General features: G+C 52.3%; 3 protein-coding genes, 1 long non-coding RNA gene and 1 other non-coding gene across 6 annotated transcripts; 2 read left to right on the top strand and 3 right to left on the bottom strand.

Annotated features, from left to right (window-relative positions):
* The first annotated feature begins 19,456 nt into the window (after nt 1-19,456).
* LOC141582543 (uncharacterized) lies at nt 19,457-21,229 on the top strand. Of its 2 annotated transcripts, none has more exons than XR_012515402.1 (3): nt 19,457-19,591; nt 19,917-19,991; nt 21,150-21,229. It is a non-coding gene; the product is annotated as an uncharacterized LOC141582543 (long non-coding RNA). The 2 variants fall into 2 exon arrangements; XR_012515403.1 differs by having other exon boundaries at nt 19,914-19,991.
* Nucleotides 21,230-32,167: 10,938 nt separating this feature from the next.
* Nucleotides 32,168-32,279, bottom strand: LOC120364100 (U6 spliceosomal RNA). Its single transcript, XR_005579452.1, has one exon. It is a non-coding gene; the product is annotated as a U6 spliceosomal RNA (small nuclear RNA).
* Nucleotides 32,280-39,173: 6,894 nt separating this feature from the next.
* On the bottom strand, nt 39,174-40,322 carry IMP3 (IMP U3 small nucleolar ribonucleoprotein 3). The gene has a single exon (XM_003943001.4). It carries the CDS (start codon nt 40,240-40,242, stop codon nt 39,688-39,690), a length of 555 nt encoding a protein of 184 aa, XP_003943050.1. The 5' UTR covers nt 40,243-40,322; the 3' UTR covers nt 39,174-39,687.
* A 47-nt stretch (nt 40,323-40,369) lies between these two features.
* LOC120364004 (uncharacterized) lies at nt 40,370-48,598 on the bottom strand. Its single transcript, XM_074395635.1, has 4 exons — nt 48,521-48,598; nt 48,165-48,240; nt 46,860-47,915; nt 40,370-46,456 (listed from the first exon to the last, which is right to left on the bottom strand). Exons 1-3 carry the CDS (start codon nt 48,596-48,598, stop codon nt 46,882-46,884), a joined length of 1,188 nt encoding a protein of 395 aa, XP_074251736.1. The 3' UTR covers nt 40,370-46,456; nt 46,860-46,881.
* SNX33 (sorting nexin 33) lies at nt 47,908-62,802 on the top strand. Its single transcript, XM_003943006.4, has 2 exons — nt 47,908-50,214; nt 57,025-62,802. The coding sequence occupies exons 1-2, from the start codon at nt 48,753-48,755 to the stop codon at nt 57,276-57,278; spliced, it is 1,716 nt and encodes a 571-aa protein (XP_003943055.2). The 5' UTR covers nt 47,908-48,752; the 3' UTR covers nt 57,279-62,802.
* The last annotated feature ends 4,159 nt before the right edge of the window (nt 62,803-66,961 follow it).

The following is a 66,961-nucleotide window of genomic DNA, read 5'->3' as shown; positions in this document are numbered from 1 at the left end:
TTTTTTTTTTGAGATGGAGTTTCGCTCTTGTTACCCAGGCTGGAGTGCAATGGCGCGATCTCGGCTCACCGCAACCTCTGCCTCCTGGGTTCAGGCAATTCTCCTGCCTCAGCCTCCCGAGTAGCTGGGATTATAGGCACGCGCCACCATGCCCAGCTAATTTTTTGTATTTTTAGTAGAGACGGGGTTTCACCATGTTGACCAGGATAGTCTCGATCTCTCGACCTCGTGATCCACCCGCCTCGGCCTCCCAAAGTGCTGGGATTACAGGCTTGAGCCACCGCGCCCGGCCTGACACATTTTAAGTCCACAGAATGCTAAGATGTGGACTTGGGTATTTTATGCATATTACAGCACACATTCAGATTAAAAAGAAAAGGAAAGGTTGACGAAAGGTTATTACTAGACTGATAAAAAGGGTGCCGGGGCCCTGGAAGGCCAATTTTTTTGGACCTGAGATTTTATTTAGGTGGCTCTTTCAGTGGCCAGGCTGAGCAAAGCTGTGGACTAGGGTGTTTATTTGCCGCATCCACTAATAAAAGCTCATGTCTGCCTGATTTATGAGACTCACAAAACAGAGAAGCCCAGGGCCTGACTTCACTAGGGAATTTTGACACCCAGGATGTTAGGTATTTTGTGTCCAAACCACCATCCTTTACAACCGTGGAGGGCACACGTAACGGTCAGGACTGCACAGAAAAGAACAGAGACCCTGAACGTTGGAGGAAAATAGACTGAGATTGAGAAAGAAGTTCCCCAATTCATGCACGGAGGTCCAGGAGAAGGGTTCTAGTTCCTCACTCACACCTAGCTGAATAGCTTCCTGTATCACTGAAAAAACAACCAGGCCAGGCACAGCGGCACCTGCCTGTAACCCCAGCACTGTGAGAGGCCAAGGTGGAAGCAGCCATGAGTTTGAGCCAGCCTGGGCAGCATGACAAAAACCCATCTCTACAAAAAAAAAAAAAAAAACCCAGGCCTAGTGGCACAAGTCATGGTCCCAGCTACCTGGAAGGCTGAGGTGGGAGGATCACTTGAGCCCAGGAAGTCAAGGCTGCAGTGAGCTGTGATCCCGCCAGTGCACTTAGCTTGGAGACCTTGTCTCAAAACAAACAAAAATCGGAGCATCTGGCCCAGGGGTTCATTTAGAACCAGTGGATGTCTGTTTCAGAATGTCAGCCACATACACACTCTGCTTAGTATCTTTAAATCAATTCATTTAAGGAAAAAAAAAAAAAAAGCCTGACTACATTTATTTAAAAGGGCAACATTGGCCGGGCGCAGTGGCGAAAACCTGTAATCCCAGCGCTTTGGGAGGCCGAGGCGGGCGGATCACCAGGTCAGGAGACGGAGACCATCCTAACACAGTGAAATCCCATCTCTACTGAAAATACGCAAAATTAGCAGGGTGTGGTGGCATGCACCTGCAGTCCCAGCCACTTGGGGGGCTGTGGGAAGTAGAAAAGTTCCCTTTTAAAGTTTCCTTTCTTGTTAAAGAATAAGTGTGCTAATAACTTTGTTAAGCCCTATCCTATGTAGCTGTTAGACATGCCATGCTTACAGGCACATAGTACATTCTGTGTCCTTGTACTTTAACCAAGATACCTGTGCATTAGTGATGTGGTAACAAGTTAGTACCAAATCTCCTTCTCTGACGGGGAGTAATGATAGTAGTCTCCCTTTAAGCTTGATATATATTTTACATGTCATTCTTTGAGTAAAACTAACTGCAGGACTCTGAAACACTTTTTTTTTTTTTTTTTTTTTTTTTTTTTTTAATGAGATGGAGTCTCACTCTGTTGCCCAGACTGTAGTGCAGTGGCACCATCTTGGCTCACTCTGCCTCCTGGGTTCAAGCGATTCTCCCATCTTAGCTTCTTGAGTAGCTGGGATTACCATGCCCAGCTAATTTTGGTATTTTTATACTACTGGAGTTTCACCATGTTCGTCAGGCTGGTCTCAAACTCCCGACCTCAGGTGATCCGCTTGCCTCAGCCTCCCAAAGCGTTGGGATTACAAGCAGGAGCCACCATGCCCAGCCCTCTCATATATTTCTTTTCATGTCTTTGTCTATGCATTTAAAAAATACAGTTGATGTGCTATATATAGAATTTCTATCTTAACCAGATATTTATATCTAATATCATCAGTAACATCAGAAATTTAAAAGTACATGTCATATAATGGCTAAATAGAAAGTCTAAGGGAATTTTAAAATACCTCCCCCCACCACAAATACCCTTAATAAGAGCCACAAACATAAGAAAAGAGCTAGGAATAAACTTAGTAAGAAATGTGAAAGATCACTATGAGGAAGACTTCAAATACTAAGATCAAAGGATGACTGGAATATTTAAGATAGAAGAAATAAGAAAACATTGGAAAAGAAGATTAGATTGACGGGGGAGAGCTGAGCGCCGACTGGTCCTACCAGAGACTAGAACAGGGAGAGCATGGAACAGGATAGAGTCAAATATGCACGAGGAGAATTTAGTGTATTATAGAGGAGGTATTTCAAATAAGGTGGATTATTTGATACATGGTGTTGGAGCAACATGGTTGCCCAATGGAATAGAAACTTCTTACCTAGCTTCATAAATCAAAGTTAGTGAATTCACAAGCCATAAATTTAAACAGTGATAAGTTTCACTGTGTATGAATAAAGAGCTTCTGTATGGCAACAAAATATGAACACTAAGAATTCAATGTGGGAGAAGAGATTTCCCCTACTTATAAATGACCATTTCCCAAATAAGTAAAAAGTCCCCATACATAAGTAAAAAACCCACAGGCAAAGTCAGCAAAATATATGAAGAGAGTTTATAGAAGAAGAAATACACAGCGTAAAATATTTTTTGGGCTGGCCGCGGTGGCTCATGCCTGTAGTCCCAGCACTTTGGGAGGCCAAGGCAGGGAGATCACCTGAGGTAGTGAGTTTGAGACCAACCTGACCCACATGGAGAAACCCCATCATTACTAAAAATACAAAATTAGCCGGACGTGGTTGTACGCACCTGTAATCCCAGCTACTCTGGAGGCTGAGGCAGGAGAATCACTTGAACTGGGGAGGCTGAGGTTATGGGGAGCCAAGATCGCGCCAATGCACTCCAGCCTTGAGCAACAAGAGTGAAACTTCATCTCAAAAAAAAAAATTTTTTTTAATAGTAAAACTTCATTCATAATGAAAGAAATTCAGATCAGCTCAGCACGGTGGCTCACACCTGTAATCCCAGCACTTTGGGAGGCTGAGGCAGGTGGATCACCAGCCAACAGGGTGACACTCCATCTCAGAAAAGAAAAAAAAAGAAATTAAAATAAAAACAAATGAAGTTAGCGCATTTTCACCTGTTAGATTGGCAAAGATTAAGGAGTTGGATAATATACTCCATTGTCATGGGCATGAGAAATGAAGTACTCTTCCACAGTGTAAATCACGACAACCTCTTTGCAGGGGAAGCTGGTAATAGCTATTTGATTTAAAAGTATATTTATCATAATGTCACTGCTATAGATTTGTCCTAAGGTACATTCATAAGTCCACGCCATGTAAGATCACAGAGATGTGTATATATAGTCAATGCCATAGTATAGTAGGGGGAAAAAGGCAGTGTAAAGGTTCATTAACAGTAGATTGTAAATAAGATTGTGGTACCTGTCTATAAAGAAGCCAACCCACACGTGTACTAGTGTGGTACCACTGAGGAATCTGTCGGATTTGTTTTGTTTTGTTTTGTTTTGTTTCACACAGAATCTAGCTGTCACTGAGGCTGTAGTCCCATGTTGCCATCTTGGCTCACTGCAACCTCCGCCTCCTGGGTTGAAGGGATTCTCCTGCCTCAGCCTCCTGAGTAGCTGGGTTACAGGCATACACTACCATGCCTGGATAGTTTTTTGTATTTTTAGTAGACACAGGGTTTCTCCAAGTTGGCCAGGCTGGTCTCGAACACCTGACCTCAAATGATCCGCCCGCCTTGGCTTCCCAAAGTGCCAAGATTACAGGCCTGGGCCACCGCGCCCGGCCCTATTGGATTTTTTTTGAACAAAAACAACAAGGCACAGAAGAGAATGTGTGGTACTGTCACAGCGTGTGTGTAAGTGTGTACATTAGAACACCTCTGGAAGAACGTGTAAGAGATTGGAAATAGCAGTTGCCTCTGGGTAGAGGAAGCAAGTGATAGGGATGGGAATGAGGAAGGCCTATTTTTCTTTTTTTCTTTTTTTTTTTTTTTTTTTTTTTTTTTTTGAGACTGAGTCTCACTTTGTCACCCAGGCTGGAATGTGGTGGCACCGTCTCAGCAACCTCCGCCTCCTGGGTTCAAGCAGTTCTCCCACCACAACCTCCCAAGTAGCTGAGACTACAGGTGCCTGCTACCACGCCTGGCTAATTTTTGTATTTATAGTAGAGACTGGGTTGTTTTGCCATGTTGGCCAGGCTGGTCTCTTGAACTCCTGATCTCAAGTGATATGCCCGCCTTGCCACCACACCTTGCTAATTTTTGTGTTTTTAGTAGAGACAGGGTTTCCCCATGTTGACCAGGCTGTCCTTGAACTCCTGATGGCAAGTGATTGGCCCATTTTGGCCTCCCATAGTGTTGGGATTACAGGCGTGAGCCACTGCACCCAGCCTAGGGAGGCTTATTTTTCTTTTTCTTTTTCTTTTTCTTTTTTCTTTTTTCTTTTTTCTTTTTTTTTTTTTTTTTTTTTTTTTTTTTGAGACGGAGTTTCGCTCTTGTTACCCAGGCTGGAGTGCAATGGCACGATCTCGGCTCACTGCAACCTCCACCTCCTGGGTTCAGGCAGTTCTTCTGCCTCAGCCTCCGGAGTAGCTGGGATTACAGGCACACGCCACCATGCCCAGCTAATTTTTTTGTATTTTTAGTAGAGATGGGGTTTCACTATGTTGACCAGGACGGTCTCGATCTCTTGACCTTGTGATCCACCCGCCTCGTCCTTCCAGAGTGCTGGGATTACAGGCTTGAGCCACCGCGCCCGGCCTGGGAGGCTTATTTTTCAACATAATCTCTGAACTTGTACTGTTGAAAAATGTTTTTTAAACATAAACCTATATAACTTATTCAATTAAAAATAATTTAGTAGTAAATTATTACAAAATGTTCTTGGTAACCATTGTTTGAATCTTTTTAAAAGATATAATCCTCCAGATAATCTAATATTATTGAAAGTAGTTACTTAATGTCCCATTATTAAAGAAGAATACTGCTTCATTTAACTCTAGGATTTTGGAACAAAGTGTTACTATCATTCTTAGCTATTCCGAATAAATCTTTTCATAACAGGTTTATTGAAGTATAATTTATAAACTACTCAGTTCACCCATTTAAAGTGGTTTTTAGTGTATTCACAGAGCTATGCACCATCACCACAATTTTAAAAACATTTTTGTAACCCCCAGGAGAAAGTCCATACCCTTTTAAATTCACCCGCTCATTCCTCCCAAGTCCGCCAGGCCCCAGGCGACTGCTCATCTGTTTTCCTTGTCAATGGATGTACCTGTTCTGGGCCTTCCATGTAAAACAAACAAAGTGTGATCTTTTGTGACTGGCTTATTTTCACTCTTTTACAAAAAAATTTCACTATGCAAGTGATAGCACAGAACCTTGAAGCCAAAGTTCATCCATGCTGTGGCATCTATCAGGACTTTATTTCCTTTTATGGCTGCATAATATCTTACTTATGGGAAAAACATTTTTTCCTGTCAGTTGATGGACATCTGGATTGTTTTTATTTTTTTGGCTGTTGTAAATAATGCTATAATGAATACTGGTTTGCAAGTATTTGTATGGATGTATATTTTCATTTATTTTGAGTATATACCTAGGATTAGAATAGTTGGGTCTTATGGTAACTCTGTGTTTCATATTTTGAGGAACTGCCTGATTATTTCCAAAGTTGCTGTACCATTTTACATTCCCATCAACAGTGTACGAAGGCTTCAGTTTTTCTACATCCCACAAACACTTGTTATTCATATTATCTGTCTTTTTAAAATATGAATAACAGCGTCAGTGGGGATGTAGAAAAACTGGCAGTATGCACTGAGTGCAGTGGCGTGATGACAGCTCACTGCAGCCTTGACCTCTCAGGCTCAAGTGATCTTCCTACCTCAGCCCCCCTGAGTAGCTGGGATTACAGGCATGTGCCACCACACCTGGCTAATTTCTTAATTTTTTGTGGAGACAGAGTCTCACTATGTCACCCAGGCTGGTCTTGAACTTCTAGCCTGAAGCCATCCTCCCTTCTCAGCCTCCCAAAGTGCGGGGATTATAGATGTGAGCCAGTGTGCCCTGCCTTATCTCTTATTTTTTATTTTTACTTTAAGCTCTGGGGTCCACGTGCAGATCGTGCAGGTTTGTTACATGGGTATACACGTGCCGTGGTGATGGTTTTCTGCATCCATTGCTCCGTCATCTGCATTAGGTAGGCGATCTCAGCTCACTACAACCTCCACCTCCCAGGCTCAAGTGGTCCTCCCACCTCAGCCTTCCAAGTAGATGGGACTACATGTGTGCATCATCTTGGCTGATTAATTTTTGTATTTTTTGTTGAGATGGGTTTTTGCCATGTTGCCCAGTCTTCCTGGTGGTTTTGATTTGCATTTCCAGGATGCCGAATGATACTGAGCATTCTTTCATCTGCTCACTGATCTATCTTCTTATATTTAACACAAACATTGTTGCCCGCCTAAAATGTGTGTGTGTTCAGTGTACTTGCATGTCTAGATTTCACCATGAAAAGTTCATTTTAGGAGCCCAGACTGAGCAACATGGCAAAACCTCAACTCTATAAAAAAACAAAACAAAACAAAACAAAAAAATCACCAGCCGGAGCCGGGCGCGGTGGCTCAAGCCTGTAATCCCAGCACTTTGGGAGGCCGAGGCGGGTGGATCACGAGGTTAAGAGATCGAGACCATCCCGGTCAACATAGTGAAACCCCGTCTCTACTAAAAATACAAAAAATTAGCTGGGCACGGTGGCACGTGCCTGTAATCCCAGCTACTCAGGAGGCTGAGGCAGGAGAATTGCCTGAACCCAGGAGGCGGAGGTTGCGGTGAGCGGAGGTCGCGCCATTGCACTCCAGCCTGGGTAACAAGAGTGAAACTCTGTCTCAAAAAAAAAAAAAAAAAAAACCACCAGCCGGGTGTGGTGGAGTGTACCTGTGGTCCAAGGTATTCAGGAGGCAGAGGGGGAGGGTCACTTGAGCCCAAGAAGGTTCACGCTGCTGCACTCCAGCCTGGGTAACAGAGTGAGTCCTAATCTCCAAAAAACAAAACAAAACAAAAAAAAACAAAAAAACAGAAGAAGAAGAAAATCCGGCTGGGCACAGTGGCTCATGCCAGTAATCTGGCACTTCGGGAGAACGAGTTGGACAGATGACTTGAGTTTAGGAGTTCGAGATGAGACTGGGCAACAAGGAAAACCCCATCACCACAAAAATTACAATTATGCAGGGATGATGGTGTGTACCTGTGGTCCCAGTTATTCAAGAGGCTGAGGTGGGAGGATCACTCGAGCCCAGAAGTTTGAGGCCGCAACAAGCCATGATCACACCACTGAACTTTAGCCTGGATAACAGAGTGAGATATAATCTAAAAATAGAGAAAAAGAAAAAAAGAGAGAGAGAGAAAGAAAAAGAAAGAAAGAGAAAGAGAGAGAGAAAGAAAAAAGGGCTAGGCACAGTGGCTCAGACCTGTAATCCAGCATTTTGGGAGGCTGAGGTAGGCAGATCACCTGAGTTCAGGCCTTTGAGGCCAGACTGGGCAACATGGCAAAATCCCATCTCTACCGTAAATACAAAAAATTAGCCAGGCGTGGTGGTGTGCACCTGTGGTCCTAGCTATTCAATAGGCTGATGTAGGAGGATCAATTGAGCCAAGGAGGTTGAGGCTGCAGCAAGCTGTGATTGTACCACTGCACAACAGCCTGGGTTACAGAGCAGGACCTAATCTCAAAATAATAATAATTAAAAAAGAAAAAACCCGTGGGCACAGTGGCTCACACCTGTAACCCAGCACTTCGGGAGGCCGAGGTGGGCAGATTACTTGAGTTCAGGAGCTTGAGACCAGACTGGGCAACATGACAAAACCCATCGCTACCAAAAATCTGAACTATTAGCCAGGCATGGTGGTGTGCACCTGTGGTCCCAGCTATTTCAGAAGCTGATATGTGAGAATCGTTTGAGCCCAGTAGGTTGAACCTTTAGGAAGCCGTGATCATGCCACTGCACTCCAGCCTGAGAAACAGAGCGAGACTTAATCTCAAGAAAAAAAAAAAAAAGGAAAATTTAAAAAAGAAAAAGTAAAAAAGAAAGAAATGGCTGGGCACAGTGGCTCACAACTGTAACTCAGCACTTTGAGAGGCCAAGATAAGCAGATCACTTGAGTTTGGGACCAGACTGGGTAACAAGGCAAAACCCTATCTCTACAAAAAATACAAAAAAAAGGCGGGGGGCAGGCGTTGTGGTGTGCCTCTGCTGTCACAGCTATTCAAGAGACTGCAGTGTAAGGATCACTTGATTCCCGGAGCTTGAGACTGCAGCAAGCTGTAGTGCCACTGCATTCTCCCCCGGGTAACAGAGCGAAACCTCATCCCGTCTCCAAAAAAAAAAAAAAAAAAAAAACGGTCTGTGCACAGTGGTTCACGCCTGTAACCCAGTACTTAGGGAGGCCAAAGAGGGCAGATCATTTGAATTCCGGAGTTCAAGACCAAACTGAGCACGTGGCAAAACCCCATCTCTACCCAAAATACCAAAAATTCGCCAGGCGTGGTGGTGTGCACCTGTGGTCCCAGCTATTCAAGAGGCTGAGTTTGGGAGGATCGCTTGAGCCCAGGAGGTTGAGGCTGCAGCAAGCCGTGACCACGCCATTGCACTCCCGCCTGGGTTATCTTCAAAAAAAAAAAAAAAGAAGAAGAAGAAGAAGAAGAAGAAGAAAGAAGAAAGAAAAAGAAGGAGGAGGTGGAGGAGGAGGAGAGGGGCACAACGGCTCAGGCCTGTAACCCAGCAGTTGGAAAGGCTTGACTCTCCCTCCGGCCTCGGCCCAGGCTGGTGGGACCGCCCCGAGGCGGAGGCTGCCCGGACCCCGCGGCCAGGCCGCCCCTGCTCCGGGACCTCCCGCCGGTCTGCGGGCGTCGGTGTGGGGCTGGCTGGGTGCGCGGGGCTTTCCTGCGTGCACACGTGTGCCGGGGCCCGAGCGCGGGGAGAGCGCGGATCTGGAACGGCGTGTGTGCAGATGTGGGCCAGGCACGGACGTGCAGGCACGGGTCTGCATGCGTGGCGGGGCCTGTGTGTCAGCCTGCTGGATGCACGTGCGTCTCAGCGCCGCCGGGAGGGGCTCGGGGACACCCGGAAGCCCGCCAGGTCGGGTGCCGCTGCAGCCTCAAAGCCGAGTTGGCTGTGGGCCCAGGCACCAGAGTCAGGCTCAGGGCGGTGGGGGAAAGGGGATAGAGACCGATCCGTTCACCTTGCCCTCCACTGGAGACTTTGGGCCACCCCAGGTTGGGTTGTAGCGTCTGGAGAGCCCCGAGCCTCAGGTAGGGAAGCGGGGAGGTGGAAGAACACTCGCAGAGGCCCGATCCAGCCCTCCGGGAGCATCCAGATGCCGGCCACAATTGTGCAGAATCGAGCTCTTCCTGGTCTTTCCCATCGGCCATCCCGAGGTCCCTGGAAGGTGAAAGTAGGAACGGAGACACAGCTGCTCCTTTCCCACTGCCTGAGGCAGGGGTGGTGCTTCGGTGGGGGGCTCTTCTCCGGGACCCTGGCCTGGGTGCTGAGTGAGGTTGGAGCTTGGCAGGGAGGATCAACAGAGCTGCTTCTCCAGGATGACCTGAGCCTGCTCCCTGGGCACGTGCCCTGTCCGAGAGCCTGGTCGCCTCCTACGGTCAGGGAAGGAGGCACCTACATTTTGGCAACTGTCGTGAATGGAGGAGCAGCCTCCCTTGAGGGAGTGTATCCTGGGCTCTCCACCTCCTACTGGCAGGAGAAAGGTCACTCCCACACCCCTAAGAGTTCTCTGTGGGCTCCATGGAGCCCCCACCCCCCAACACACAGAGACTCCCAAGGATCCCAGGTGGCCTCCTGTCTACTGGCTGGGTCCCAGGTGGGGGCCTCAGGAAGTCTCCAGGGCAAACGGTATTGCATGGGGTTGAGGCCCAGGAGAGAGGGATTCCTGGGGTTGGGGTTGGGGACCCAGCAAGCCCCAAGGAGCATGTGGGGGAGGCGACACCAAAGTCAGCACTTAATTAACCCAGAGTGTCCCAAGGGTGGGGGTGGGGAGGGTCCACACCCCAAAACCCTGCAATTACTTCTCACAGCATGGCTGTGGAGTGAGAAGGGGGCTTGCACTCTCATAGGGAGCTCTGTCCACCAAGGCCCCTGACTTCCGGGGAACCCACACCCACACTTCCCTTCTTTCTGAATGATGGCCCTTCCACAGTCTGGATGCTTGAGCCTGGGCAGAGGGATAACGACCCCAGGACTGTCTTCACAAGCAGAGAGGCTACTTGCCACCAGGCTCTGACTCCTTGGACTGAGCTCACAGCAGGCCTGTCACCAAGGCCCCCTGGACAGAAATGGCTCAGCCCTGAGGACCCAGCACTCCCCACACCTTCATGTCCCTACTGCGCATCCACCCTGGGGACCCAGCTTTCCCCCTGACCCCAGCTGCTGGCAGCTCCACCTTGACTCATCCAGGGTGCCTGAGGCCACACCAGGAAGCAGCAGGCAGCTGGGAGGAGCACCTGCTGTTTCTGCATCTTTTTTATTTTTTATTTTTATTTTTTGAGACAGTCTCACTCTGTCACCCAGGCAATGGCGCGCTCTCTGCTCAGGGCAACCTCTGCCTCCCAAGTTCAAGCAATTCTCCTGCATCAGCCTTGCAAGTAGCTGGGATTATAGGCGCGCGCCACCACGCCTGGCTAATTTTTGTATTTTTAAGTAGAGACGGGGTTTCATCATGTTGGTCAAGCTGGTCTCGAACCACTAACCTCATGATCCACCTACTTTAGCCTCCCGAAGAGCTGGCTTAAAAGTGATCCAGCTGTTTCTGCATCTTTTTTCTGGAACTCACTTGAGTGGGAGGGGCTACAGACTCCAGGAAGCCTGCAGGCCACACCCCCCACTCCCTGGCTGAGTGAGCTTTCTTCTCAGGAGTCTGATGGGAGGCTGGGACCCACCTGTCACAAAGGCAGGTCTGAGTAGTCCAGGCCTGTTCCTACTCTCCAGCAGGGCCCCTCCTGTTCATTTCTGCAGCTGCCTTTGCCCAAAGCACAGGTGAAGTCTGTGTGGACTGTGTCCCTTGTCCCCAAGGGGAGCATGGCTCCAGTCCTGGCCTGGAACTCGGATGCCTTAGAATTAGAGGCCACATGAGGCAGGGTGGAGCAGCGTGGTCTGCCCACGGCCAGGGCAGGTACCACGTTGGCAGCCCCAGACCTGACACCACGGCTCCCGTGTCCCCTCTCCACTTCCGTCCAGCGCATCACCTACACCACGTGCTGCCCCTGATGAATCCGGACTGTCAGCTTCCCCAGCTCAGCCAGGAAGTCCCGCCAACCCTAAGGAGAACAGTGCCTCCTGAGTTGGGGGCTGTGGGAATGGGCCTGGTGTGGGGTGGGGGAGGTCGGGGTGAGGCAGGTGTCCAGCGCCTCTCTGCTTATCTTCCTTTCTCCTTTGCCCACAAAGGAGGCATCTTCTCCATGTCCCTCTGCCACCCCGAGGACATAAAATGCTTCCCCAGGTCTGTCTTCCCTTGGACACGGCCCACCTACCTTCCTGTGGGACTTGGGGCTTTGTTTTGTCCTGTGGCCCACATGAGAAATAATTATCCCTACTCTGCACAGCTGAGAGAGGTAAACTGAGGCAGAGCCGGGGAACAACTCTGTCGTAGTCTGGATGTTAATGGCAGAGTCAAGAGCAGCCCTTCTGCCAGTGGTCAGGTCCAGTGGACACCAAGCGTGGAGGCTGTATCAGTCCGTTTTGCATTGCTCCAGAGGAATACCTGAGACGAGGTCATTTATTTCTTTCAAGGGATTGGCAGGGCCACTAGGCTGAGGGTTGGAGCCCCGTCTCCTAGTCCCAGCCTGGGTCTCCATCACTGGCTAGCCAGCTCTGCTCGCCACGTTCTCTCTACACCTGCCTCCTGCAACCCAGGGGTCAATCTGGGTGCAGGCCTGGGAAAGGTCCAGGAACAGATTCTGCGCCCCCAGCTCATGCCTCCTGTGCACCAAGGCAGCCAAAATGCAGCAGCAGAGCCAGGAGCGCTGGCTTGTCCCTCTATCCCAGTGTTTTTGGAGGCTGAGGTGGAAAGATCGCTTGAGACCAGGCTGCACAACATATCCAAGACCCTGTCTCTACAAAAAATAAAACTGTAGTCCCAGCTACTCAGGAGGCTGAGGTTGGGGGACCACATGAACCCAGGAGGTCAAGGCTGCAGTGAGCTATGATTGCACCACTGTACCCCAGGCCGGGCAACAGAGCAAGACCCTGTCTCTAAAACAAGAAACGAAGTGCACCCGTGTGTGGAATCCAGCTTCTGGTGTGTGGACCTGACCTCACTCAGTCCCATCAGTGAGTGGGAGGCTGCCTGCTGTCTTCCAAAACATTCCCACGACTACACCTGTGTCCCTCCTGTGTTCCCTGGCAGGCTTTGTGAGGGAGCCTGACACCTACCCCTCTGGCTTTTCCAAGGCACAGCTCAAACCTTCCTTGCCATTGAGAAAGGTTTCCTGAAGAGTCTTACCCTCACCCACAGGCCTCCACACTTCAGAGCTTTTGGTGCGGTGAGTACCAGGATTGACTCACTGCTACCAGTTGGGAGGAATTTTCCCTAGGGTTGGGTCTCTGGAAGTCATATGAGGATATAGACGAGGACCCAGATGCCTGTTACCTCAAGGGCAAGAGTCTCGGCTGCCCAGGCTTCACACAGCCCCTCGTCCAGCCTGACCTTCTGGGACAGGCGAGACCCCTCCATCCTTTGGTCTTGGTCCCTACTGGGAACTCTGGTTTCCCTGGATTACCGACTTTGACTCAAAAGGTAATAATGCCGACATCCCCCGTGAGACAGAGTCACAGACTGAGACTACCGTAGCGTTGCCTGGCTCAGAGTCACCACAGCCAGGCAGAGCTCAGGTCCTGGCCCTGTTCAAGGCTTTCCCAAAGCCCTTCTAGCTCTGGTACCTGGGTTCTTCCTCACCCACCTGCAGCTTCCCCCACCCCTTCCACCTGGTGACAGAGAACCTGGCAGTCTGTAATCCATAGACGCCTTCATTTTCCTTCTGGTGAGGGACGAGAACCAGCTTAGGGCGGGAGGGAAGAGGGGTCTGGAGGCCCTCCCAGCCCTGCCTCTGACGTTTGAAGGATGGTGACTGGGCAGCAGCATGGTTTAGGCTAGACAAGGTGGCCCCTAGGTTTATAGCTGCCCCTCAGGCAGCTGCTGCCACGTCACCTTCTCTTCTGCACGTGCTGACCTGGCATCCCACCTAGTTAAAGGTCCTGAGGCCTCCTGCCCCTGGGCATTTCCCCCACTCCCTGCCCAGGCACATCTGTCCTTGTCCTGGACTCATCTTCAGAGATTCTTGTCCAGCACACAGCTTTGCTGGACGTCGCAGGCTGGGTCGGGCCCCCTGCCCTGCACTGACATCTCTTTGTGAGTCTCAACTAGACTGAGCTGCAGCTTCAGAGTCAGGACAGGCTCTGACTTAATTGATGTGACCCAAGACAAGGGAATTACATCTGCTTGAGTTCTTGGCCTGTTTGGACTCTTTGGGGCATGATACCCCTCTATGTCATGCTTAGGTGCCCACATATGTGGCCACGAGAGCTTTTCCTACTACCATTCGTATTTCAGGCCACTGTCCAGGCACATGTGGCTCCAGGCAGAAGCGTGAGTGCAGAGCCAGGCCTGGGCGGATGTTCCCCAGGTGCTGCAGGAGCTGACAGCCTTGACCACAAAGCCCATGTACCTCTGTTCCCCTTCACTGTGGCTGCCCCTAGTCCACCATCCTTCCAAGGCGAGGCCTGGAACTAAACTGACTTCTGTCTGGCCCTGACAGGTTCTCGGCTGAGCATGATGGTCTTGCCCATTTCATTGATTATCCTCAACAAGAGGATTATAGAGCCATTGGGAGCATCACATCTGTCTACCACATCCTCAACAGAGCCATGACTGCCTTGGGCCGGGCCTGGGACAGTCAGGGGTTACATTTGCCTGTTGGGACCCAGATTCAGTGGCTTCAATCTAGCCAATGGGCTGATGGGCAGCTGCCACTTCTCCTCCGCTTGGGGGAGGCAGGAGAGGAAGGCCAGGCAGGAGATCTGCTTGGTGCCCACCTGTGCCTGTCTCACCTGGCTGCAGGTGCTTTGGAGGCTGAACCCCTTTCCTGATCTCCTGCAGGTGTGGATTTCAGGTTTCCAATGGGTGTCAGCGTGCGCTCCAGCGCTCTCCTGGCCCTAGGGAACCCTGGGCTCCATGAGGCCTTGGTCTAGGCCGGATAGTTTCCCACACTGTCATCTCCCCATACAGTTGCCTCCCCAAACACTGGGCTGCAGGCTCTGGTAGAGTTAAAATTTTAAAAGTGAAAACTGGCCCCTCCTCTCTCCCGGAGTGGGTGGCCCCTCCCCTCTCAGAGTGGGCGGGGACAGAAGTTGCAGGTGCAACTTTCCTTGGGATGCCACAGGTCCCTCCGGAGCCGCTGCTGCCTGGCCACGCCTCCTTTCCCTTTCATCTTCCTCACTGACCAATGGGCTTGGAGCATGCAGGCCACGCCCCCATTCCACATTCTAGTGTGGCCCTGGTTACGCCTCCTCTGGCTCAGTCAACACAGCTGCCTGGTAGGAGAGCGGAGCTGCTCACCAGTGCTCCCCTGAATTGTGTTGATGTGGCCCCAACTCCCCCTCCCTCCTCAACCTCCCCTCCCTCCCCAATCGCCCCTCCCTGCCCACCCCACCATGGCGATGTCAGAAGAAATTCGCAAGATGAAATTAGCCTCGGCTAGGAAGAAGGTGACACGCACACAGATGCCCTCCAACGGCAAGACCACTGCCAGAGTCCATAACACTTCTGAGACACGCCAGGCTGGGCGGGCCCCCAACCCCGGTGCCTCTGGGCTCCCCTACCAACGTCTTGTCAGTCAGCCCTCCCCTTCAGCAAGGAGCCCAGCCCCTGCGCTCGCCAGTCACCCCAGGGTGCCTTTGGATGTGTAACCCCTGAGGCTCCCCGCTCCCTACTTGGGCCTCACCTTTTCCTGCCCCATGCCGGACCTCCCTGGGCTCTGTGGGCTTCTCTCTAAGGACCTGGGTCTCCCAGTCCCCACCCTCATCAGTCATTTATGGGTGACTTTGGGCTGGAGACTCGTGGGAATCCCTGCTGCAGACTCTACCCACCCCTCCCGCTCTCCCAGCGTGACCTCCCTGTGCTCTTTGGGCTGGCGTCTCCAAGGACCTGGGTCCCAGCCCTGCATCCCCCTGCCCCATCAGGGAGCAGTGACCGAGGCATGTCCTTGATGTGGTCCCCTCCCCCAGGAGGAGTGGAATGTAGTGATGTCACCGTTCCCCTAGGAACCCTCAGTGCTGCTACAGGACCAGCCTTCGATCTTAGGACCCAGTCCCCTACGCATTCTCATCCCATTTCTGGCTCCTCTGGTCCCAGCACACATTTCCAGCTGGAAGGGGAATGGGGACTGTGGGACCTAGGAGCAAGAGGACTCAGGCTGCCTCACTCCCTTAACAGAGACATTGACAGTGTGGAAAGCCTGCACTTCCCCCGTGAGCTCTAAACGTTGACAGTGTCTCTGGGTGGCAGTGGGAGAATGGGTTTGGTTTGGTTTTCTCTCAGGCTTCTACTCTCCAGAGAGCCTTTCACGTTTCTTTCTGAGTTCTCCACTTCATCTTCAAATTCCCCATGGTTCTGGGACAAGACTGCCCTTCAGTCAGTGGCCTCTGGAGTGAGATCTGCTCATCTTCTATGGAACAGATCTTGGGAAATTTAACTTGACAGCTTGAATCTTCCTCATATCATCTCAACTTAGGCTACTTTGAAGGCCACGGGATAAACATGGGACATCTTTCTGAAGCATCAGTTTCCCTTGAGTCTCTTGAGACAGCAAAAACATTAATGTTCTTAGGGATGACAGTCACATAGGTTTCTAAGAGTGTATCAGACTTGTCTCCAAAATGAGACTTGGGTTGTCCTCTTTCTGATAAATTCCCAGATTTAACAGAAAGGCTGCCTTCTGCCATGGGGACACATTGATATAAAAGTGTGAGAGGTGCTGGTGCTCTTCTTAACACTAACAGACGTGTGAGGCTGTATGACTCTAAACCACACGGCGTACAGTTCTCGCCTACTTAATGGTGACTTTTCTACCTCTGCCTGTGGTTTTGGTCTCTGGCAGTTGCTGATTCGTGGCAAAACCCCAGAGCTTGGAGTCAGAGGAATGAGTTTAAGATCTAGTACTGCTTTTTCTTTCTCTTTTCTTTTTTTTTAATTTTTTTAAAATTTCGCCATGATATCAATCCCTCCCAGTCACTAAGTGATTGTGACAACACCTTATAGAGTTGTCGGTGGCATTAAATCACATGGTGTGTAACAGTATTTTGTAAAAACTGTAAAGTAGGTTGTGACCGTAGGGGTCTGTAGTTCTCATGAGTATTACTGCTCTTTTTCCCACAGTTAAAAGAATTTCAACAAAGAAACAGCCCTGCTGTTCCAACACGAGTGAGAAGACAAGAAACAACAATTGCCCTGAGACAGCCGCTTCTGATGGTGGCCGGTCACCATGCCATGTGAGTCTTGGCTGGCCAGGCTTCTGGGGAAAAGGGGCCAGAGGGGCAGTAGAGGGTAATTGTTAAGATTGTGGAAGAACTTCTGGGTACTGGTTAGGAATTCTGGGTTTGAATCCTGCCTCTCCATCTGCTAGGGATATGACTTAGGGCAAGTTCCTTGAGCTTTTTGGGCCTCTCTTTTCACATCTGTAAAATAGAGGTGGTGTTGTCTGACTTCCATTAGTGAAGGTGAAATGAGATTCGTTATTGCTGTTGTTTTTTTGTTAATCCCTGGTACATGGCCCGCTGTAAACACCCAGGACACCCAGGAAATGGTCCTTGCTGTTTGGTTTTCCTCATCCCCAGTATCAAGGGGAAGCCAGCCCAATGAGCACAGCCATTTGCTGTCAGGCTGTCCCTTTAAGAGTCACTGAAAGGGCCCCAGGGATGGTGGGAGATAAGAACCATGAGCGGAGCTGGCACAAGGAGTTTTGGGACAAAGGGTCCGAGAGAGGCAGAACAGAAAATGCTGCCAGCTGACGGGGAGGACAGGAAATCAGAGGCTTGGACACGGAGGGGACAGAACGTCTCCATGTGCACTCTCGTCTCTTGTAGTCAGCCGCAGGTGGTCACAAGGAGGGCCCTGCGCCATGTGCCTCCATGAAAGATCCAGAGGTAAGAAGCCCTGAGCTGAGGCACAGTGACCCTGCAGGCCAGCCCTCTACCCTCCTCCCACAGTGGCGGCTGGGTGCCCCTCTGCCAGCCGAGACAGCCCCCACACACCCCAACCCTAATGATTGTTCTCTCTGCCTCTCCCCCGATCCTCCTCCAACTCCTCCTCTCTGCATGTGCCTCAGAGCGCGCACCAACCTCAAATAGCCCTGGACTCGAGCTCCGTCACAACCAGTGAACTGAATAACACCGTCAACGTATTGGTAAGAGTCCGGTGGGGTCCCCTGATTCCACGCCGCCAATCCTGGGCTCCAGTTTCCCCTTGGGGCTGCTGTGGTGAGTTGAAGGGCGCTATGGGGAGCCAGCACTGGACGCAGAGCTCAGAGGCCAAATGCCTGTCCATATTACTATGATAATATACATAAAACATGTCTGCAAGGATTTGTAAAAAACTCAGGAGAGAGCACGGGTGGCTGGGAGATACTTCCCTTCTGTATCTTCTGAGTTTTGGACTATGCGAATGTATCATCCTTTCAAAAAGTGAGCAGAAGATTAATTTCCCCCTTCCTGTCTGTGCCCCCACCCCCAGCAGGAAAAAAATTGGACTTAGAGGATCAGATGGACCTGGGTGTTCAAATCCCAGCTCTGTCTAATGATCTTAGGCAACCACCTAACCTCTAATGCTCCGTGTTTTCCATCTACACAGTAGAGGTCATCGTAGTAACTGCCTCACATGGTGGTTGTGAGGTTAAATGGGATTGTTAGCACGCTACCTGGTGACGCACTCAGTAAAGGTTCCAACAGCGGTAGTAATAAGAGGAATAACAATAGAATCGATCTGATCTCTCTGGGCCTCTGTGAGCCAGCTGTAAATTTGATCTCTTTGCCTGTCCCTTCCAACTTTACTGAGTTCTTTTAAAATCCAGACCATGGGCCTTGATCTTTACTGACCGAGTTGTGTATTAAGCCCAGCCCTAGCCCTTTTAAGGGGCACCATGTGGAATGGCCCAGGCTCTCCAGATTGAAGCTTCTCCCTCTCCACCCTCCAGCCCTCGAGCCGCTGTGAAGCAGTCCTTGAACAGCAGTTACAGCAGTTTCTACAGGAGCGGGAACTGCTCAAAGCACAGGTGGCAGAGGTGAGACTTTGCAGAGGGAGGGATGTGGAAGGAAGATGACCCCAGGTGGCCAGGAGCAGGTGAGGACCCGTGACAGCCCTTCCTAACTTCCGGGCCCATTCTTGCAGGTGACGGAGTGTCTTAAGAAAGTTCAGCTAGAAAAAGAGACGCATACGCTCAACAACTCAAAACAGAGAAGGCGCGGTGGCAGCAGCAATTGCTGAAAATGGCAGGAGAAGTGAGAGCTGACCCTTCAGCCCCGCTCCTTAGATAGCTCACTGGATCTTCCTGGGCATCTGTAAAATGAGAATAGTCCAGCCAGGGGTGGTCACGGGACTGGGCTTTGTGGAGCTGGGGGCGGAGAGGGCGATGGTAGCCTGTCCAGCCACCAGCCCCTCTCTCCAGGGCCCTTTCCCCCTGTGCTTTGGGCAGATGGAAATATTCAAAATGGAGAAAAGCCAGGATGCAATGAAAATCGAGGAGCTGAAGGGGAGCCTAAAACCATCTGGGTAAGATGGGGCTGGCATGACCTGGGAGCAGGACTGGCATCAGAGGGCTGTGGGGGTGGCTTAGGGTGCCCCAGGGAGGTGGGTGTCTGGAAGGGCTTTGAGGCAGAGGGAAAGAGGTCTGTGCCAGGAGGCGGCAAGTCTCATAATGGCCACGAGCCTCAGTGTCCCCATCAGAAAGAGGGAGGGGTTCCCGTCGTCAGCCACCCACGGTGCTCTCGATCTGAAAGTGGCTCGGAAGACTGGCTACCATTTGGGGTTGAGGAATCATGAGCAGTGAGGGCAGGTTTGGGGAGCCTGAGAGGAGCTGAGCACCCAGAAGAGTTTTTTTTTGTTTTTTGTTTTGAGAATCCAGAGGCCCTTATCGTCTGCTTCCTTTCTCAGCTGAACCCTCAATCCTGAAGCCCCCAGCAGGACACTCTGACTTGGAGAAAAACCTAAAAACTGAAACCAAGTACCTGAGAGACGAGCTGCGGGAACAGGAGAGGCTGCAGGAGGCGAAAATGAGGCTCCGGGAGCAGGAGGTGAGGCTGAGAGAACAGGAGGAGAGGCTTCTTGAGCAGGAGGGGCTCCAGGAGCAGGAGGAGGAGCTGGTGTGTTGCCCACCTGGGGAGCCTGCCCTCCTCCCCAGCCCTCCAGGCCTTTATTTTCCCACCTGTAAAATGGGGGAGTATATGAAATGGGGCTCCTAAAGCCACCTGTGAGCCAGAGCCCTGCTCTGATGGCTGTGGGAGAAAGGAGACAATTTTTCTAACCTCCACCCTTCCCAGTGCCACGGGAGGCAGTCACAAAGTTCTGGGGTCTCCAGCTGCAGTGGGTGGCCGCTGATTGCTTCTGTCTGTCCAGAAGAACGAGAACAGGAGCGCACTGCATTTGGAGCAGGAAGGAAAGGAGCTGCAGGAGAAGCTCGATGAACAGGAGACGGTAATCTCCGTCCCATCCGGGAGGGCTGGGAGGCAGGCACCGGCCTCTGGGGAGGAGAGGTGTAAGGCCACAGGCAGCTCCACCCTGGGGCAGGTGACCCCACACCCTCCAGGACAGTCCTGTGACCGTTTCTGGCTTCCTACCCTCTGACTTTTAGAGGCGGGTAGCCTTGGGCTCCTCCCAGGTCTGAACATCATCATCCCAGCTTGAGGCATGGAGCCCCCCAGTCATAGGGCAAGAGACAGTGGTGTGAGAGGCTCTTTGTGCTGGGTGCGGTGGCTCACCCCTGTCATCCCAGCACTTTGGGAGGCTGAGGCAGGAGAATCACTTAAGATCAGGAGTTTGAGATCAGCCTGGCCAACATGACGAAACCTCATCTCTACTAAAATTACAACCACCACCACCACCACAACAAAGCTGGGCGTGGTGACGCACACCAGTAATCCCAGCTACTCTGGGGGCTGAGGCATGAGCATCGCTTGAGCCCGGGAGCTGGAGGTTGCGGTAAGCTGAGTTTGCACCACGAATCTCCAGCCTGGGCCACAGAGTGACACTCTGTCTCAAAACAAAACAAATCAAATCAAAGCAAAACAAAACGAAAGCCTCCTTAGATCCAAACTGGATTCCAGCCTGGGTTCCACTGGTCACCATTCGACGACTTTGCATCTCTAGTCTCTGTTTCTTTAACTTCCAAAGGAAGTTAACATTTTCCTCGCGTGGGTGCTGAGGATTAAATGAGATGATGCGTGGAAAGCATTAGGCACATAGCACACTTGGCGGATGGTGTTCGGCTCCCTCTGCTTTTCCACCAGTCTGTGGCCTACAGTTTAAATGGTGGAACGAAGGATGTGAGATTTGAGGCTGGCGAAGGAGGCATGGGGTTCTAGGCAAGGGAGGCAGTCTCTTAGGCTGGAGCCAGGGGCCAGGCGCCTGGGCAGGCCACCTTCCTCTGTGGTCCCTCCCAGACCCCCTTATGCTCTTGGTTTCTCCACTTTCTGATTCCTCTGGACCCTCACCCCTTCCAGGAGCCGGTGGTCAGACACCTTCATGACTGACAGGTGCACTCTCTGAGGCCCCAAGGGAAGGGGCTGCGCTCCACCTCCCTGCCCCGTCTGTCCTGTGTATGCCTCTACAAGAACGCTCCCCTCTTGCCTTCAGGTGCCATATCTGAACGCTGCTGGAGCCGGTGCCCAGGAGGAGCAGGCACGGCTCTGTGAGCAGCTCCAGCAACAACAGGTATGCTGCCAGCAGCAGGCTCACCCGGTGGCCTCGGCCCTGAGGGACCCAGAGTCAGCGGCCGTGGCCACAGGGACTAGGAGCGAGTGTGGGTGTGGGGAGACCCAGCGGGCCCTGCAGGAAGCCATCGACAAGCTGCAGGTGAGTGAGTCCTGCAGGGGCCATGAAGGCTGGGGGTGGGGCAGGTCGCTGCCGAGATGTGACCCCATTATTTTGGCTCCAGAGAGACTTCGTGGCCATCATGAAGGAGAATGCGGACCTCAAGGAGCAGGTGGAAAAACTGGAACTCGGACTGATCCAGCTCTACAGAGAGAGAGACATGATAAGTGAGCAGGAGGCCAGGGCAGGGCAGGGGAGCTGCAGGGTGGTGGAGGGGCCCAGCCTCTGAGCCTGTCCTTCCACAGGAAAGTCCGTCAAACCAAATGACCGTGAGAGGGCAGTGGCCAAGACCCAGCACCAGAAGAAGAAGGATGTTAGCATGCTGTCCCAGGCCGAGGAGGGGACGAAGGTAAGGTGTACAGCCTCTCTGCGGGGGTGAGGGGATGGGGGCGGGCGTGAGCGTGGGTGCCGGCACCGGCATGGAAGCTGAGCACCCCTATCTCCAGGTGGAGCTGCTGGAGCTGCAGGGGCCAGTGATGCCGCTTATGATCGACCACGACGTCCAGCACCCTGCTCATGAGTCCACTCCAGGGGCCACAGCCCCCCAGGGGCTCGGTGCTGCTGACAAGGATGGTGAGCAGAGCCCTCAGGCGGGGTGGGCGGGCAGGAGCAGGGGAGGCTGGCACTGTGCTCAGATCCCCACCTCCCTCTCTCCAAAGAATTTTGTGAGGTGAGCCTGGATGACGACAGCGACAGCCTGGAGCCTGCAGGAGGGAGAGTGCAGCACAACCCCACTGCACAGGAGATGGCACCTGGCTTTGTGAGCTGCGGGACGGCCAGCAACACCGGCCCTTGGGCAGCAGTCCCTCTATGCCACGCTTTCACCGGGCTGCGGCGAAGGAGGAAGTAGACATCACCGTCAGCTAAGAGGTGGCCAAGAAATTTACAAAGGACCGAAGTTATAGGGTTAGTCTTCTACACGTTTACTTTATTTGAATGTTAGGGCCACTCATGATGATTTGTGTTTCTAATTTATAGTTTATTTGTAAAAAGTTAAAGGAGAGTGGGTCTTCGTGTGGCTTTCACTGATGTTCACTCTGGCATCCTTTAGCATTTTTTGTTTTTAATGTGATAATCATAGATCATTAGCATGTCTATCGAGTTTGCCCTTACGTGGTGGGAGTTCAAACACACAAAGACCCAGTATTGGCACAAAACCATTTTCACTAGTTTGGAATAGGCTGCCGTGGTTTTTTAATGTTATTGCAGCATGTATAGTCATTATGGAATTCAGATACAATTTGCTTATGTGCTGCTATGATATTTGATGGAATCCTGATCACAGTGACCTCTTAATTAGCTCAATATGTGCTTTGCCCTCACGTGCACACTGTTTGTTACTTTGTAAGATGCCACTATGAGTACTGAGATTTAGAGTTGTTGAAAGGCCAAGAACTGGAAACAGCCTTTCTTCCATGTTCCGTGCATTGCAAATGGGAGTAATAACATTTTTGGGAGCTTTTAAAATCTCACAGAAGAAGAAAGTGGCCTGCTCTGGCAGGTTTGTGCAGAATAGAATATTCCATTTGTTCCCATGCTGAGAAGGAGTGCTGTGCTATGGCAGTTCTTCTGGGGTTTTTCTGTGCTCTGGGCTCATGAAGATAGTGCATCATGAGCTGCGGCAGCTGTACTCTTTTTTGATGACCTAAAAAAGGATGATTTCTGAGGAATAAAAGGCTCGCATCTTTGACAGTGGATGTGGAAAACCTTTCCTAGCTTGGAGGATTTATATCTATAATACATTGTAAAGTCAGAGTTCATGTTACCTGTTTTAACACATGAGTCTAAGTCTCAGTACACAAAAGGGCACTGGTTGGCATTCTTCTTAATGTATTTAGTAAAGATCATAAGAAATCCTTTAAGGTAAAGTGTTACATATATATATGAATGGAAATTTGTATCTTAGAATGAATAGACACTAAATATTGATGACTGAACAGTTAACGTTTTAGGACACTTGGTATAGTGCCTTGCACACAGAAAGAGACCACGGATGAGATTATCCTTTAGTATCATTTAACAGTTTTAAAAATTGCTATTTATTACAGTTCACATAGCAAGTTGCCGATAAAATGTCCATTTTTATAAAACATCTCCAAGAAAAAAGAAATCCTTTAAGAGTTTAAATGTCCAGAAAAAAACAGAAAATTAAAAAAAAATTTTTTTTAAGTTTATATGTCCCTAGAACAGGCATACAGGTTCTAGTCAAGAATGAATTAGAGTGCAGGAAAGCCGTGTGACAGCTGGCATCCCTCTGTGTTCATGGAGCTTCTTTGAGGCAACAAGACTGATTGACCGTCCAGACTTCTCTGGCTAATACCTATTCTTCAACCACCATGGTTACTCTGACATAGGAATTGCCTTCATTTTCTTCAATAAAAAGGACTTTAAACAATAATCACAAACAAAAAAATAATAATCACAAACATTATTATAAACTAATACATGTGAGAGTACTTGGCTGAAACAAAAAGGAGTTTCAGAGAGAGAATTGTACTATATTTTAAAATCAAGGAGAAGTTTGTGCAACTTAAAATGTTTATAGACTGCATGCCATCTACTGTTTGTGAATGTCAACCTATTATCAGGAAAAGTATCTGTACAATCACAGTTTTATTTCCTCACCAAGTTCTTTACCAAGAGTGAAATATGTTTTTATATATTTCAGTTTCGGTTACAGGCATATTTTGTGCAAGATTTATGTTAATGTGCCTCTACATTATGAATGAATTCTTTCAGTCAGACATTGCCTAAGTCACAACTTTATGATACTTGGAACAGAATCAACAGTTGAAACTTCATCAAGTTCTTTATTTTTTTTTTTTTTTGAGACGGAGTTTCGCTCTTGTTACCCAGGCTGGAGTGCAATGGCTCGATCTCGACTCACCTCAACCTCCGCCTTCTGGGTTCAGGCAATTCTCCTGCCTCAGCCTCCTGAGTAGCTGGGATTACAGGCACGCGCCACCATGCCCAGCTAATTTTTTGCACCTTTAGTAGAGACGGGGTTTCACCATGTTGACCAGGATGGTCTCGATCTCTTGACCTCGTGATCCACCCGCCTCAGCCTCCCAAAGTGCTGGGATTACAGGCTTGAGCCACCGCGCCTGGCCAGAAACTTCATCAAGTTCTAATGTCTGTGGGCCAAAATACGTCCCATTGTTAGGATGGAGGGAGATATGTATGTGTGCTCCCTGAAGTGGAGATTCCTAGTTCCTGACCATGTCCATGTTTAGCATTTGGCATCCTCATGATACTTTCATAAACATGACATTAATAGGAGAGCACTAATATGATTTACAGATGGAATAACACATTTGCCTGCATTCCCTGAAAGAGTATAAATATTGGGTCCTGGTGACTTGAACTGACTCTTCCAAATTGTAGAAATTTATCAATGTATCAGATAAACTCAGTTTCAGAATGATCAAGGAAAAATGTTTGACCAAATCATGTGCCTGATTAACAGTGCTACGATTTCTAGCCCGGGGGTTTAAAATGGACTTAAAGTTCTGTTTTGTGTTTCATTTTCTGAACTTGCCGCTTTTGCATTCTTTGAGTTCAGTTTAAAGACAGTTACTCTAAGTCCATTTTCAGCCCTCGGGCTAGAAATCATACCACTGTTAATCAGCCACATGATTTGGTCAAACATTTTTCCTTGATCATTCTGAAACTGAGTTTATCTGATACATTGATAAATTTCTACAATTTGGAAGAGTCAGTTCAAGTCACCAGGACCCAATATTTATACTCTTTCAGGGAATGCAGGCAAGTGTTTTTCTTAATCATTCTGAAACTGGGTTTATCTAATACATTGATAAATTATTTGAAAGGGATTTTGATAGTTCAAATCACTTCACTTTTACCCTAAGAAATATAAATGACTAGGAATGACCTTGACATAGTGTTTAGCATCTGTGCCCAATCTGACAAGAATGTGTTCATCAGGTACCTATGGAGTAAATCACATACAGGCATGTTTAGCTGAATGTCAGTCTGGAAAATACATTTACTATATTAACCGAAATATCACTCTGTGTAGGCATTTTGTCATCTATTTAAGAAAAATCTAACAAGAATGGAAATCATATGACAGTAATTTAAGTGTTTCTTCAAAGTGCATGCGAGTCTTTTGCAGTACTTCATTCAGCCAAGTATTTGTTCTCTGTCTCATTCAGTAGAAGGCAGCTTTCAATTTGCCTAGAAGGCAACATTAAAAGGTTAGCATTCATCAAAAATGTAGAATTTTATTTTTTTCATATTTGTGTATGTTCATTTTAGATAACTGAAACTTCACAGAATTTAACAGCAAATAAAGTTTTAAAAATTTTAGTTCTGTACTTTAGCTTCAACTATCTCTGTTTTATAATCTATAAGGCTCATGCCATAGTTCAGCACCAACAAGATCCACACAAAACTGTTTAAGCAATCTTCTTATCCATCCTGTGTGATAGTTTTTGTTTGTTGTTTTTAAGGTAAAAGTCCTACTTTCAGACCTTGAAGTGCAATCCCTCTAGTCAGAGAAAAAAAAAAAAAAGGAAAAGAACTGTGTTCCGCCGTTGATTTCGGTTGTCAGTCTATACGTTGAATTTATAACACTGATGCATCAGAAGTAACATAACAATGCCCTGGCCCTATTCTTCCCCTCCCGTTTAAATTTTTAAAAGGCAACCAGAAAAATGATTCATTTGTTCTTTAAAATAAGGTGCAAAGAAGGATTACAATAACAAACGTCCTCATCCACACCTCCAATAACATCTCACTATTTAGCATGATCTACCATGAACAGGTTCAGGGGCTCACCTAGAGCTATATTCACAGCTCCTGAATGGACCATGTTTACTATACCAGAGGCCTGCTCAATGGTAGCATCTCTCTGTTCAGAGGTCATTACAAAAATACATAGAATTTTCAAATGTGGGTTCAACTGAATAAATTTGAATTTCTGTAGGAAGAATTAAAATACCTATTTAAAGAGTGCAATATATGATAATCATTTTAAAAGGATTTTATTAAACCTGATAGGTTTTCTGCAAATGAATAAAATCTGTTCTGAAACCAAAGCTGATTTTAAGAAAATTTCAAAATGTAAATCAGTCCTATCCTACCCATAATATAGCTTCTCCAAAACTTTATCTTAAAGAGTCATTTTAAAAGAACTATTAAAACATGTAACTGGTATCTTAACGTTTTGAAATTACTTAAACCATTTTAAAATATGAATGTCGTAGTTTAAAAGAAACCAGGGGAAGGAAAAGTAGGGAAAGAAATGCCAATTCCAGCCCAAAGCGTTAGTGGCCAAGTTTTCTAAGAATGACTTTTACCAATGTATGAACTCTTATGAACAGAATGTAAGATGGAAATCCTGAGCCTTTTGTCTAAAGCGGCATTATTGACTGCTGCTGTGACGCTCCTGTAATGTAATAAATTATTCAATTGCTGCAAAGCGCTGTTTTTGCCTTAAAATTTTGTGCGTCTTGACAACTATAGTATTAAAGATATTGAGACTCTGCCAATGCTGGGCACACTTGGCATGAGATACTGTGTTTTTATTTTTACGAAATTGTAATACAGCTATACAAGTGTGTTCATTAAAAGAACACAAACTAATAAAAGTTATGGGATAAAAAAGTTATGGGATAAAAAAATGTGGAAAAGTTGTGGCAAAAAACGTTGTGGATAAAAAGTAGAAAAATTTTATGAAAAGTATAAAATTTATGAAAAGGAAGTTAAGAGATTTTTTTAAAAACATTATGGGGAAAAATATAAAAATAAATAAAAGCAGGCCCGTGTCAGCAAGGCCTGGAGAAGCGGGGCTGGAGTCTCCGCTCCCACCATGTCCCTCCCACCCCTTCCCAGTCACGCCTTTATTACTAGCGTAGCAAGACAAGACCCCTGTCTAATGGGGGGAGACAAACAGACCCTTTGCCACCTTGACCAGGGCTGAGTCCTGAAATCTCTGGATGATGATGGTTGTTATTGAAGAGCCAGAGGCTGCTGGAGTTGGTTGGTTTGGAGGAGGCCTGATGGCCTCCTTCCGCTCACCAAAGCAACTTTTCCCTCAGGGGGCTCCCATCTTCTTACTCAGAGAGGCAGCTGAGGCAGGACAGTGGCGCTGACTGTGGACCAGGTGAGGGCACGGGCTGCTGGGGTGACCCCCCTTCCCCAGTGTACATATTGTATCCGTGTAACGTTTTGTATATTTTAGGAGTTTGGGGTGCCCTGTGTATCGTACCTGGCAGAGGTTGGAGCTGGCACATGGGGAGGAGGTTTTATTTTTATTTTTATTTATTTTTTGTTTTGTTTTTTTTTTGAGACGGAGTTTCGCTCTTGTTACCCAGGCTGGAGTGCAATGGCGCGATCTCGGCTCACCGCAACCTCCGCCTCCTGGGTTCAGGCAATTCTCCTGCCTCAGCCTCCTGAGTGGCTGGGATTACAGGCACGTGCCACCATGCCCAGCTATTTTTTTGTATTTTTAGTAGAGACGGGGTTTCACCATGTTGACCAGGATGGTCTCGATCTCTCGACCTCGTGATCCACCCGCCTCGGCCTCCCAAAGTGCTGGGATTACAGGCTTGAGCCACCGCGCCCGGCCGCAACTCCTGTTTATTTTGCCTTTTATTCTGGAATAAATGGATTTAGCCGCACTGCTCGGCCTGCTGTAGTCCCGCTTCCCTCACTGGGTCCTGGAGTTTGTGCCCCTGAACGAGGAGCCCCAGAGTGTCTGAGCGTGTCCAGCCGGGCTGTTGGGGACCTTCCAGGCCTGTTACCTGTGTGCCGCCTGGTGACACCTGGGGGACTTCCCGGGGACTGCGGTGGCACGTCCGGCCCTGACAGCCAGCAGGCTCAGAAGCCTGATCAGCGGTGGCCGGGAAGGCAGGTACCGGCACCCAAGGGCGCTGACTCCCGCCCACCCCAGGCGTCTGTCTCCCACCCCCCGCCTCCCTCTCCTGCCTGCGCCTGGTGGCCTGCGCTGTCTGTCCCTCCAGAGCGCCGGCTGCCCCGCGGGCTCCCTCCAGGCTGAGTGCGTGGCCCTCCTGCCCCCTCGTGGCCAGAGCCGGCTGCACGGGACGAGACCAGCTGCGCTCCAGGGGCTTTCCGGGAACAGTGGCCCTTGGAAAGGGTGGGGCCTTTTCACTGCTCCCGACAGCGCCCCAAAAATGGCTTGGCCTTTCGCCTCCCCTGAGCTCCACAGAAAACACAGTCAGCAGAGGGCACATTCCCCGTCGTCCAGAAATGGGTTTGACTCTCAGCCGAGGGACAGCAGGACGGGTAGAGACTGTCAGGCCACAGGGCTGCCTGCACGGCAACCCCATGCTTGGCGGTGGTGGGAGGGATGGCGGGGCCCGGGTGACAGGGAGGCTCACTGGAGGTGGCGCACTTTGGAGGGGCAGTGTCAGGGCACAGCTTTCTCTTGTTGGGCCACACGGCTCCACCACAAGGACATCACGGTGACTGATTCCCAGTGCCAGAGGCGAGGCGGTCGGCCACGTGTAGGTGTATATATATGTGAGTATTTATAGATATTTCTAGAACAGAGCAGGGGTGTGCCACAGAAGGGAACAGTCACACCTGGATGTGTCACCTCACCGCTACCACAGACTAAGTCACAGATGAAGGGGGGTGGCTTTGGGGCTGGGGGAGTCTCAGAACAGCCGCCCAGGCAGGCTTGGAAAGGGAGGTCTCCGACAGGAGAGGGGATCTGTGTAGAGGTCAAGGGGGGCCTGGGGCTCTCAGGATGGGATGGACTTCCCTGACCCGATCGGCTGGCAGTTGCAGAGAAAACAGAGAGGAAACGGGAGAGGGAAAGGCGAGGAGAGAGCTGGTGAGGCCAGCGCAGAGCAGGGGGAGCTGCAGCAGCTGGGGGAGGGCTGGGCAGGGGAGGGCGCAGTGCAGGTGCGGCAAGGTTCCTGGAACAGGGGCTGGAGGGGAAAGGGGAGGAAGAAGGAGGAAGGAGCCGGAGCTGCACAGTTAGTGCCGGGGGCTGCGGCGGCCTCCCCACCCGAAACACGCTGGCCTCTCCCACGGCACACAGGCAGTGCACCCACAGCTCAGACCCACGCTCACCGCCCTCGGGCTGCCCTCCTTTCTGAACACCCTGTCTTCCAACCCACTGGCTCAGGGCCACTGCCAGCCTTGGGGAGCCCCATGCGACAGCCACCAGGCCTGACAAAGAAGGAACATTGCCTGAACCAGGAGGGTGAAGCTAAAAGCTCTGGATGGCTGGAGGGAGCGCCCGAGGCCCCTCTGGGTGGTCAGAAAGCCCAGGACCCTCTGAAGGGACCCTGGGGGAGACAGGGAGGCCAAGCAGTCGGATGCCACTAGCCACAGACTTATAAGTGTAAGTGGGAGCCGGGCGCGGTGGCTCAAGCCTGTAATCCCAGCACTTTGGGAGGCCGAGGCGGGTGGATCACGAGGTCAAGAGATCGAGACCATCCTGGTCAACATGGTGAAACCCTGTCTCTACTAAAAATGCAAAAAATTAGCTAGGCATGGTGGCGCGTGCCTGTAATCCCAGCTACTCAGGAAGCTGAGGAGGGAGAATTGCCTGAACCCAGGAGGTGGAGGTTGCGGTGAGCCGAGATCGCGCCATTGCACTCCAGCCTGGGTAACAAGAGCAAAACTCCGTCTCAAAAAAAAAAAAAAAAAAAAAAAGTGTAAGTGGGGACTGGGGACTTTCAGCTTCTTTTGTGGGGGACTGTAGGTCGCATAGGTGAGGCTGGACCCTTCCTGAGGGGAAAAGCAGAAGAGGGAGAGTCCGTGGTGGGGGAGGCAGGGGAGCTCTCGGGGCAGAGCTCAGCCGGGCCAGCAGCCACTGTGGTCCCTTGTGGTCTTCTTGAAGAAGCTCTCCCAGACTGCTCTTTTCCCCAAGGCAGGGGTGTAGACCTGGCAGGGCGGGGCGGGGACCGGGTGGGGGTGGAGGAAAACCTCAGCTTGCCTATGACCCTCAGGCTCCTTCTCCAGCTGCTTCTGTCCTGGCCCAGGCCCGGGAGCCATTCTCACACTCTCCCGCTCCTGTGCACGCCCACACACACATCACACACCTTGATGGTCACACAGTCACAGCCTGGCCTCTGCTTCTGTGGGCCAGTGGCCGGACATGCCCCGGGACGGCTCAAAGGGGTCAGGACTTGGAAGTGGGGACATCAGGGTAGCTGAAGGAAATCCACATACCCAGAGCAGATCGGGGTTCAGACTCTCTGACCTGAGGTAGGCTCCCCAGGGGCTGGGAGGGGAGTCGGACTGAATGGAGGATGGAAGAAAGCAAGAAGAAAGAGGAGGAGGGTAACGTGTGGGCAGCCGCCGAGTGAAAATAGAGGGAATCGCCATCAAGTGCTGGACAGAAGGGGCAGGTGGGACGAGCCCACGGCCCCCTCCGCACAAACGACCCCCTCCGGACTCAGTGCTCCTGGGGGGCAGGCTCCGCCAGCCCTCGGCCACATGTGGATCCAGTACCCACGGTCCGAGTGCCTGGGATGGAGACGGCCAGTTCTGGCGGCCGGGTCCGATGCTCTAGAATCCAGCACCATTTCCCTCCTGGCCATGCCTGTCCACCAGCTTCTCCCACACATTCAGCCCTCACGCACCTGGGGACCCCGGGCAGGGTGCCAGGGCGCCTGTGGAGAGAGGGCCAAAGGGGTCAGGGGAAGCCTCAGCCTGGAGGGTACAGGGGCGCTTCCCCCAAGGCAGACCCAGCAGGCAGAGGCCCAGGAGCAGGGACCCAGGCTGGGCTGGGGACACTGCGAGGGCTTGGCACTGCGTCCTCGGGCTGAACTTGGGAGACCTGCGGGCCAGTCTTTTACTCCCACATTCCACTGAACTAGTTTTTTTGGGTTTTTTTTTTGTGTTTTTTTTTTTTTTAGATGGAGTTTCACTCTATTGCCCAGGCAGGAGTGGTACGATCTCGGCTCACTGCAACCTCTGCCTCCCAGGCTCAAGTGATTCTCCTGCCTCAGCCTCACCACTAGCTGGGATTACAGGCACCCGCCACCATGCCTGGCTAAGTTTTTATTTTTAGTAGAGACGGGGTTTCATCATGTTGGTCAGGCTGGCCTCAAACTCCCGATCTTGTGATCCGCTGGCTTCGCTTTCCGAAGTGCTGAAATTACAAGCGTGAGCCATCGCGCCTGGCCCACTGAACTATTCTTGTCAAGGTCATCAGTAGCCTCGATGCTGCTGGACCCTATGGTTATTCTCAGTCCTTCTCTTGTCTCTCAGCAGCATTTGACCTGGTTGATCACTCCTTCCTCCTGGATACACTTTCTTCATTTGCACTGGCGAGAACGTACTCTCCTGGTGTCCCTTCTACAGCACAGGTTCGTCCTCTTCTCTCCAATAATTCTTTTTTTTTTTTTATTGCATTTTAGGTTTTGGGGTACATGTGAAGAACATGCAAGATTGTTGCATAGGTACACACATGGCAGTGTGGTTTGCTGCCTTCCTTCCCCTCACCTGTATCTGTCATTTCTCCCTACGCTCTCTTCCAACCTCCACACCTCCCCGTCCCTCCCCCATTTCCCCCAAACGGACCCCAGTGTGTAGTGCTCCCCTCCCTGTGTCCATGTGTTCTCATTGTTCAACACCCGCCTATGAGTGAGAACATGCGGTGTTTGATTTTCTGCTCTTGCGTCAGTTTGCTGAGAATGATGGTTTCCAGGTTCATCCATGTCCCTACAATGGACACGAACTCATCGTTTTTGATGGCTGTGTAAGATTCCATCGTGTATATGTACCACATTTTCCCTATCCAGCCTATCATCGATGGGCATTTGGGTTGGTTCCGGAAAAATATGGAACGCTTCACGTTCAGAATTTGCCTGACATCCTTGCGCAGGGGCCATGCTAATCTTCTCCGTATCATTTCAATTTTAGTATATGTGCTGCCGAAGCCAGCATGTCTCTCCAATAATTCTTAACATCAGAGTGACCACAGTGGAGTGGTCATGTCTTTGTTATATCCATAGTCACTCCTCTGATGCTCTCATCTAGACAAATGACTTCCAATAACACTCATGTTAGTAATGCCCAATTTTAAAAATCTCCAACCCTTTTAAAAACACTCCTAACTTGGCCGGGCATGGCAGCTCACACCAAATCTGAGCACTTTGGGAGGCCAAGTCAGGCGGATCACCTGAGGTCAGGGGTTCAAGACCAGTATGGCCAATATGGCGAAACCTCATCTCTACTAAAAATACAAAAATGGATCAGGTGACCCAGCTACTCAGGAGGCTGAGAATCACTTGAACCTGGGAGGCAGAGGTTGCAGTGAGCCGGGATTGCACCACTGCACTCCAACCTGAGTGACAGAGCAAGACTCTATCTCAAATTAAAAATAAATAAATAAATAAACTCCTAAGTCATACATATTTTTCTTTGACATCCCCCCTCAGAAGTCTAATGGATGCCTCCAACCCAACATGTCCCAAATTAAATTTCTGAGCTGGGCATGGTGGCTTATGCTTATAATCCCAGCACTTTGGGAGCCTCAGGTAAGAGGATCACTTCAGCCCAGGAGTTCAAGACCAGCCATGACAACATAGTGAGACCCCCATCTCTACAAAAACTTTAAAAATTAGTGGCCAGGCATGGTGGCTCACTCCTGCAATCTTAGCATTTTGGGAGGCCGAGGCCGGTGGATCACCTGAGGTCAGGAATTTGAGACCAGCCTGATGAACATGACGAAACCCCATCTCTACTAAAAATACAAAAATTAGCCAGGCATGGTGTCAGGCACGTGTAATCCCAGCTACTTGAGAGGCTGAGAGAAGGGGAATCGTTTGGACCTGGGAGGCAAAGTGAGCCAACATTGTACCATTGCACTCCAGCCTGGGTGACAGAGCGAGACTCCATCTAAAAAAAAAAAACAAACAAATAAATAATAATAATAATTTAAAAATAGGCTGGGTGCAGTGGCTCACGTCTGTAATCCCAGCACTATGGGAGGCCAAGGTGGGTGGATCACGAAGTCAAGAGATGAGACCATCCTGGCCGGGCGCGGTGGCTCAAGCCTGTAATCCCAGCACTTTGGGAGGCCGAGGCGGGCGGATCACGAGGTCGAGAGATCGAGACCATCCTGGTCAACATGGTGAAACCCTGTCTCTACTAAAAATACAAAAAATTAGCTGGGCATGGTGGCACGTGCCTGTAATCCCAGCTACTCAGGAGGCTGAGGCAGGAGAATTGCCTGAACCCAGGAGGCGGAGGTTGCGGTGAGCCGAGATCGCGCCATTGCACTCCAGCCTGGGTAACAAGAGTGAAACTCTGTCTCAAAAAAAAAAAAAAAAAAAAAGAAAAGAGACCATCCTGGCCAACATGATGAAACCCTGTCTCTAGTAAAAAAAAAAAAAATACAAAAATTAGCTGGACGTGGTGGTGCACACCTGTAGTCCCAGCTACTTGAGAAGGTGAGGCAGGAGAATTGCTTGAACCCACAAGGTGGAGGTTGCAGTGAGCCGAGATCGCACCACCGCACTTCAGCCTGGCGACAGAGCAATACTCCGTCTCAATAAATAAGTAAATAAAATAAAAATAAAAAATAAGAATTAGCTGGGCATGGCGGCATGTGCCTGTAGTCCCAGCTACTCAAGAGGATCCCTTGGGGCTGGGAGGTTAAGGCTGCAGTGAGCCCCAGTCATTCTGCTGCGCTCCAGCCTGGGCAACAGGGTGAGAGCCTATCCCAGAAACGAAAACAAACAAAAACCAAGTATCAGTCCTTTGCTTAAAACCCCGAAGTATCCCCCTCAACATAAAAGCCAGTCTTTTCAAGGGGCTACAAGCTCTTTAATCTCTCCCTCTCCTCCTTGCCCACTCTGCTCCAGCCGAGACAGCTTTCTGACTCTTCTGACATGCCAGGCACGTTCCCATCTTAAGGCTTTTCCACTGAGTCCCCTTCCTGAAATGTTCTTTCCTGGATATCCACATATGGCTTAACCCCTGTAAAACAGGACCTTCTCTGTAAGACCTACTCTGGCAGGTCAGGAGTTTGAGACCAGCCTGGCCAACACGGTGAAACCATGTCTCTACTAAAAATCCAAAAATCAGCCAAACATGGTGGTGTGCACCTGTAGTCCCATCTGCTGGGGAGGCTGATGCAGGAGAATCACTCAAACCCAGGAGGTGGAGGTTGCAGTGAGCTGAGATCGCACCACTGTTCTCCAGCCTGGGTGACCAAGTGAGACTCCATCTCAGAAAGAAAAAAAAGAAATGAAAAGAAAAAGTCGGGTACAGTGGCTCATGCCTGTAATCCCGCCAATGCTGGTGGATCAGAAGGTCAGGAATTCGAAACCAGCCTGGCCAATATGACGAAAACCTGTCTCTAATAAAAATACAAAAATTTGCTGGGCATGGTGGTGGGCGCCTGTAGTTGCAGCCACTCAGGAGGCTGAGGCAAGGGAATAGCTTGAACCCGGGAGGCAGAGGTAGCAGTCAGCTGACACTCCATCTCCAAAAAAGAAAAAGGAAAAAAAAAAACACTCAGATTATAAAAAGCAAACGACCTACGCTAGTTTTCTGTTCGTTTTAGAGCAGGATCTTGTTCTGTTGCTGAAGCTGGAGTGCAGTGGTGTGATCATGGCTTACTGCAGCCTTGAACTCCTGACCTCAAGAGATCTTTCCCCCTCTTATCCCCAAAAATCCCACCAGTAGCTGGGATTATAGGTGCTGCCACCATGTCTGCTTTTTTTTTTTGGTAGGGACTGAGTCTCACTGTGTTGCCCAGACAGGTCTTGAACTCCCAGACTCCAGTGATCCTCTCACCTTGGCCTCCCTAAGTGCTGGATTACCGGCATCAGCCACCATGCCCAGCCTGGTGATGTAGTTCATGAGTATTTATTATGCTTTATAATTTACATGCTATGTATATTATTTTCCAGATCTTGAATCTTTTATATATATAAAAGTGTCTGGTCTGGCCAGATGCATCCTCATCCAGATTGTTGTAGCTTCTTAAGAACTGTATCTATATCTATATATATAGATATAGATATATTTTTTGAAACAGGGTCTGGCTCTGTTCTGCAAGCTGGGGTGCAGTGGCATGATCATAGCTCACTGCAGCCAACAAGTCCTGGATTGAAGTGATCCTCCTCCCTCAGCCTCCCAGGTAGTCAGGACTACAGGCATGCACTACCATGCCTGATTTTTTTTTTTTTTTTTTTTTTAAACAGAGGTGGGATCTCATTTCTTTTTTATCTTTATTTATTTATTGATTTAGCCTAGGCTCAAATGATCCTCCCACTTCAGCCTTCCGAAGTGCTGGGATTACAGGACTGAGCCACGGAGCCCGGCCCCCAAGCATTATATTGTAAAAGACAATGAAAAGCACACAAAACAAAAATGATCAGAGAGAAGCTAGGTGGCGTCAAATGCCTGGGCAAAAAGGGGTTAGGTCTGCAGCGCTACACTCAGATATCTTACAGATACACCTAGCCCAGACAGCATTAAACTTGTTAACCGAATGCTTGGTGGCCAGAAATCCATGTCAGGATAATGCATTTGAGCACAGACTGAAGGGTTTGGACTTGTACTTACAGTCCAAGTTTCTCAAACTTGCTGGGTTTTATGAATCATCTGACACTTCCGTTAATAATACAGATTTCCAGGTGGCTCCCTTATAGATCCTGGTTCTGTGTTCCTAGGAAGCAGCCAGGCAATCAGTACTTCATGGGTTCGGTGCCACCTGGTCCAACTTGACAGTGAAAAATCACCTGCCAGGTGAAGGACCTGACGCTGGCGGGCAGTGGGGACTACCCGGTCAGGCCCAGGGGAGCAGGTGGCAAGCAGCTCCACAGCGCGTTGCAGGAGCCTAGTGGAAGTTAGCACAGTAAACCCAATCAACAAGCCGCAGCCACGCCTCTTCCCCGAAAATGGCCTCTTCAGCTCCTGCAGGGGAGAATCTGAAAGCCCCAAAGGGCAGAAGTCTAGGAGGAAACGATGCCTGCAGAAAAAGATGCAGTCTTGGTTACTGAAAACCGCCCGGAGCCTCCTAGGGACCCGCCCCCTCCCTCTGGTGCATCTTTTTTTCTTTTATCTTTTTTGTGACAGAGTCTCACTCTGTCCCCCAGGCTGGAGTGCAGTGGTTCAATCTCAGCTCACTGCAACCTCTGCCTCCTGGGTTCAAGAGATTCTCATGCTTCAGCCTCCTGAGTAGCTGGGACTATAGGCATGTGCCACCATGCCCAGCTAATTTTTATATTTTTTCTAGAGGTCCAAGCCTTGGACAACTTACTTATTTTTTTTTTTTTTTGAGAGAGTCTTGCTCTGTCGCCAGGCTGAGTCATCCGCCCACCTCAGTCTGCCAAAGTGCTGGGATTATAGCTGTGAGCCATCGTGCTGGCCTAGACAATTTCTTATACAAATTGTTTCTCAAACTGAAAAGTTACAGATAACACCCCCTACCTGGCAGAGTTGTTGGGAAGAGTCAATGGCAGCCTAGAACTGGCAGGGCTTAGATGAGAGTTAGTTCCCCTCCTAACTTGAACATCAGCTTTTCCTTAAAGCCTTCCCAGTTCAATGCCTGCTCCCTCCTCACACCTTACGGCATCCGGTGGAGACTGGATCACATTGCCTCCTGCTGCTGCTTCTCCCTGCTGGTTTGTAAATTCAAGTTCGGAGACTTTCTAAACTGAGACGCACCAAGGCCTGGCTGTGCTGACACTGACAGTCCCAGTCCATTGCCTACTGGATACGTCATCTTTGGTAATTTGACCCATCTCTGCCTCAGTTCCCTTATCTGAAAGTAGAGAATTGGATTCTCCACCTTATAGGATTGCTGGGAGGCTGAAATTGGCTATATAAGTGGTACCCTTAAAAACGGGCTGCCATACAGAAGTATTTGCTATTATCATATCATGTCCCCTCCTCTATATCATTTCTTCACCAAATGGAAGAGGCAAGAGGATTGCTTGAACTCAGGAGTTTGCGATCAGCCTGGACAACACGGCAAAACTCTATGTCTACAAAAATTAAAAACTATCCAGGTGTGGTGGCACATGCCTATAATCCCAGCTACTGGGAGGCTGAAGTGGGAGGATTGCTTGAGCCCAGATCGAGGCTGTAGTGATCTCCTGGGCTCAAGCAATGGGCTTTGTGTATATATATATATATACATATAAAAAAAAAAAAAAAAAAAAAAAAAAAGCCTGGGCGCGGTGGCTCAAGCCTGTAATCCCAGCACTTTGGGAGGCCGAGGCGGGTGGATCACGAGGTCAAGAGATCAAGACCATCCCGGTCAACATGGCGAAACCCCGTCTCTAGTAAAAATACAAAAAATTAGCTGGGCATGGTGGCGCGTGCCTGTAATCCCAGCCACTCAGGAGGCTGAGGCAGGAGAATTGCCTGAACCCAGCAGGTGGAGGTTGCGATGAGCCGAGATCGCGCCATGGCACTCCAGCCTGGGTAACGAGAGCGAAACTCCGTCTAAAAAAAAAAAAAAAAAAAAAAAGGTGGGCACAGTGACTCACACCTGTAATCCCAGCACTTTTGAGAGGCCAAGGCAGCGGATCATCTGAGTTCAGGAGTGTGAGACTAGACTGGCTAAAATGGTGAAACCCCGTCTCTACTAAAAATACAAAAAAAATTAGCTGCTGTAGTGGCACATGCCTGTAGTCTCAGCTATTCAGGAGTCTAAAGTACGAGAATTGCTTGAACCCAGGAGGCGGAGGTTGCAGTGAGCCAAGATGGTTCCATGGCACTCCAGCTTGAGCGACAAGAGCAAAACTCCATCTCAAAAAAGAGTGATTCTAGCCGGGCGCGGTGGCTCAAGCCTGTAATCCCAGCACTTTGGGAGGCCGGGGCGGGTGGATCACGAGGTTGAAAGATCGAGACCATCCTGGTCAACATTGTGAAACCCCGTCTCTACTAAAAATACACAAAAAAAAAAAAAAAAAAAAAACTAGCTGGGCGTGGTGGCGCGTGCCTGTAATCCCAGCTACTCAGGAGGCTGAGGCAGGAGAATTGCCTGAACCCAGGAGGTGGAGGTTGCGGTGAGCCGAGATCGCGCCATTGCACTCCAGCCTGGGTAACAAGAGCGAAACTCCATCTCAAAAAAAAACAAAAAACAAAAAAACCAAGAGTGATTCTTCAGTAAAACTTCGTAGTCTGCCTACTCTCCCTTCCAATTCTCTATCACTGCTATCATCTAAATTTCCAGGAACTCCTGGGCCACTCTGAACCACTAGATGGCCAAGCTCCAGGGTGATTATTTCTTTAGGCAAGCAAACACCTCAGCCCTCTAACAGGGTACTTCCTGGGGCTGGAATATCCACAGGAAGTCCTGTGAGGAAGAACTCTGCCAAAACACTCCTTCCAAGGAAGGGACCGGTAAAGTGACAAATCTGCCCAATCCTGTACAACATCCTGCATCCTCCACATGTGGCTCCGGCTGCAGATCTCATCCACAGGCAGGTCGCTGCTGACTCTATTCCTTTTCTCTGGATTCCTGGGATGCATAAATATGACCCTATATAAGAAAACTAGAGGCCAGGCACCGTGTCTCATGCCGGTAATCCTAGCACTTTGGGAAGCCGAGGTGAGAGGGTTATGAGGTCAGGAGTTAGAGAGCAGCCCGGCCAATAGAGGGAAACCGTCTCAACTAAAAATACAAAAATTATCTGGGTGCAGTGGCGGGCACCTGTAATCCTAGCTACTCGGGAGGCTGAGGCAGGAGAATTGCTTGAACCCAGGAGACTGAGGTTGCAGTAGCTGAGATCTCACCACTGCACCCAGCCTGGGTAACAGAGCAGGAGTCCATCTTGAGTAAAGAAGAAAACGAAAGCATACAGATAAAAAAAATTGCACTTACAAAGCAGCTGACTCATTTATTGGCATTAGGAAAGCATTCCTTTAAACAATGAAGAAGATCCTGAACACACTAGTCTCACTGAGTTTATAAAAACTTGAGCCCGCCAAACTCCCCATCATCTCTACACAGCTTAACTCCATGGCCAGGAGCAACAATTCGAGCACTTACAAGACGATAAAGGGAAACAGAGCGTGGGGATTTGCAGTTTTTGCTTTTACATTAAAAAGTTTCCAACGCAAGAAGCCAAAAATACCCCAGAGCAGCACCAAGTTACTTCCCACTGTTTCCCAAGGCACAAAAATCAGTAGTCCAAGTTCTAAGAACATTTCCTGGAAAACAAGGACGCACCTCCCGTGGCTCTGTGCACGTCCTGCCTTGATGTATCAAGTTCTTAAGAACCTACAACCGCCTGACACCCTTGGGGAGAGCACCCTCAGAGAATCTCCAGCATCAGGTCTCAGTGTGCCCATCTGTAGGAGACAGCCGTGGAAAGTGGGAGAGCCGCTAGGCTTCCAGATCGAAGTCATCGCGCTCCTCGTTGTACTCCAGCACGTGCCGCTTGATCTTGGACGAGTCGACCCAAGTGACAAAGTCCTCCATGCTGCGCGTGACAAGGAAGGCGGGGTCGGTCACCACGTCCGGGCCCACGCGTATGTGGCCTTGCTCCACAAAGGCCACGGCGGCCTGAAGGTGCTGCGCCATGCGCAGCTTGAGGAGCACGGTGGGAAGGCGGCGGCGGCAGAAGGACGAGGCCGTGACAAAGTCGCAGAGCTCCAGCGAACCGCGCGTGGGCACCAGGCCGAGAGCATACAGCTTGTCCAGCAGCGCGGCGGAAGCGCGCACGCGGAACGGGTCGCGCTCGGGCAGGTCGCGCAGGCGCCGCGCCAGCTCACGCACCGCACGGCTCAGCTGGTTGTAGCGCGTGTAGTCCTCCCGCCGCTGCAGCCGGTAACGCCGCAGCACGCGCAGCTCGTGCAGGTTGTGATCGGTGACCTCCCAGTTCAGGAAGTCCACCTGCTTCAGCAGCTTCTGCTCGTGGAACTTAAGCTTCCGCACCATGATGGCGGAAGCCTCAGCGGAAGGACCCGAAGCTGAGAGCGCGTTCTGACGCCTGCGCGATTTCTGCCTCAGCGCGCCAAGACCTGGAAGCCCTGGGACCCTGGGCCAATGAAAGAAAAGCTTGGGGTCACGCCCTCACTTCCCATTGGTCAGGGTGAGACCACGCCTCTGCACTGGCATCTCGCGTGTCTTCTTTTCTTCGCGTTTGGTGAAGGAGGGGGTAGATCCACCGGAGGGAGGCGGTGCGGACTGGTCCCTGGGAGGCTCCGCATGGTTTTTAGTAGCCAAGACTGTATCCCTTTGTGCAGGCATCATTTCCGCCTAGACTGATGCCCTTTGGGGACTGTTACAGTCTTCCCCGCTAGAGCTGAAGAGGCCATTTTTGGGGAAGACGGGTGACTGTGGCTTGTTGGTTGGGTTTACGTTGCTGACTGGGCTCCTGCGGTGCCGTGGGAGTGCTTGCGGGAGCGGGATGAGCTGGTGGTTCCCGCCGGCTGCCAGCGTCAGGTCCTTTTAATTTTGTATTTTTAGTAGAGACGGGGTTTCTCCATATTGGTGAAGCTGGCCTCGAACTCTTATCTCAGCTGATCCGCTCACCTGGCAGGCGGAGCGATTTTTCACTGTCAAGTTGGACCAGGTGGCACCGAACTCATGAAATACTGATTGCCTGGCTGCTTCCTAGGAGCACAGAATCGGGATCTATAAGGGAGCCGCCTGGAAATCTGTATTATTAACGAAAGTGTCAGATGATTCATAAAAAACAGCAAGTTTGAGAAACTTGGACTATAAGTACAAGTCCAAATCCTTTAGTCTGTGCTCAAATGAATTATCTTGACATGCATCTCTGGCCACCAAGCATTGAGTTAGCAAATTTAATGCTGTTTGGGCTAGTTGCATCCGTAAATTAATCTGAGTGTAGCGCTGCAGACCTAACCCCTTTTTGCCCAGGCATTTGACACCACCTAGCTTCTCTCTGATCATTTTTGTTTTGTATTCTTTTTATTGTCTTTTACAATACAATATTTGGGGGCCAGGCACAGTGGCTCACGCCTGTAATCCCAGCACTTTGGAAGGCTGAAGTGGGAGGATTATTTGAGGCCAGGAGTGGGAGGATCATTTGAGGCCAGGAGTTCAAGACAAGCCTAGGAAAAAAAAAAAAAAAAAAAAAGCGAGATCCCGCTTCTAAAAAATCTTAAAGAATTAGCCAGGCATGGTAGTGCATGCCTGTAGTCCTGACTACCTGGGAGGCTGAGGGAGGAGGATCACTTGAATCCAGGACTTGTTGGCTGCAGTGAGCTATGATCGTGCCACTGCACCCCAGCTTGCACAACAGAGCCAGACCCTGTCTCAAAAAAAAAAAAAAAGATTTGATGTCTGGAAAATAATATACATAAAAAATAATAAATACTCATGAACTTAGCCAGTTTAAAAAAACATCACCAGGCTGGGCATGGTGGCTGATGCCTCTAATCCCAACACTTTGGGAGGCCAAGGTGGGAGGATCTCTGGAGCCCAGAAGTTCAAGACCAGCCTGGGCAACATAGTGAGACTCAGTCCCTATGGGGGAGAAAACAAATTAGCCAGGCATGGTGGCAGCACCTATAGTTCCAGCTACTGGTGGGGGTTTGGAGGTAAGACTGGAGAGGATCCCCTGAGGCCAGGAGTTCAAGGCTGCGGTGAGCCGAGATTGCGCCACTGCACTCCAGCGTGGGCAACAGAACAAGATCCTGTCTCTAAAACAAACAGAAAACTATTACAGATCGTTTGCTTTTTTAAATCTAATTGATTTTTTTTTTTTTTTTTTTTTTTTTTTTTTTTTTTTTTGAGATGGAGTCTTGCTCTGTTGCCCACGCTGGAGTGCCGTGGCACAATCTCGGCTTACTGCAACTTCTGCCTCCTGGGTTCAAGCTGTTCTCCTGCCTCAGCCTCCTGAGTAGCTGGGACTACAGGCACACACTACCATACCTGGCTAATTTTTGTATTTTTAGTAGAGATCGGTTTCACCGTGTTTGCCAGGCTGGTCTCGAACTCCTGACCTGAGGCGATCCGTCCGCCTCGGCCTCCTACAGTCCTGGGCCTCTCAAGCAGCTGGGCTCACAGGTGCCCAACACCATGCCCCACTAAGTTTTGTATTTTTAGTAGAGATGGGGTTTCGCCATGTTGGTCAGGCTGGTCTCGAATTCCTGACCTCAGGTGATCCACCTGCCTTGGCCTCCCAAAGTGCTGGGATTACAGGCATGAGCCACCACGCCTGGCCACTAATTTTTAAATTTTTTATAGAGATGGGGGTCTCACTATGTTGTCATGGCTGGTCTTGAACTCCTGGGCTGAAGTGATCCTCCTACCTGAGGCTCCCAAAGTGCTGGGATTACAAGCATAAGCCACCATGCCCGGCTCAGAAATTTAATCTGGGACATGTTGGGTTGGAGGCATCCATTAGACTTCTTTTTTTTTTTTTTTTTTTTTTTGAGACGGGGTTTCGCTCTTGTTACCCAGGCTGGAGTGCAATGGCACGATCTCGGCTCAGCGCAACCTCCGCCTCCTGGGTTCAAGCAAGTCTCCTGCCTCAGCCTCCCTAGTAGCTGGGACGACAGGCACGTGCCACCATGCCCAGCTAATTTTTGTATTTTTAGTAGAGACGGGGTTTCACCATGTTGACCAGGATGGTCTCGATCGCTTGACCTCGTGATCCACCCGCCTCGGCCTCCCAAAGTGCTGGGATTACAGGCTTGAGCCACCGCGCCCGGCCTCATCCATTAGACTTCTGAGGGGAGATGTCAAGGAGAAATATATTTGAGTTAGGAGGTGTTTTGTGCATGTGTGTGTGTTTTGAGATGGAGTTTTGTTCTTGTTGCCCAGGCTGGCAGTGATGTGATCTTGGCTTACTGCAACCTCCCACTCCCGGGTTCAAGCAATTCTCCTCCCTCAGCCTCCTGAGTAGCTGGGATTAAAGCATGCACCGCCACACTGGCTAACTTTGTATTTTCAGTAGAGATGGGGTTTCTCCATATTGGTCAGGCTGGTCTCGAACTCTCGATCTCAGGTGATCTGCTTGCCTCAGCCTCCCAAAGTGCTGGGATTACAGGCATAAGGCACCATGCCTGGCCCAGGAGTTTTTTTTAAAAGGACTGGAGATTTTAAAAATTGGGCATTACTAGCATGAGTGATATTTGAAGTCATTCGGCTGGATGAGACCATCATAGGAGTGACTATGGATACAAAAGACAACAGCACTCTGCTGTGGTCACTCTAATGTTAGGAATTATTGGAAGTTGGGCGTGGTGGCTCAAGCAGGTAATCCCAGCACTTAGGGAGGCTGAGGTGGGAGGATCATGAGGTCAAGAGATGGAGACCATCCTGGCCAACATGGTGAAATCCCGTTTCTACTAAAATTACAAAAAGTAGCTGGGCGTGGTGGCGTGTGCCTGTAGTCCCAGCTACTTGGGAGGCTGAAGCAGGCTTGAATCTGGGAGGCAGAGGATGCCGTGAGCCAACATTGTGCTACTACACTCCAGCCTGGCAACAGAGCTAGAATCCATCTCAATTAAAAGAAAAGAAAAAAAAAAACAATTATTGAAGAGAAGAGGACAGAGGATGAACCAGGTGGTAGAAGGGACACCAGGAGAGTACGTTCTCGCCAGTGCAAATGAAGAAAGTGTATCCAGGAGGAAGGAGTGATCAACCAGGTCAAACGCTACCGAGAGACTAAATAAGAGAAAGACTGAGAATAACCATAGGGTCCAGCAACACTGAGGCTACTGATGACCTTGACAAGAATAGTTCCGTGGAGTGTGGGAGTAAAAAGCTGCCTAGAGTGATTTAAACAGAGAACAGGAAAAAGAAATTGGAGGCACCTAGTATAGATAGCTATTTCAAGGAATTTTGCTGCAAAGGTGAGCAGAGAAATGGGGCTATAGCTGGTGGGGAAAGTGGAGTCAAAAAATATTTTTTAAGCATGTGGGTTGACACTTCCCTCAACAACCACAACTTATTGGTTGCGATTCCAGTCTGTTCTACCTCCAAAAGCTCTCCCATTTTCTTCTCTGCAGCCCCGTTCCCCCTGCCCGGTGTCAGGCCCTCATCATCTTTTGTCTGCATTCCTACAATAACAGCCCAGTGTATCCTGCAGGCTGCCACCAGCAGGGTCGGTCTGAAAACCACTGGGCACCGTTCTCCCTTGCTGTCTCCTTTCCTAAAGGATGAAAATTGGATGCCTGGGTGAAGGATGGATGCTGTTTCCTGTGTATGAATCAGGGTCCCAGCAGGAAAGAGAGAACACACCCCAATGAGAATAATGTGAGAGGCTGGGTGTGGTGGCTCACACTTGTAATCCCAGCACTTTGAGAGGCTGAGGCAGGAGGATTGCTTGAGCCCAGGAGTTTGAGATCAGCCTGGGCAACATGGCAAAACCCCGTCTCTACAAAAAATACAAAAGTTGGCTTGGTGTGGTGGTGTGTACTTGTAGTTCCAGCGACTTGGGAGACTCAGGTGGGAGGATCGCCTGAGCCCAGGGAGGTTGAAGCTACAGTGAGCTATGATTATACCACTATACTCCAGCCTGGGCAACAGAATGAGACCCTGTCTCAAAAATAAAAGGAAAAGAAAAAAAAGAATAATGTGAGACTTGACGTAAAGGGACTATTTCCATAGGAATGGGCAGGGTACAGGGAGATCACAAGGGTTAGTGCAGTTTCCTGAGACTGGTAACATGGGACTCTGTTACCCCTAGGCCTGAAGGAGGTCCCTGGAGGGGAGGAAATGGGAAAATACAGGTTCTGGAAACCTCTGTGAGGCTGAAGAGTGAGTTCTTCCCAAGAACCTGGAAAAAAGGGTGGCACCTGAGAGTTACGAAACACCCAGCCAGAACACATGTGGAAGTAAATCCAAGATGGCTGGCCTGTAAATGTGTGACTGTTTGGGAAGCAACTAACAGCCGTCAAGGGTGGCAGCTGAGGATGCCTCGGGGGGGTGGGGCTGGAGGGGGACCCTATTGGGTGAATAGAAATCCCAATTGTATTGAGTAAGCTAATAAAGTGTTTACAGGAGTGTCTAGCACTCAGCAAGCACTAAGGAAGTAGATGCGTTTTTAAAATCTTTTTTGGGGGGAGACAGGGTCTCACTCTGTCCCCAAGGCTGGAGTATAATGCCATATACAATGGCACGATCTTGGCTCACTAGCCTCTGACTCCTGGCCACCTTACCTGGCTGATGCTATTTTTTTTTTGTTTGTTTTTTTTCCTGGAGACGGAGTCTTGCTCTGTCGCCCAGGCTGGAGTACAGTGGCACAATCGAGGTTCACTGCAACCTCTGCCTCCCAGGTTCAAGTAATTCTCCTGTCTCAGCCTCCTAAGTAGCTGGGATTATAGGTATGTGCCACGACGCCTGGCTAATTTTTGTATTTTTAGTAGAGACGGGGTTTCACCATGTTAGTCAGGCTGGTCTCCAAGTCCTGACCTTGTGATCTGCCTGCCTCAGCCTCCCAAAGTGCTGGGATTACAGGCGTGAGCCACCACGCCAGGCCAGGAAACAAGACTGTAAAGTACTTGACTGAGAAACTTGTCACACCTTTTCCCCTCTTGGGGGTTCCAGGCTCACTGAGCTAACTTTCTGGTAACTGGGCCTCCCAAGGAGTAGCCCAAATTGCCTTGATCTATTGATGCAGAAATTCAGTTCTGCTTGGCAGTTTTATTTCTCTGTGCAAATTAATAGCTAGGCTTCTGGGGTTCGTACATAGGCCTTTATTCTGGTCAAATGCCAGACCTGCAAAAGGAGTTGAACACTCACTGAACCAGTGAAACTGGGTTTTGGAGCCAGAGGTCTGGGAACCATGTCCCTCGAAACAGCCAAAGGTATCCATCTTTAGTAGAACTACCTTGTACCAGTTAATCTGCAACAAGTGAGTAGAGAATGGAGGGAAGATCTAGCTAGACAGGGCAGACAAGACTCCAGGGATAGCCAGGAAAGGAGGACCTCCTGAAGCCTTTGCCTCACCTTAGGCACCTCCTCCTTCAGGAAGCCTTCCTCGATCCTTGCCTCACCCAGGCTGGGGTAGGTACCCTCACGTGCACTTTCCACGGCTCTAGTCGCACTGGGCAGGGAGCATCTACTTGTCACAACACATCTGAGCTTTTGGAAGGTAAGGATAATGTCTTATTTCTTTGTAGCTCAGGGGCCTGGTGCAGACTAGGTAGGTACTCTTGAGTGCCTCACTTGACTGAATGAATGAATGAGACAGAATGGATTAATTAAAGACAAGAGAGGGTGGACAGTAAGCCCTCCAGGGTGGGAACCCCGACTGCCTGTGATGGACTCCCCAGTGCTCAGCACAGTGCCTAGCAGAACCAGTGCCGGAAGTGTTCCAGATACACTGACCCAGGGTCAGATCCCACTTGCCTCTTCTCGAAGACTCTCCACCTGACCGCCTCTCTCTTTGCTGCCACTGGCTAGGACGGGACATGCAGACCCTGCTGCCCACTCAGCAACCCGGAACCGGGTCGCACCTAGACTTGTTGCCTGTCGCTGCAGATGTAGGGTAGTGTGTTCCCCACTACCCACCCACCCCCCAGCCCAGGTGGTCGCCCAGGACAGTGTCTCCCGGTCTGGCTAGGGTGCTGCACCCGCAGCTGTCGGTATCTTAGGTCAGATGCCTGGAACGCGAAGGCCGTTTCTGCCCCTCCGGAAAACAGTCTCCGAGCTGCGCCACCATCCCGTCTCGGCGGAGCAGGAGTGGGGAATGGGAAGGTGGGAAGGCGAGTCCGCGACTCTGCTCCCCCACCGCAGCTGGCGCGGCTTTCCACGCACCCCCCGATCCTCCGATCCTGGTTCTGGCGCGGTGCTCCTCGCAGCCCCACGCTTTGCAAACTTTCTGAGTTTTACTCCATTTGCGTCACGGAAAAGGCAGGAGGATGACGGAGTCCAGGAAGCGAGGCAGCGACGGCTGGCAAGCTCCCCCGCCCGGCGCTCCAACCACGGGGGCGTGAGGTGTCTCCGGCGAGGGCGGACAGGCGGCGGGAGAGCCGGGGAGGCGGCGGTCCCAGGGAGCAGCCCCGGAGGCTCTCGGGCCCCCTGGCTCCCGGGTCGTCTCCTCCCTCTGGCCTCCCGGACTGAGCGCCAGCGAGCCGGGGCGCCGGCCAGATGGGAAGCCGCGCGGAGGAGTAGGCGGGGGCTCGGCTGCGGCGCCCCGGGCCCGCGGGAGGGCGGAGCCGGCCGGTCCTGCCTCGCTGGGACGCGCGGAAGCGCGGCGGAGTTTGCCCGAGCCTCCAGCCTGCTTTCCCCTCCCTCCCCCTCTCCCCACCCCTCACCTCCCCTTCGGCGATCCCCTCCTTCCTCAGGACGCCACCTCCCGGAATCGCCTTTTTGTTTTGGAGCTGCCGTCTCGCTGGCGGCGCGGAGGGTCTGCGGGCGCGGGGGAAGCACTGACCGGGCCCCGCGGGGCCGAGCGGAGGACGGGCGGACCGACGGCCGGCCGGCCGCGCCATCTGCTCGCCGGGGCTCGCTCTCCGAACTCCTGTTGAGTGTTCGCGGGCACGCGAGGGTGGGGGGCGGGGGTCGTGCGTCCCGGGGGCAGGACCGGTGTCCGCTGGGGTTACCTTTGGACGGGCTTCCTAGGATTCCGAGCAGGGTCAGCGTCAGGCTCGGAAACTGCTGAGGAATTGCGCAAACAAAAGAGACCACTCAGCGAGTGGCCAGAAGTCGCCCGAGCGCCTCGTCGCGCCCCCTCCCTCCTCCGGGGTTGGAGCTGGCCGCTTGTGGGGCGGGGAGAGGGCGCCCGAACCGGCGGGGGCTCCGGCTGCGCAGCCGGGGTCGGAGAGTTGGCGGCCTGTTGTGTAAGCCCCAGTCCTTGTTCTCCCGGCCTGGCTCGTCGTGAAGCCGGACGCATCACCCTTGGACTCGATTCAGGAGGCTGCTGCTTTTCTCCTCGCCCCTCTTGGATTTTCCGGATTTTCGAAAACCCAGTGGCCCAGGAGCAAGAGGAGGTGGAAGGAGGAAGGGGCAGATCTGCGGAGGAATGTGAGAGCCTCCCAAAGCCAGAGCGGCCAAAAGGATCTGGGAGCCAGAGGGACGGCCGAGCCCTGCCCGGGTTTCTGGAATGAGTGAGTCTCTTCTATTTTAGAGCCTTGTTCCAGTGGAAAGTGTAGAATTCTTCCCCTCGCAGAGCAGGTTTCTTCAGGTCACTTGATTTTTCTTCTGGGAGTGGGAGGAAGGAGAGACTCCCTTCTAACTCCCCGAGGGCCGATAAGGGAGGAGGAGACTGTGGACATGAGCCCTCCCTGCTCACAGCCCTATGCCCGGAGACCTGATAGGGCCGTTTCTGGGCCATGGACATTGCTTTGAAGAGCGGGAGGCTGGACGGCATCTGTGGGTGCTGAGACTCCACCTTAGGGCCTGAGAGGCAGGCTGAGCTGTGTGAGTGGCATCAGCCGCGAGTTCGTTCTTGGACGCCCTTGTGAGCATCCCGGGTCTGGCCAGGACCCCCTCCTTCCCACCTTTCTTCACCACCCTGCCCAGCCATGGCCCTGAAAGGCCGAGCCCTCTATGACTTTCGCAGTGAGAACAAGGAGGAAATCAGCATCCAGCAGGATGAGGACCTGGTCATCTTTAGTGAGACCTCGCTGGATGGCTGGCTGCAGGGCCAGAACAGCCGTGGTGAGACAGGGCTCTTTCCTGCGTCTTATGTGGAGATCGTCCGTTCCGGCGTCAGTACAAACCATGCCGACTACTCCAGCAGCCCTGCAGGCTCTCCGGGGACCCAGGTGAGCTTGTACAGTAGCCCCACTGTGGCCAGGAGTGGTGAGGGCGGTGGCTTCCTCTCCAACCAGGGTAGCTTCGAGGAGGAGGATGATGATGACTGGGATGACTGGGATGACGGCTGTACCGTGGTGGAGGAGCCGCGGGCTGGCGGGCTGGGCACCAACGGGCACCCTCCCCTCAACCTCTCCTACCCTGGTGCCTACCCCAGCCAGCACATGGCCTTCCGGCCCAAGCCACCTCTGGAGCGGCAGGACAGCCTGGCATCTGCCAAGCGAGGCAGTGTGGTGGGCCGTAACCTCAACCGTTTCTCATGCTTTGTGCGTTCTGGAGTGGAGGCCTTCATCCTGGGTGATGTGCCCATGATGGCCAAGATCGCGGAGACCTACTCCATTGAAATGGGCCCTCGTGGCCCCCAGTGGAAGGCCAACCCCCACCCATTTGCCTGCTCTGTGGAGGACCCCACCAAGCAGACCAAGTTCAAGGGCATCAAAAGCTACATCTCCTACAAGCTCACACCCACCCATGCTGCCTCACCAGTCTACCGACGCTACAAGCACTTCGACTGGCTCTATAACCGCCTGCTACACAAGTTCACTGTCATCTCGGTGCCCCACCTGCCTGAGAAGCAGGCCACGGGCCGCTTCGAGGAGGACTTCATTGAGAAGCGGAAGCGGAGACTCATCCTCTGGATGGACCACATGACCAGCCACCCTGTGCTCTCCCAGTACGAAGGCTTCCAGCATTTCCTCAGCTGCCTGGATGACAAGCAGTGGAAGATGGGGAAGCGCCGGGCGGAGAAGGATGAGATGGTGGGTGCCAGCTTCCTGCTCACCTTCCAGATCCCCACGGAGCACCAGGACCTGCAGGACGTGGAAGATCGCGTGGACGCCTTCAAGGCCTTCAGCAAGAAGATGGACGACAGCGTCCTGCAGCTCAGCACTGTGGCGTCAGAGCTGGTGCGCAAACATGTTGGGGGCTTCCGCAAGGAGTTCCAGAAGCTGGGCAATGCCTTCCAGGCCATCAGTTATTCCTTCCAGATGGACCCCCCTTTTTGCTCTGAGGCCCTCAACAGCGCCATTTCTCACACGGGCCGTACCTATGAAGCCATCGGCGAGATGTTTGCTGAGCAGCCCAAGAATGACCTCTTCCAGATGCTGGACACGCTGTCTCTCTACCAGGGCCTGCTCTCCAACTTCCCTGACATCATTCACCTACAGAAAGGTAAGGCCCAGGGCAGGCGGGAAACCCATCCTGAGTCTGGCTCTCTGCTGGGCCCTGGGGGGACAGGGATGGCCTGGATAGAATGGAGCAACTCGCCTTGATTTCTGTCTCAGTCATTCATTTAACAAATGTGTTGGGCTGGGCACGGTGGCTCACACTTGGAATCTCAGCACTTTGGGAGGCTGAAGTAGGAGCATTGCTTGGGCGCAGGAGGAGGAGGCTACAGTGCCAGCCTGGGTGACAGAGTGAGAATCTGTCTCTAAAACAACAACCAAACATGTTGAATTTCAACTCTGCATCTGTGTCAAGTGTGCTTCTAGGTGCAGGGCTATTGTGGACAGGCCTGGTCTCTGTCCTCACGGAGCTTGATATTTACCTTCTTGTCAGTTCATTCATTTTCTCTGGATCTCGTTCACCCGTCATGCATGGCGTCATGCTGGCTTCTGAGAACACACAGATGACCGGGCCCCAGGCTTTGCCCTGGAGGAGCTGGTAGGCCCTTGGGAGACACAGACCCAGACCCAGATAACAAGAGCTCAGAGTGGGGCCTGTCTTCCTCTCCTTGCAAGTTCACCTCCCGACCTTTGCAGCGTTGCACCCTTGCAGCTCACCACTGTGTGTATTCTCTCTGTGAGCTTCCTATCTGGGTGCAGGAAGATCCCTGCCCCCATTTTGCAGATGAAGGAGCTAGTGTCCACGGAAGGGTGGTTGTACAGCCTGTGGCTCAGCTGGGACTGTCTCTTCCTCCTGCCACCTCCCCAAGGACACGTCCATGTTGGCCGCTTCCCAAGCCTAGCCATGTTTTCAGTTCTCATGATCCCCTCTGTGGAGGAGGGACAGGATGGGCCTCTGCCTGTTACTGCTGGGGCTGTCAAGGAACTGCCAGGGAAATGACTCATCCTGGGTCACACAGGGGCACCCTGGCTGTGCCAGGGGAGCGGAATCAGGGGTCCAGGGCAGCGCTCACATGGTTTAACCAATTCCTGCTTCCCAAGCGCGGCTTCCCTTCTTGCCTAAGGAGAGAGTCGGGGGGTGGTGCCCCAGCAGGTGCCTGAGTCCTGGGGACAGCTGGGAGCGCAGATGTCAGGAGAGAGGTGTGGTGCTCCCTGGGGCTGCCTGGTAACTCGGGAAAAACGTCTGCAGGGTGTGGAGCTGGCTCTCTGGCCCTTAGGCCCTGAGGTCAGGCCTGGCTTGGTGGGGAGTTTGACTCTGGGTGAGGCCAGGAGGCAGACCTCTGGAGTGAGCCTGGGGAACAGCAAACGTCACCCCCCACCACCAGGGAGGGCCTGGGGTAAGCCGGCCTTGCTTTCCTTTTCCACGAGGTTGACTTCTAGAACCTTCTCCAGCTCCCAGCCTCCTTTCTCCCCTCGCTGTATCCTCCTGCTCTTTCCTGCTTTCCGCCTTTTTTTTTTTTTTTTTCCTTATCTCTAACTCCCTCCTCCTCAGAACTCCGGGAGACACAAACCTGAGAGCTAGTCTTGGCTCTGCCACTAGGTTGCTGTGTGTCCTGGGGAGTGCCTTTGCCTCTCTGGGCCTTGGTTTCTTGATCTGTAAAACAAGGGAAGGAGGTCCCAGTGAGCTGTCAGGCCTTCAGGGGAGTCGATGGGAAGGGACTCCTGGAGAGGCTCTGGCTCAGCTAAGGGTCTGACACCTTAGCTCTGGCTCTGAGCTTGGGGGCAGGAGTCGGGCAGAGGAGGTGGCCAGGCCTGCTGGGGACCCACTGGGGCAGGTGTCTCCCTGAGCAGAAGTGGGAAAGCTGGTTCAACGAGCTCCTTAGATGGCTTGTTCCTGTGCAGACAGCAGTGGGGGGGGGGGCGGGGGGTGCAGGCAGGACAGTGATTAAACAGATGCTCCCATGCAGTGGCTGGGGACCCACCCCCCAGAGCAGAGATGAGGGCGTTAGGGCAGTCCCACATGCAGGAAGGACACCAGGGCCTCCCAGGCTCAGACGGAAGCCAGGCCAGCCTTTCTGACCCTGGGCAGAGAGACAGAGCTGAGAGAGGCCATTTCTGAGTTTCTACTTGAGGTAGAGGCCAGCCCACCTCCTGTCCTCCCTGGTAGGACCTCTCCCAGTGAGCCGAGCCCTCTCGGGCTTACTCTGCGTTCTGGGCTCTGCACTGCGCCTCCCAGGCCTGTGGTGTGGGGCAAGTTAAGGAGTGGGTATTTCCAGATGAGGATTTTTATCAAATAAATAAATTAATTAAAAAAAAAAAAAAAGGAATGGGTACAGAGACAGAACTGGACAGGCTTTGGGACCACAGCCCGACAGGGTGTGATAGGGAGGGGGTCCTATGCTGGCCCTGTGGATAGAGCCCTTCTCAAGGGAAGGGGCAGGACCGCTGGGTCCCGGGCTCCCAGGATTCTGTCCAGCCTGTCTGGACATCCGAATGGGTGGTGAGTGTGTGGGAGGAAGGAGAGTGGAGGCTTAGGTGGGAGTCGGGAGTTCAGGATTCGGACAGACTTTGCATCCGACATGACTTTGGAAGAGATTTCTCCCCTCCATCTCTAGGTGAGTAAAATGCAGCCTGAGGGTCTTCATTTCCTTTGGAGGGCTCCATGGCCTGTGAAACTTACATGAAACGAAAATGTATGCTTTTCAAAAGAAAAAGAGACTGGGACACAAACCCTGGCTGGAGCTGAGAGGAAGCCCAGAGGAAGTCTGGTCTGTCCACGGGCCTAGTCCCTGAAGCCCAATCCAGGGGTCCCCTGAGAGAAGGGTAACCGTATCATTAGCGGTCGAAACTGGGACAGTTTGGGGCATAAAAGGGGGCCCTGGCAATAGTGATCCCAGGACAACAAGGGGAAAGTGACTGTCCAGGGCAAGCCAGGACCTATGCTCCCCACATCTTGAGAGCCAGCAAGAGCAGGGCTGGTCCTAAGGCCTATGACAAGTTGGGAGGGTGATGTGGTCACCTCCGTTTTACAGACAAGGTGCAGTGCTGCAGATGAGCTTCAGAGCAGGAACCCAGTGCACCTGGCTCCGCAGCCCAGGCTGTTTCACTGATGGGGGTGGGGGTCCCCAGGGATGCACAGCTGAGCCAGAAGGGGAAGGAGGAGGGAGGAAAGCTTGGGTGCTCCCTCACTGGTCCCGTGGGCTAGAGATAGGCCCAGGACCACAGCGCATCCGTGGGAGGCCACAGGGACAGTGTGGCCAAGGCAAAGTGGCCATTGTAGGGGCAGGTTCTTGCTTGGGGGAACAGGTGGGTTCAGCCTCTGGGTATCTGAGCCATCATCTAGCCCTGTCTGTACTGCCTCTCCTAGGCTTCCGTAAACAAAGAGAATAATACCGGTGTGAGCTACCACGGCTGGTACTTGCTGTGAGCTCATTAATAGAAAAGCAGTTTGCGCTAGGCACGGTGGCTCACGCCTGTAATCCCAGCACTTTGGGAGGATGAGGCGGGTAGATCACAAGATCAGGAGTTCAAGACCAACCTGGCCAATGTAGTGAAACCCCATCTCTACTAAAAATACAAAAAAAATTGCTGGGTTTGGTGGCATGCCTCTGTAACCCCAGCTACTTGGGAGGCCGAGGCAGGAAAATCACTGGAACCCGGGAAGCAGAGGTTGCAGTGAGCCAAGATCAAGCCCCTGCACCCCACCCTGGCAGCAGAGCAAGACACCATCTCAAAACAAAACAAAACAAAACAAAAACAAAAAGGCAGTTTGCCAACTGTACCATGTGGCATCTGGAGCTCCTATTCTATCTCAGATGTGCTACTTTGTACTGCATACATATTAGTTCAGTTAAGCCTCAACTATACTGTAGGGCGGGTACGATTATTATTATCCCATTTTACAGATGTGGAAACTCTAAAGCACTATACCGTGTGAGACGTTATCAACAGCCTCACACCTAGTGCAACCCGTCCCACTGGACGGTGGGGAGACCTGGAACGCAGGCAAGGGCAGTGGCTCGCTGGAGAGGACACAGCTAGGCCTGGGCCTCAGACCTCCTGCTCCCTCCCGCCCCCAACCTGGGGTAGATGTTAACTCTCTCCGAGAGGTGGGGGCAAGATGGATTGGGGTGGGAACTCAGGAAACTTCTCCAGGACTCTGCAGCTGGCGGCCTCCAACCCCCTTTCCCTATTTTTGGACCCAGCCTGTAGGAGAAGGGCTGAGGCAGGAGGCCCCCCACCCTGGGTCCTCAGCTATCAGGTTGAGTCCTAAGCGGAATGTAGAGGGGATGCTGGGTAGGCTTGAGCCCCGACTCCCAGCCTGTCGGGTGGGGTGCATTAGCATTAGCTGGTCCTAGCCCCAGAGCTGAGTCACAGGGTGGAGGGGTAACGGAGAGCAGGGTGGGGCCTCTGTTCCCTGCCCCCCAACCTCTGCGGCCTTTGCTCCCCATTCCTGGCTTCTGCCTGTCTGTGGACACCTAGCCATTGCAGTAGGTTCATTCTTACTCTTTGGGCTCGTCAGCAAAAGAGGCCTTTCCTTCCTCCAAGGGCATGGGCAGGAAGAGTCTATAGGTGCACTTCACGGTGCCACCTCTCTTGGGCAGGTGGAATCCGGGCTAGTTCCGTATCACCCTTTCAGCTAGGCTCCTTCTGCAGAAGTTTAACTCCAGTTTCTTCACCCTACTGTTTTCTGCCTTTCTTCTGACAGTCCTTCCTACTTCTTGAGACCTTCTGGAATCCCTGTGTTTCATGTCTGGGGGCCCCACACATATGCCTGAAGGACCTGGCATGGGCCGCCTGCAACAGAAGCGGTGTCCGGCCCCCAGCTGTGGAGGCAGGAAGGAGGCCGGGAATCCCTGGCAAGTTCCCGCCTCAGGGCCTTGGCTTCCGATGTACAGTAGGAGGGTGGAGGTGGAATCGAGGGTCAAACTCCTGGCCTTTTGGGCCTCTTCAGCTCTGAAGTCTCCTGCTGGGTCCTATCCTGGGCCTTGGGGTGATCCCCCTGCTGCTGCCCAGGGCTGGTCTGTTGAGATGGCGCGGGAGGTGGTCCAGGGAAGGTGGCAGAAGGACTGAGTGGGCTGGGAGGTGGGGACTGCACATTTCTTGTTTGTTTTTTTGAGACGACCTTTTGCTCTTGTTGCCCAGGCTGGAGTGCAGTGGTGCGATCTCGGCTCACGGCAACCTCTGCTTCCCGGGTTCAAGTGATTCTCCTGCCTCAGCCTCCTGAGTAGCTGGGATTACAGGCATGCGCCACCACACCCGGCTAACTTTGTGTTTTTAGCAGAGATGGGGTTTCTCCATGTTGGTGAGGCTGGTCTTGAACTCCCGACCTCAGGTGATTCTCATGCCTCGGCCTCCCAAAGTGCTGGTATTAGAGGTGTGAGTCACTGTACCCGACAGAACTGCATATTTCTTTTGGGCGCTGTGTGAGCAGCCCTGGAGACTAGACTCTCTGAACTTAAGTCTGTTTGCCTGAAATGCTACTGTTAGCCAGTTAGCCACGCACTGGCCAACTAATATGGTTGTTACCCCTTCTAAAGGCATCCAGAGTTATTCCCAGTATGTAGAGCCCTGGGCCTGATATACAATAAGTGCTCAATAAATGCATTTAGAATGCACCGGACAGCCTGAGCCAGGGAGTGCAGAGAGTATCATCTAGATGGCCCTCAAGAGCCCTCCTTTAAGAGCCCGCCTCTTAAAGGAGAAGTGGGAAGGCATGGATACTGAGCGTGCTACCTGGGTGCAGTGCGTGCGCGGGAAGTGCTCAGGGGTGTCCTGTCCTCTCTGCCAACGCTTCCCACCTCCTTAATCTTTGCATGGTGGATTCCCTGTATGCGTCAGTGCCTGAGTGCCAGGCACAAACAAACTTCCTTCTCTTCCCAGCAACTGTCCCTGCTGGCTTAAAGGCAGAATGAGTCAAATGCCTTTTAATTCAGAACTGAAATTCATTCACCAACGGCGGCTTGTTCATTCATTCAGATTGGTCTAAATTGGGTCCTCTGTACAGGTTCATCTCCGCCCCCCATCTGTCACCTGGTTATTACACAGCCTCCTCTAGTTCCCTGGGGGCTGGGTGACGAGGGAACAGAGCCTGCAAGTCTGGGAGACACACCAGGTGGCCTTTGAAGAGTTGTAGAATCAGCAGTGTGATGGGGGTGGGGGTGGGGAGCCAAGGGACCGGTGACACGGGGGAGGCATTCTGCCTGGGGAATGGGGAGAGGCTCTGGTGTAGAAGTGGCCCCTGATTGGGGCGTGTATGATGAATAAGAATCCAGGGGGCAGAGGTAGGAAGGTAGGAGAGAGGCAGGTGAGTTTGATGAACATGGGGTCAGTGTGGAACACTTGCAAGGGCCGACTCCCAGAGCAGAGGGCCCCCCAGGGCAGCAGATCGGTGTGGACCTTGCTCTGTAGGAAGTGGAGAGCCAGGAAAGGCGCCCAGCTTGGGAGACCTCTTTAGATGCTGCCGAGAACCTGTCAGAGGCTGGACAGAGGGCGGGGAGACATGGGGCGGATGTGGTAGCAGTCCAGTGAGGGACAGGGTCGAATCAGTTCACAGGCCTGTATCGGGATCTGCAGTGGACCAGGCCTTGTGGGTACCAGGGACACTGAGAGGATGAGGACAGTCTCTGTCCTCACTGAATTCATAGTCCATCGAGCAGGGCTGCGATTGGTCACATGGGGGCCGCTGGTGACGCTGCAAATTTGGAGGGAAGGTGATGGGCTCTATTTAGGAGGTGCTGAGGGTGAAGGCCTGGGGACTATCCTGGCAGAGACACCCAGGCGGTGGGAACGTGGGTCTGGAGCTTGGGCGTGAGGTCGGAGTTGAGCTGATGAGGGCGCTGTCTGCCCTCAAGGGTCCACGGAGCACGTGGAGACCAGAGCCCTAACCCGCTGTCCTCTGCTCTGCCTGTGCCAGGCGCCTTCGCCAAGGTGAAGGAGAGCCAACGCATGAGTGACGAGGGCCGCATGGCGCAGGACGAGGCAGATGGCATTCGCAGGCGCTGCCGCGTGGTGGGTTTCGCCTTGCAGGCCGAGATGAACCACTTCCACCAGCGCCGGGAGCTCGACTTCAAGCACATGATGCAGAGCTACCTGCGCCAGCAGATCCTCTTCTACCAGCGGGTGGGCCAGCAGCTGGAGAAGACCCTGCGCATGTATGACAACCTCTGACCGCGTGTGCCTGAGCCCCTCCTTCCCCTGGGCCTGGTCACTGCAGCGTACCCCACTTTCCCGACCTCCCTGTACCAGCCGTGGCTGGGGGAGGGGTCAGCGGTGGGGAGATAAGTGGCCTGTCCTGCCTTCTGGGAGAAGGAGCTTTCAAGGAGTCATGGGTACCCCTGGGAAATTCCCCACTCCTTAGAAGTGGGGCACAGCAGGGGTGAGAATGGAGCCAGGAGCCCTCGAGGCCAAGGCCTGAGCTGCCGGTCAGTCAGTTAAGGTCAGGCCAGGGTCTCAGCGTCCCCTGGAGCCCATTTTGCTTGCTCACCTGGCCGCTGCTGCCTTACCCATTCAGCAGACATCGAGCCTGCTGCACTCCTGGGTCGGACACGGGCACCCAGGGCTGGGACATGCCTGCTCCTCAGGAGTCCTCAGTGAAGATGGGGGTCAGACACAGCATCAGTGCAGAAACAGACAGAGTCGATGCACTATGACTGATGGTTCAGTGAGGGGTTTCTGGAAGCTCCTAGAAGGGACCACAGCATCCCACTGGTCAGGGAAGACTCCATAGAGCAGGCAACATTTGGGCAGTGTTTTGAAGAGTGACAAGGACCTGCCGGACAGTACATGGGGAGAAGGATTTTCAGGGGACAGGAACAGCATAGGCAAAGTCACAGAGGCATGGAAACATCTCCCTCTTCCCTGCCTTATGTTCCCAAGCGAGTTAGGTGCCCCTTCCATGGGGATTCTGGCCTGTGCGGTAGCAGGAAGGGATCTTCCGTGGTCCTGTGTTGCTGGCTGTCCTTGCGTCACCCTGTCCCCTGCAGGAAGGGGACACAAATCATCTCCCTCCTGTAGGCCTCTGACTCACCTGCACTTTTGCACGCCCAGCTTCCCTCGGGTGGGTGACCATCGCAGCATCCTTCCCCTCCTCGGGACCAAGGTGCTGAGGTGAGCCCTGGGCCCCAGATGCCTGGTGACACTTTCCCGGAGAAGACTCTCAAAAGGACTGACTGTCTGTTTGAGTTCACCAGCAATAACTCCCCACACTCTCCAAGCAGGCCCAAAACCAGGATCCCAGGGTCCTCGGCCTCCACGGCACTGTCTTCCCCAGATCCTCCCTGTTGCAAAAGGGGGAATCTAGGGGGTAAAGACAGGGGCCTGCCTGCCCTCCCCTGCCAGGGATTCCGGGCCAGTCTGCTCTGGAATGCAGGCCCCTGCTCGGCTTCAGGTTGTCTGTCTCTGATCTGTGTTTACATCCCCGAGGGGTTACTGCCTCCTCCCTGCCCAAGCCAGGGTGTGGTCCAGCAGCTCGCTAGGGGGTGCTGACCTGTGCTATCACCGCCCTCCCTGCCCTTGGGGGGGTCATGGTCTCCTGGATGCTGCTGCTTGAATCTTTTTTCTTGATAAACCTTTTACAATTAAGAGAACACAAGCTTGGCTTTTTCTGTTTGGGTCCCAGAAAGGCAGAGGTGGAAGGATAGAGCCTTAATTGCTCCTTGGAGCCATTGGACCAGATTCTGAGGTCATGGTGGGCACTAATTTACTATGGAACCTCAGAAGTTGGGAGGAGGGCTGTGCGGGTGGGAGGTGCCAGCAGGCAGGGGGAGCTAGGGGCGGCTGTGGATGCCTCCCTCCCTAGAACACACTCTTTTTTTTTTTTTTTTTTTCGAGACGGAGTTTCGCTCTTGTTACCCAGGCTGGAGTGCAATGGCGCGATCTCGGCTCACCGCAACCTCCGCCTCCTGGGTTCAGGCAATTCTCCTGCCTCAGCCTCCCGAGTAGCTGGGATTACAGGCACGCGCCACCACGCCCAGCTAATTTTTTGTATTTTTAGTAGAGACGAGGTTTCACCATGTTGACCAGGATGGTCTCGATCTGTCGACCTCGTGATCCACCCGCCTCGGCCTCCCAAAGTGCTGGGATTACAGGCTTGAGCCACCGCGCCCGGCCGGACACACTCTTATCTCTAAAATGGGTGGAGTGCTGCCCAGGGGACTGGCTGTCCTGCCTTGTGATCTGAGACTGAGGGTTGTATGAGGAAGGGGCAGGACGCTGTGCTCCAGGACAGTCTAATAGATGGTGGCTCCGATCCCCAGGGAGCCATGTCCTGGTCTCGCCCTTGAAAAGCCCTAGTCCGGGGAGGGAAGTGGGGGACTCGGAAGCTGCGTCTCTTCCCCAGGCTGTCCTGGGTACACAGCCCTGCAGAGGCTCCCACACTGGAAACTGAAGAGGACCCTGGCTGTGCCCTTGGGTGTGCCCTGGTCAGGATGAGCAGATCTTGCTCTTGGATCTGTTCATCCGCAGAGGAGAGGAGAGGGCTGGCTGAGACCTGGCTCTCCTTCGGAGGCAGTGGGGACTTGGTGGAGGGAGGGCTTCCAGGGCAGGTTGGCCTGGCCAGGGACCCGGGAGCTTGTGCAGGAAGATGGGGAAGGGCCAGCAGGTGCAGTGGGGGAAGGGGTGGGCGGGAGTCCCTGTTCAGGGCATAGCGTCCTCAGAGGAACTTCTGGAATGGGTCCCCCTGGCCCTTGGTCAACATTAGGTCAGATTTGGGACTTTCTGAGGCATTTTTTCCTCTCTCCACCCTGCCCCATTTTCCAACCCACCGAGGAACTTCCCGCCCTTAACCTCTTCTCCGCTCCGCCTCCCCTGTAGCCTTCTGCAGAGGGGGCTCTGCGCAGTGGGGAGCTGGGCTCCTCCTAACCCACAGTGCCTGGAAAGTCCCTCCGCTCATGCTTCCTGCCCTGGAAACAGTGTTGCCCTCTGTGTGCCTGCCTTGAGAGGGAGCCACCTCCCCGGCCTCCCATCCTCAGGGTGAGGCCGTCAGTCTGACACTTTTCTCGGGAGGGATTGGGATCTGGGAGAAGCATCAGGAAGTGGAGTCCTGGGATAACAGCAGGCCTGCTCCGCGTATCCTGAGGTCTCGGGGCGGGGGCAGGTGTGTGTGTGGTGGGGAAGGCGACTGTCCCAGCCCCCCTGTCTCTTTTCTTTCTGCCTCTGTTGGGGTGGGGTATTGGGAGAACTTGGGGCTGCTCTGGGCTAGCTAAGCCCCTTTCAGCAGGGAATTGGAGGACCAGTGTTGGGGGCATCCTGGTGATGGCAGATGCCCACCTCGTCACATGCCAGGCAGATGGTCCCGACTCAGCTGGACCCAGCTGCCTCATTTCCTCCCTCACTTTGCTCGGAGGGAGTGGAAAACAAGGCTTCTCTTTCTGCCCTGGGCAGCTACCAGTGCCCAGGGTAAGGGATCTCCTGGTCACCAGTCTTGGCCCAGCACAGGAAAAGGAGTCTGCTTTGTGGCCACATGTGGGGGCTGGGGACGGAGGCGGACCTCGGATCCTGCATCTCGTCACCCGCTGGACACAGGAGGGCTGTGATCCATTGGGCCATTGCTGCATCACTGGCTGGAGCAGAGCCAGGCCTGGGGGAGGCAGGTGGCACCGTCGGCCCCTGCTCGGCACCAGCCCTCCATCCATGACAGAGCCGTATGTCTTCCACGCGTCTCCACACTCAGACCCACGGATGTAATCACTCAGCCTCACAACCCCAAGCAGACACAAGCACACGCAGCCACACACCTGCTCACAGGCACACAGGCCACATAAGCATGGCTGTATGCTCACACAGTCCCACTGCCACGCGCACGCTATTGCACGTTCACAGCCACAGCCACACGTCTTGCCATCCATTCAAAGCACCAGTCTCAGGTACTGTGTCACACACAGGCACACCACAGTCCCATGCACACGGTCGAGGCCTCACACAGTGACACATACTGCCACAAAGCCATGCTTGCCAAAGCAAAGGTGTCACAAGCATCGCTGTGCCTGGACCGCACCTGTGCCGCCTCCCAGGGCCCCCAGCTCGTCAGATTCAGGAGAGCTTTGCGTGCCAAGCAACCCCTGGAGCGGGTGGCTCCAAGGGAGAGTAGAGCGAGTCAGAAGCGAGCAGGCACACAGCCCGAGAGGTCTAGGCGTGCAATTGGGATGGCTGGATGCCACCGAGTTCAGCTCCTCATTGCACAGATGGGCACCTGAGACCCAGGGAGCAGTGGTGGCTGGCCATATCACCCAGCAGGGCAGGGGATACTCTGGGGCCAGAGGCTGGCTCTGGGCAGACTCTGTGGCCTGGCCCTGCCCTCCCCTGGGCCAATCCTTCGGGAGGCCAGGCTGCCTTTGAAGGCCCCCTGGCTGAACCCATCCAGCAGAGCTCCAGGCAGCTCCCATCTCAAGCTAGAGCCGAGCTGCAGCGGTCACAGGAGCCGGAGCCAGGATGCGGTGGGCAGGGCCTGGGCCGGGCGGGAGGAACATTCCTGCACCATCTCCTCCCCAGGCATGTGAGGACCCGGCCCGCCCTGCCCGCCTGCCCGCTGACTCAGGCCTCCAGGAGCCAAGCCTGCTCAGCTCCCCCACCCATCCCAACCTGCTTCCTCACTAGTTCAGCTCCGGTTCTTCTCCATTGGCTGGGGCAGGAGGCCACGGTAAGCCCTGGCAAGAAGAACATGGGGAAAAATGAAACTTCACCACCCCCAGACATGGCTCAGAAGGGCTGATTGTGAAACCCAGCTCTGGAGTTCAACATAGTTTAACACAAACTGTTTTTTTCGTTTTGTTTTGTTTTGTTAGTCAAACCCCAGTGTGGTGCGGTCTGTTTAAGAAGCAGCGCTCTTAGCTGGGCATGGTGGCGCGTGCCTGTAATCCCAGCTAATCGGGAGGCTGAGGCAGGAGAATTGCTTGAACCCAGGAGGCGGAGGTTGCGGTGAGCCGAGATCGCGCCATTGCACTCCAGCCTGGGTAACAAGAGCGAAACTCCATCTCAAAAAAAAAAAAAAAAAAAAAAAAGAAGCAGCGCTCACGTAGGTATGGCCTGGGTCTGCTCAGCAGCGTTTATTCCCTTTCACAAGGAAGAGACAGAGACTTTGCCAGAGGGAAGATGGGACCTGCCTAGGATGACACGGGGCATCTCTGGCAGGGCGGGGCTCGAACCCAGCTCCCTGCCATCACTCCTTAGAGTCACATTGATGAGCTCACTTAGGGCCAAAGGAAGAAGGGGAGGCAGATTTCCCCGCTCAAGGAGGGAAAGAACAGGAGGCTGGTGAGCCCAACGGCTGAAATGTGAATGATGAGAGGGTAGGCCCAGTCCCCCCAGCCTGAGGGATGAAGGGTCTGAAGACGGCATTGCGTGGTGACAGCTGCAGTGACTCAGGAGCTCCGTTTACGAAGGAACGTGAGCGAGGAACATAGCTTCATTTTTTTATATCTGACCTGAATTTCTCTTTTCCTCCCCATTCCCCACATGGTAGACGTGTAATCTCAAGTCAATTTGGGGACCTCTCCTTTCCCCGGGGACACATAGAACTTTTGGGGATGGCACGTTTGAAGACCTTAGGGAGCCCCTAGCACTTGGCATTTGAAAGGCTGAATCCCACACTCTGTCGTACATACTGCTATTCACTGGCATTCCACATAAAGCGTTCAGTTTATGACTTGACAATGCCTTGTCTTGTAGAAACTTGAATAAACTGTATTAATATTGATTTTGTCCCTTTCCAATGGTGCTCTGATTCCCTCCCCTCCTCCCCGCCCTGCCCCCTCATCGGCACACATTATTACGGGTTGCTTCTTGCAGAACTCCCGGACCCAGACACTGGCACTGGGCCTGTGGTGCCCACCATGGTCCTGGTCAGCATTGGGCCCTCTGTCTTGCCCTGCTTCCTACCTTCCCCCTGCTTGCTCCCTGAGGCTCTGTGGGTCCGGCTCCTTCTCTGCTCTTGGGCACTCGGGGCTCCTTCCATTGCCCTGTACTAAGGGGCTGGGAGAGGTCCTTTCTGGGGCCCGTGGTCCTCATTCCACAGCTCCCACTTTGCAGTCAAGCACAGGGAGCTCTGGGTGCTGCTTAGACACCCCATGCCACCCTGTTTCTGCAGGGCTCTGGCTGCCTTCTTCAGGTTCTACTTGGGAAGCGGGTGTGAGTCCCACTGCTTCAGAATCTCCTCGCCTCTGGGGATTCTACTGTCTCCCAGTGCCAGGCAGCACCGTGATGGGCACTGGATGTGCGTTATTTTACAACCACCCCGTGTGCAAGAGATTATTAGCATCATTTTACAGACCAGGAAATGGAGTCGAGCGAGGGAGGTGCTGGAGCAGCCAAGGCTGGTGTGAAACAGTACCCAGGCCTGGGCCACCTGTGCTGAGAGGCAGATGGCCAGTGCCAGGGCTGGGCATTGGAGGCTGGCTGAAGCCTGGAGGCACCTGGAGCCTCTTCTGGGCTGTCCTGCACCCTGTTTCTGCCAGATCTTGCCCAGTGCGGCCTTGCTGTAGAGATGTTTCTTTTTCTTTTCTTTTTTTTTTTTTTTTGTTTCTGAGATGGAATTTCACTCTGTTGCCAGGCTGGAGTGCAGTGGCGCAATCTTGCCTCACTGCAACCTCCTACTCCCTGGTTCAAGCGATTCTCCTGCCGGCCTCCTGAGTAGCTTGGATTACAGGTGCGCGCCAGCACACTCAGCTAATTTTTGTATTTTAGTAGAGACGGGGTTTCACCATGTTGGCCAGGCTAGTCTCAGTCTCCTGACCTCGTGATCCACCCGCCTCAGCCTCCCAAAGTGCTGGGATTACAGGCGTGAGCCACTGCGCCCAGCCTAGGGATGTTTCTCTCTCTTTTTTTTTTTTTTTGAGACGGAGTTTCGCTCTTGTTACCCAGGCTGGAGTGCAATGGCGCGATCTCGGCTCACCGCAACCTCCGCCTCCTGGGTTCAGGCAATTCTCCTGCCTCGGCCTCCTGAGTAGCTGGGATTACAGGCACGTGCCACCACGCCCAGCTACTTTTTTTGTATTTTTAGTAGAGACGGGGTTTCACCACATTGACCAGGATGGTCTCGATCTCTTGACCTTGTGATCCACCCGCCTCGGCCTCCCAAAGTGCTGGGATTACAGGCTTGAGCCACCGCGCCCGGCCGGGATGTTTCTTAACTGCTTCATGCTTCTGTTTCTCCACTGAGAGGGGAGTTCCAGATGGCTGTTAGGAGGGTGACATGAGCAGAACACATCATCTGGGCAGTGCCTGCACAGCCAGCGCCAGTGAGGAGCAGCTGGGGTCATCAGCCTCTGAGCCTCTGGAGCTGCCATGGGGAGAGGCAGTGCTAAGGATGTTGGTACCTCTACTGTGTAGGCCGGAAAATGGACTGGGCAAGCCCTTTAAAGCCACACAGTGGGTAGGTGGCGGAGCTGGGCCTGGAACCAAGCCCCAACCACCCCCAGACCTTGGGCCTTGTCCCGTGTTGGCACACTTTCTCCGTGGGGAGCAGATTCCTTGGGGTCCCTGGCTGTCGTGGTACTTGTCATCCAGGGCAGGAGGGGTTCACTGGGCCAGTGACAGTTACATACACGAACACATACAGGATAGCACAGGTTAAGAGAGTCTCATACCCAGTGCCTCCCACACACAGATTCACTGGATGACCTCAGGCGAGATCATCGCTCAGTCAGTTTCCGCCAACATCACTCAAGCGATGGTTATCACAATTACACACGGCCGAGAGTTCACGAGTGTGGACACTGTCACTGCCTCAGGGTGGCTGCATCTTCAAAGCCACACGGGTCAGCCAGGCCCGGTGGGCTTGAGGGCACAAGAGCCACCACTTTTTCAGTGCTACTCTGTGCTGACTGTCTGGAAGGTACGAACTCCTCCTGTCAACATTTTCCAGCAGACGGTGGCTCAGAGGCATTGAGTCACTGTGAGATTTCGCACTGCCCCGTGGCAGGCCTGGGCTGAGGTCCGCCTGCGCTTGGCGCCGTGCCCTTCCCACTGCACCAGGCTGCCTTTTGAAGGCTGGGGGGCTAGGCAGGGTGGGGGCCACCGTCCTGCTGCAGTGTGAACACAGGGGTGCCGGGAATCAAAGGGAGTGAGGAGGGAGAGGGGCAGGTGGCCGTAGAGGGCAGGTGGCGGGTATTGGGTGGAGGTGGCTGTGTTCTTCAAGTCATTGGGTGAAAGGGCAGAGGGCTTGGCCCACAGAGAGTGCTGAGCAAATATTTGTGGAGAGAGAATTTTCTGTAAAGGCCCGAGGCTGGGGCATGGGGTCAGGTTCTGGCTGTGGAGCGAGGGCCAGACAGGTGAGGCCATGGGCAGTGAGCTGGGGGCAGAAGCAGGACTCTGGTCTCGAAGAACTCAGGAGCCTCCTTAATCCAGGAGACAGTAAGGGGGCAGGGGGCAGTGAGAGCTGGCAGGAAAATGCTGAGACTCCGGGGCTTGTGAGTGCTGAGCCAAAAAGGGGTCTGGCCCTGGGGCTGGGCTGGGGCGTCAGGTGGCGCAGGCGGAGGTGGCGTGATTGGAGTCTGTGCCTGGGACTGGTACCTGGAGTGTGTGGACCCACCCGTGTGCTTGCGGGTGCCTGTCAGTGTGTGCACGTGTTCCTGCGTGTACGTGGCTGCAGTGGCACTTGGCGCCTAGAGTCATTCAGCCACACAAGCTTTTCCTCTTGTTTCTCAGCCTGGAAAAGGCAGTTCCTCTCACCTTGAACCTCAGGTCCACCTCGGACCCATGCCTGGCTCCTCTCTTTCTCTCACACTCCACATCCCATCCATGAGCACAGCCTCGTTAGCCCCTCAAAAGAGACCCCAGATCTGATGCTCTCACCCCCCGGGTCCAAACCACTAGGCTTCCCTGGACTACTGCAGCAGGCTCCAAGCTGCCCTTCCGCTGCCTCCCCTGCTCCCTAACGATCTAACAGGAGCCAGAGTGATCTTTTACAGAAACATGTGAATGTATGTATATATATGTACACATACACGCATACACACACACAGATATATATGTATTGTTTTTAGACATGGGGGTCTTGCTATGTTGCTCAGACTGGTCTCAAACTCCTGGCCTCAAGTGATCTTCCTGCCTCCGGCTCCTGTGTAACTGGGATTTCAGGCATGAGCCACTGTGCCTGGCTCAAAGTGAACTTTTAAAACTATATTCTAAGCCGGGCGCGATGGCTCACGCTTGTAATCCCAGCACTTTGGGAGGCTGAGGCTAGTGGATTACGAGGTCAGAAGTTTGAGACCAGCCTTGCCAACAACAGGAAAACCCTGTCTCTACTAAAAATACAAAAATTACCTAGGTGTGGTGGCAGGCACCTGTAAATCCCAACTACTCGGGAGGCTGAGGCAAGGAGAATCGATGGAACTTGGGAGGCGGAGGTTGCAGTGAGCCAAGATTGTGCCACTGCACTCCAGCCTGGGCGACAGAACTAGACTCTGTCTCAAAAACAAGAACAAAACCAAACCAAACCGTATTCTAAATCAAATCATGTCTCTCCCTGCTTTCAACCTCAGGCTTCCTGCATACTTAGGAACGTTTCCAAACTCCTAGCACAACCCGCAGGGCTCCTCCCTGGTCTCGCCTTGGGCCCTTCTGCCCTTCAGTCACAGAACTCCAGACTCACTGGTCTCCTGGCTGTTTCCTCTTTCGTGTTTGCTGGGACCTCCGGGCTTTTTCATTGGCTGTCTCTTCTGTCTGGAATGTTCTTCCTCCCAGATAAACATGTGGTTCTCACCTCAGTTAATTCAGGTCTCTGCTTAAATGTCGCCCCTTGGAGAAGCCTTCCCTGATCCTGCAATCTAAACAAACTTCCTGGTCCCTCTGTTTTTTTTACCTTGCCTTATTTTTTCTTCATTTCACTTATTACCAGCTGCCAGTTATAAATTTGT

The sequence above is a fragment of the Saimiri boliviensis genome, chromosome 2, assembly GCF_048565385.1.
Source record: "Saimiri boliviensis isolate mSaiBol1 chromosome 2, mSaiBol1.pri, whole genome shotgun sequence".
In the NCBI taxonomy this organism is placed as follows: domain Eukaryota; kingdom Metazoa; phylum Chordata; class Mammalia; order Primates; family Cebidae; genus Saimiri; species Saimiri boliviensis.
Note: the sequence above shows the minus strand (reverse complement) of the source record. Positions and strands in the feature narration are given on the sequence as shown.

Coding starts and splice junctions, on each gene's coding strand:
- IMP3 (XM_003943001.4), bottom strand. CDS start 40,242: ATGGTGCGGAAGCTTAAGTTCCACGAGCAGAAGCTGCTGAAGCAGGTG.
- LOC120364004 (XM_074395635.1), bottom strand. CDS start 48,598: ATGCCGTCCAGCCTCCCGCTCTTCAAAGCAATGTCCATGGCCCAGAAA. Junction 48,241..48,520: donor AGGTCTCCGGGCATAGGGCT/GTGAGCAGGGAG, acceptor ATTCCTCCGCAG/ATCTGCCCCTTCCTCCTTCC. Junction 47,916..48,164: donor ATCCGGAAAATCCAAGAGGG/GCGAGGAGAAAA, acceptor CCACTCGCTGAG/TGGTCTCTTTTGTTTGCGCA.
- SNX33 (XM_003943006.4), top strand. CDS start 48,753: ATGGCCCTGAAAGGCCGAGCCCTCTATGACTTTCGCAGTGAGAACAAG. Junction 50,215..57,024: donor CATCATTCACCTACAGAAAG/GTAAGGCCCAGG, acceptor TGCCTGTGCCAG/GCGCCTTCGCCAAGGTGAAG.